We start from the raw sequence: 72,089 nt of genomic DNA, 5'->3' as shown, positions 1-72,089 counted from the left end.
CCTGACAATCGGAAGCTGCAGTGAAGCATCAGAGAAATGGGGAAGGTATGTGGGAATGAATCGAAGAGGAGAGTAATATTGAATTGAGTGTGGAACAGATGGGTTCTGCTGGGCAAGAGCGGACAGAATCCACAGGTATGCCAGGTGAGACCTGTTTATCAATTTTGGGAAGTATATGGGAGTGGGGCGCACGAGTAGGGAGAGTATGAGCATGTCATGCAGTGGACGGGAGCTCAGAAGTTAAATGAAGATCAGTGACTATAGTTGACACTTTTGTCTGCTGTTCAATGTGCGAGGCATGGTCCACATGGAGGCAGCTGGAGTTATTCGAAAGCTACTGCTCAACAGCTGTAATGCAGAGGTCGGTAGGTCAGACAACGGCAGCACAGTCCTTGGTGACAGGCTTTATAACAAAGTCAGGGTTGAATGAGAAAATACAGAATGCAGTCAGTTCAGAGGCATATCAGCTGAAATGGGATAGAATGCACAGAGAAATTGAGGCGACCAATTTGATGGCCCGTTTCTCAATGAATAGGTCGATTTCAGGTGAAAGGTCAGAGGGAGTGGTGCATTTGCAGGCAGAGTGTCGGAGCAGAGTAAAGGAGTCTCTGGGACAGGGAGAGAATTCGTGTTCAAAGGAAATGGCATAGAGGGGATCTGGTGCAACAGGATCAACCATCAACTGTGTGGTGATGCTTCTCCTTCACCAAGGTTATTTTGTCCTTGTTTTCTGTTCAAAGAGCTCAAAAACCACAGCTTCAGGACTGTCAACGTTTAAAAGGTTGCAGGGACAATTTGCTTATAGCCTCAGAAAAAAAGGCTTTCAATTTTAAAAGTAAACATTTATACAATGAAAGGGTCTGGGCCAATTCTGCAAGCTTAGCTTTTGATTGGTTTGGTTTTGTGTTAGCCAGCAGTCAGTTTTGAAGTTGCTGGACCCAGAGAAGCAGGTTCGTGCAGATCCTCCCTCTGTCTGACATGTCTCCTGGAAGAACCAATGTTGGTGTTTCCTTTTTTTTGGCAAAGGAGTGCATTTGGCGATTGTTGCAGTTATTTGGGACAGCATCAGTAAATTGCGATAATCTCTCGGGTTTTCGCATTTCTTATGTTATTCGACATTCCGTTCTGTTTTGTTAGTGTTTCAATCAGTAAAGTTGCAAATGCATTTTAAAATACTAATTAGTCCGGCCAGCTGCATCACTCCAGGAATATCCACAACACAGCTACTCAAAACGATTACAAATGGTTTGGTCTGGGCTACTTTCTTGAAGTATTTGTGGGGATCTGGCCTGTTCCATAGTACATGGAAGAATTTAACGGTCAACGTATTCAATTTGGATAACATATTTTGCAGAAAGCGACTGTAGACATACAAATAATGGATATGACCCATTCAGGAAGAAGCAAAAGAAATACAAAAACAGCAGCACAGGAATAAAGGCTGAGAAAAAGCTTCTGGATCTGTAGGGTTTGTCATAAAAAAAAGAATCACGTCTTTTTTATCCTCATCTTCCAATCGCGGAAGAATTAGGTGTAGGAGCAACATTCAAAGATGTGGACTGAGTTTACAAACATTTCGTTCATGCATTTCATGAGCGTGATCATAACATGTCGTCCTCCACAATAAAGATATATATGAGAGAATGTGGTGAGCACATACCGGGAACAAGTGGTGCAGCCAATTAAGTTCCTGACAGATGAGCGAGAACGTGTTTGTTGTGTGAGAAAATGGAAATCTTTAAGCAGTGAATACAACGACTAAAATCTCCCTCAGTAGCTTGTTTCTGTGAATGAAATCACACGACCTTCGATGACATTCTCCTTAGAATCTTATGCGAACCCACAGGTTGTGAGCGGATATCAATTTTAGAAAATAGAGAATAGAAAAATACAACACTGTGCACACCCTTCGGCACTCAATCTTGCGCCGCCTGTGAATCCAATCTGAAGCCCATCTAACCTACACTGTCCCATTATCATTCATATATTTATCCAATCACCATTGAAATGACCATAAATCTGGCGAGTCTACTACTTTTGCGTGCATGACATTGTGCCCCATTATTGCTCGCTGAGTTAAGTAACTATTTCTGACATCTATCTTACAATCTACTGCCACTCAGTTTAATATTACGTCCCCTCGTCCTAGCCGTCACCACTTTAGTATAAAGGCTCTAACTGTCCGCCCTTTCGAAACCGCTGTTCATCTTGTATTCCTCCATTAAGTCATCTCTTAACCTTCTTCGCTCTAACGAAAACAGCCTGAACTCCCTTAGCCCTTCCTCATAAGAAGCCCTCTCTGTAATATATATTAAGATATATAAATATTAATAAAAATCACTGACACATTAAGACTGATTATATCCTTTAAATGCCTGACCAATATTCAGAGGCGATGAGTCACCCAGCATCTCAACCACTCAGTATTTGTCGATTGGCATGGACCAAAGGTTAAAGGGTCGGTGAAGATGGTCCTGTTCACAGGGGAAGGCGATATAGGCCAGAAAACAGTGATGCCGTCAGTCTTCAGGGAATACTGAGTCCGGTGTGGCCTAGTGAATTCATAGACATGAGAAGTTTAGGAGGTTGGAATAAGAACTGTCTCCAAAGTGGGAGATTCCCAAACTGCTGGAAATGCGAGATCGCGGATGGCTCAGAGGGACCGGGCCTGAAACAGATTAAAGAGACATAGTACATTATCAGATGCAGTTGGGGTCCCAGACATTATCCACAGATAATGATAGACAAGTTTACACGAGAAGAGCTCCTGATGTTACTTCAGTAGGTAGATAGGAGAATTTTCTCCACTTTGCAGTTCTTGTTTCTTTCAATCTCATGTTTAAGCAAAAACAATCTTCCCTGATTCTCTTTATTAAATGTCTGTGATTACTGTAACTGATTGATTCCCCGAGGAATTGATGCATGCATAAATACACAATCCATTCCACTGTCTCTGCTGTGGGTACTCAAAGTGTTCCAGCTTCTGCAGATATTATTCACTGTCATCAAAAATGGAGAAGCCTGCAATTCTGCTCGTGAAAGAAATTTATTACCCACTACTTGCATCTGTAGCCATTCCGGGTGAGTGGATTCGATTTTTAAACATTTTTTTTTTCCTGATGAACTTTTTCGAAGATGATTTTGAAACGGCTGAAGCGGCGAGTGGGGGTACTTGATTCAGTGTTTCTCACTCCAGAGTACCAGGTACTGCCATTGCTCCACTAGAGGACTTCGTATGTCATTGTAATCTATCTGTATTGATCCCTATCATCACTCTTCTAGCTAATTCGCATAATGTATCAAGTGAACAAATTCTTTCGTGCAACCATTGCAGAATAACTAACTTGGAAAACTGGCTTGTGTACCTTGTATTTTAATCAATGGTTTTGCGACATCTTTCTGCATGATATAAGTCTCCTTAATGATTCCTTGTATACTTGGACTGCCTTGTTATCCCTCAGAGAATGATCCCTGAGCTAGGTGACAAAACATTTCTTGTATATCGTTAAGCACATGACATAGACTGTGATGATTATGTTTCATTTGAATCAGGCACTGGTTCATTATGCACTGGTTTCTTCTTGTCTTGTAGCGAACTTGGCCACAATTTGGATTCTTTCACAAAGGAAATGTGGTCTTTCAAAATGTATCACTGTTTACATGATGGCCATGGCAACAACAGATCTACTGGTCCTGATCAACAATGTCGTATTCTATCACATCTGCAGTTATCACTTCCCTTTGTCATTTCTATCGCATACTCATGTTTGCAGAGTCATTATATATTTGACCGCTGTCACACCCGACTTATCTGTTTGGTGCCTTGTTTCGTTCACACTTGATCGATTTGTTGTGATTTGTTGCCAAAAATTTCAAACAAAATATTGCACCGAAAGGATTGCAATCGCTATCGTAATAACCATCACAGTTGTGATAGTATTGAAGGAAATTCCGGTTTTGTTTGCTTATGAACCTGAGAAAATTATTACCAACGAACAGTGGGGCTGTCAGTCAAGTGCAGCATTTTTTTCCTCTTCTGCAGGTATAGGTTATGTCTGGTTTTACAGCGCCTGTGTCACTTGGATTCCATTCACACTGATTACCTTATGTAATACATTAACTGTCCAACGCATTGTACTGGCAAATAGAACCCGCTCTGTACTCCGGAGCTCCAAGACTGGGAATCATAGTGACTCAGAATTGGAGAACCGGAGAAAGTCCATCATTTTATTATTCTCAATATCAGTAAGTTTTCTCTTGCTCTGGTTGACAAATGCCGTGAGTTTAGGTGTTACCAAATTAACAAACATGGTTAATTACCGAGTCAAGTTCACCAGCTCTGAATTTATCGCCATTGAAGTGGGAGATATCTTGAAGCTTTTCAGTTGCATTCTAAACCCTTGTATTTATGCAGCGACACAGAGCAAATTCAGAGTAGAGCTGAAAAATATGACAAAATCTCTGTGGGTATTAATCCAAAGAGAGGTTCAACAGAAGACCATTAATTGAATTTAGCTGAGCAGCTGTTCTGCCCAAATAGTTTTAGTTTCAGGTCTATCTCCATCGGAATAAAGCCTTCATTCTAGTAAAATGCGACATGATTCATATCTTGGATATTCGAGAACACCTTTTATTTTTGTTGAGTAAAGACAACCTAGTCCATTAAATTCAGCACACGTTGCAGTCATAGACCTAATGCAAGCTGATGTTTATGAATTTAAGCATCCAAATTAAATACAAAGAATTCAATTTCAGCCACTGAAATGGAAGATGTCCATTTGAAATTTTAATCGAAACTGATGTTGTGGTATGTTCACATGTGTTGACAATTCTGTCGACAACGGGATCTGAATCTTCTATGGTGTGGGCACTTTATGGGAGAGAGCTCGTCGATGTGAAATCTGGCAGGATTCTTTTCCGACAGCGAATGTCCTGTGGAGGAAACAGTCCACGTTCCATCGATGTTCCAACTCACGTGTTCGGCCTCGCACATTTTTTTACAATTGGGGTAATATATTCATTCAAATTGGCCTCTCTCACTATTCCTAATTTGTACAGCAGTATACTTGGTTACATTATAAATAAAGGAAATACTGGAGAAAATCAACATGTCTGGCAACATTTGCGAAGAGAGGAATCAGAGAAACAGAGAAGTATCCACCCATGGGCAGCAAGATTCTAATAAATACCATTTTATTCAGGTTATTGCAGTTTTCATAGTTTCTAAGTTAACTTCATCTGTATTGAGATTATTTACGTAAATCATTTAGAAGAAATGGCACCAAGAATATGCTGACATTTTCAAAAACGTTAACCGTGATAATATTCAAATTTAACGATATGTCAGTAGAGATACCGCTCTTGTGTGATCTGTGTCGTTTCAATTTTAATTCTCCCTTGTCAGCGCGCTCGTGGCTCACATAGAAAACTAGAACTCCTTTCCTTTGCGGTTCTGTTTTCTAATTGGCTTCGTTTGCTGACGTTGTGTATCATGTGCAGTGTGGTCTAGTGAGAAGTTGGCTCATGCAGCAGTCAGTCAGATTTGCGTAAAAGTGCATCAGTCCTGACTGGGTAAATGACTGGAAAGACTCTGAAATAATGGTATATGGGAGAGGGTTTTAGTGTTAGATGTCAAAGACCCGGATTTCGGAAATGAGTTCATTCAATTTCACAAACCCTCGTAGCTTGCGATGGAACAGTCAGTGTGAATTTCTCTCAGGTATCAATTAATATTCTGCACCACATTCGAACCCAAATGCTGCATTTCTCATTATTACGCTTCGCTTTGTTCCTTTTTTTAAACATCAGAGACATTTTAATGAGCAGCAAATCCCTTCGGAGAATCCGTTCCCATAGCAACAGCGAGAGTCAGAAACAAACTGAAATGTAATTTCAAGAAAAAAAAACTTCATTTTACAGTTTGTGATCTTGGCCAAATTTAACGAGTCATTGTCAATATTACAGTGAATTTTGTATGATACCGGATGCTTGGTTAAAGTTGTCAATCGACCTACCTACTTTACATTGTGCAGGATTTGCACCTCATGCTGCAGGTCTTCAGCTGCTGAACAGAAACTGCAATGTATGCTGTGACTCAGGCTACGTTCAGGCAGCAGCTGAAGATTGTTGTAAATTATCCCCAAATATATCAATTAATGAAAATTGACTAACTACTCAATAAATCCAGAATTTTCCAATTACAAATCAAGTTTGCAACAATGCAACAGCCTGTCGCTGTGGTCAAGTTCTGTGTGTAGTTCTGGTTTTCCAATCTTCTCACACAGGTAATGTCAACTTCGGGACCAGGAGGACAAAGCACCATTTCACTTCCCCTGTCTCCAACTTTAATTTGTCAGTAATAAACATGCTCATTGAAAACTGCCGAGCGGCAGAGCTTACTGGTGGTTTTGCCATTTCATTCAAAAGGCTGAGCCAAATAAAGACCGACTCAGACCCAACGCCTGGTCTTCAGGGAAAGTGATGGGACCGTGAATGAGTTCAGGAGTTGAGTTCAAGTAGCCCTGTTCCTAATTTCACATCTGAAGTTACAACCCTCTCTTCAACCCTCCCATTGCTCTACACAAGCTCTAAACCTCTGTCTTTCTTCCTATCTCTCTCTTCTCCGTATGCAACGTCTTCCCATTTATGCTGTCTCTTCCATTCTTTCTTCCTCCTTTCTCCTTCCTACTCACTCACTCGTGAACTTTCTCACGAGTTCCTCGGAGGTACAATTTTCCGCACTCTCCACGTAGAACTTTCCTCCAGCCATTTGTCTCTCTAATATCTTTTCCCTTTCTCTTCAACATTGCTCTGTCACTCCATTTCTCTCTTTCCATCATCATCATCCTACTTTGTACTTCTGTCAGTCTCGCCACTTTTTCTCCAAGAACAAGGAACAACACAGCACAGGAACAAGCTGTGCAGACATTCAAACATTTGCCTCCACGTGATACTCTTCCATATTAAAACTATGTTCACTTGCAGGATCAAAACCCCTCTATTCCCTTCCGACTCATGCATTCGTCCTGGTGCTTCTTTAATGCTGCTATTGTGTCTGCTTTAACTATCTCATCTGGCTGTACGTTAGAGGCATTCGCCAACTTTAGTTAGAAAAAAAATGTTTCGCCCATCTCTTTTAAACATCAGCACCTACAATCCCCCCTTCCCCGCACGTTGAACCCGTGTCCACGAAAAATTGTACCATCGAACCTTTGATAAAGCTTCTTAATTTGCATAACTTTCCAATTTACAATCTTGTAACTTCTCACAGATCGCCCCTCAACCTCCTGCATTCCAGTGAAATCCATTCACAACTTCAGCAATCTATGTACCGTTTGGAAGCTTATTAATTAGACCAGCCACGTTACCCCCGGAATGATTAATGGAGATCACAAACAGCAGGGGCCCCACCATAGATCCCTGTTGAACACCGCTAGTCACATCTCTCCATTCTGAGAAGCATTTTTTCCACCCTTATTCTCTGCCTCCTAGGACTTCTCTATACATACAGCTAGGTTTCTCCTAATACTATGTAAATTTACTTTTTGTACCAGAATGCCATGGGGGATATTGTCGAAGGCTTTTCTGAATTCTATGTCGATAACATCATCCGCTTTCCCGTCATCATTCATCTTCATCATCTCCTCAAAAAACTCGGTCAATTTAGTGAGGAAGGACCAACCCCGCAGGTCTATAGCTTATAAGACCTTTTGATTTTAAATGCATATGGATCTTGACCCGAAGAATCTATTCCAAAAATATCCCATCCACTGACATGAAATGCACAGGCCTGTAATTTCCAGGATTATCTCAGTGATCTTTCTTAAATAATGGAGAAGCATTGGCTATTTTGCAGACCTCTGGGACCTCTTCTGTGTTCAAAAAGGATATAAAGATGTCTATAAATACTCCAGAAATTTGGTATTTTGCCTCCCACAATATTCTTGGAAAAATCCAATCAAGAGCGGGGGAACTACCTATCCTTAATATCTTCGATGATTTTGAAAACCTCTTCCTTTTTATAGAAGCTTGCCGAAGAAATTTGATACTCTGTTACCTGTGATCATCCTCCACCGATTCATTCTCTTTCGTGAATACTGACACAAGGTATTCATTTCAGGCCTCATGGACCTTTCAGAATCATAGAAACTTTGCAGCGTGGAAACAGGCCCATCAGCCCCACATGACCACACCGACCCGCCAAAAATGATCCCCTACTTCCCTGAAGACTATGGGCAAATTTGTATGGCTATTTCAGGAAAAGTGCATATCTTTAGGTTGTGGGAGGAATCTGGAGTAAACCCACGCAGACACGGAGAGAATGTGCAAAATCCATACAGACAGTCACCAGAGGCTTCAATCGAACCCAGATCCCAGGCGATGTGAGTCCACAGTGCTAAATACTCAGCCAATGTACCGCCCAGAGCACAATACTGGGATTCTCTCTTTTGTCCTTGAGAGGATCAATGCTTTTCCTCTTTACATTATTTCATTTTATATATGTATAAAATATGCATTTATGAACACAGTCAGCAATCCCCTTAATTCTATTTCCTAATAATTTCTCAGGACACCTGATTCTATCAGGAATCTGCTGCTACTGAATTTTTAACACATGCTTGTTGAAATACTCGCAAGTCTCACATATGGATTTCCCCTCAATAAGCTGGTTCCAATCAAACGTCGCCATTTTCTGTCAAATATTGTTTTAGTTCACCTTTCCCCAGTTTCACACCGTCACATGAGCACTGCTGTTATCCCCACCTGCACGCATCTTAAAATTCACGGTCTCTCAAAAGGGAAGAAAACCGAATGGCCTAGACAAAGTGGCTGTGGGAAATATTGGTAGGAGAGACGACGACCCGTGGTCACAGCATTTGAATAAAAAGAAGACGTTTTAGACGGAGATAAGGAGAACCAATCTCAGCCAGAGAGTGGTGAATGTGTGGAACTCACTCCCAAAGAACGCTGTGTGGGCTAGCTCAGTTAATTCATTTTAGGAGAGATAAATAGGTTCTTGATTACCAAGTGAATCCAGGGTGAGGAAGAGAAAGCAGGAGACTGGATATGAGAAACTTTTCAGTGTTGTTTGAGTGGTAGAGTTGACTCGATTTACTAAATGGCTTATTTTCTGTTACAGGAACTTACGGTATTGTGGTATTGTGGTCACTGCTCCAAAACGCTCCAGCAATGAAATTTCATTCACCTGCCCAAGCTAATTTCCAAATACCAGGTGCAGTATGCCGCCCTCCCTGGCTGGAATGTTTACAAACTGTGCAAAGAAACCCTCATGAATTATCCTGACAAATTCTTCCTAATGCAGGCCCCAAGCATGTAGTGAATCCACGTTAGTTTAGCAAGTGCAAATCACTCAACACCATCTCCTTTTTTATCACATCTTCCCAAACACTGTCCATATATTCTCTCTTATCTCTCGCGCTGGAATTTGCGAGGCCTGCCGTTCATCACCAGCACTGTGATTCCACCTTCCCTGTGCCTGGCTTCTACACAGATTGACTCGCTACAAGAGTACTATGATGCATCGTCTCTCAGTTATCCCGTGTGGTTATGGGGTACTCCTTCAGCAATGATGTAAATCACTAAATACTTCTGCATCTCTTGCAATAGCCCCTGGAAAATCCCAATCCTGGGACATCCAGCTACTAGTCCTGTCCCTCTTACAACAAATAAATCACAATATATGTGTAATTGCCATCATGTCATAGTACAAGTTCTCACTAAATCCATAAGTGCAACTATCTTGCCTGTTATATTTCTCACATTCAAAAACGTGCATTTCCTAAAACAAAGCTCTCCTGCTCTTTAGAGCAGCGTTTCCCTGCGAGTTATTGCTCTTTCTCGTGTCTGCCTCGATTTCTAACTCTCGTTAACTTCTGCATGTACTGCCATACTCCTCAGGTTGCCATCCGTCTGCCACAATGGACTGCACGCTCCACAACCAAGCTAACAAGCAATACACACCAGCCCCTTCCCTAATGAGGACATCTGTCCCAGTGCTAACAAGGTAAAATAATCGAATTTATTTAGGTCATACCTGACCCAGAACTGGTCCCAATCCACAACACTAAATTCTCAGCCACGTGGTATTCATAGATGTCCTGCTGTTTCTGCTAGGACCATCACGTCGCACTGGTAGTAATCCTGAGAAAACCACCTTTTAGCTCCTACATTTCAAATTCCATCCCAGGTCTCAATATTTTGCTTTTCGCACCTTCTCCATTTTTTAACCTATGTTGTCAGCACGAACATATACCACAACTACTGGCCGTTCGCGTTCCCCCTCTGGGATGTCCTGCAACCGCTCAGAGACTTCTGGCATTCCCGCCTCAGGGACAGAACCTACCATAAATCACCTAGTATTTCCCTTTACAAGTTAAACCCCTATAATTGTATCTTTTCTATTCGTTTTTCTCACTTCCTCCGCAGCAAAGCCAACCATGTTTGCAGGAATTTGGATGCTGCTGTTCTCTAAAATGGTATGTCTGTTTTGCAGGAGAACATCCACAGAGGATTCCTGCACTTCATGATTATCCATCCTGCCCGACTTTATTGCGTCTGAGTCTCTGGTGTGACCACATCTCTGTACATGCCGTTCACGAGACTCTCCGATTCTTAAACATTTCTCCGTGTTCCCACATCAAGCAAGAGAAGCAGTTGACAATTTGAATGTGTCCTGCCAGATGCTCCCATTTAACTAAACTAATCCAGAAAATATCACATTCTGTTAACATTAAATTGACAATGCTGCTGCTGCATAATCCGATAAAAAAATTCAGAAATTACCTGCTACTCACCAGCAACAGCTTTCAGAAGCTATTTAAGCTAGTGATCCAGTACCCACTGGAACTCTCGCTGTTAAACTTCCAGTGATGTCTCAATGTTCTATCCCTTCTTCTCTGGAAGTTACCTCTCTTTTTACTTTTTTTTTGAGTGGAAGCAAGAATGGAAGAAAAAAATTAGCGAAAGCTAGAACGTTATTCAACTTGTGCTGCCAGTAAAGACTCCGGAACTACAGACCAGTAAAGCTAACATCTGTGCTGAGTCAGTTATCCTAGATGATTCAGAGAGATATGATAGACAGGATTTGAATTGGAAAAGTCAGCATGTCTTTGTGTGTGGTAGGACATGCCTCAGGATTGACATCAGATGTCACTTGCAGAGTCTTGATGTCGGAGCTCGAACATGTTTCTCAAAAGCAAACCACACGAGGCAGTCTTCACCTTGGATTCAAGTTGAAATCGGATCCTTTTCTGACATTCCGTGTTTGTTTCGGTGGACACCTAATATTTACACACAGAATGGCATCAGTGGAACAGATTATGCCATCATGACCGTATTTTCATCCATTTTTTAATTATATTTCCCTATGTCTATCCTGAGGTTTCATGAGTTAATTCTCTCTCTGCTTGCCCATCTTTCAATGTCTCACGACATCTCTCCCTCTTTCTCCCTTATAGGTTCAACTGCTCCAGACGTTTAAATGTTTCTTTTATTTTATTCACTCCAGGATTTTGTATTTATCACCATACACAACTGCAACTTCAGAAAGTAGCGCCTTTTTGAAATATTATGTTTCATGTGTTGTAGGCAAATTCCATAGTGCCATTACAAAAGGAATTTCAACACCTTGACCATGCAGGAACGGGCAAAATATTTCAAAGTCAGGATTGTGAGTGGCTTGGATTGGGGACATGCAGGGTGTAATGTTCACATATATCTTCAGCCCTTGTCCGTCCAGGGGAAAGTGGTCATTGTTTTGGACATTGATGTCTGCGGATCTTTGGAGAAGTTGAGCAGTGCGTTTTGTAGTTGGTAAACATTGGTGCTGTTGTGCGTTGAATTGAAGGGACGTCATGCCTGTGTACCGCAACATGAAATGTAAACTCTGTTTTCTCTTCACAGATGGTGCCAGACCTGCAGAGGTCTCCGGCAAATTCACTTTTTGTTTGTCCCTCACTCTTCTGAACATTTCTTATTCACATAGCCATCCAGAAGTCTTTTAAATGTTACACGATTATAAACGTGCACCACTTCCTCGGGCAGCTCATTCGAATCATTCACAACCTATGTGTAAAAGAGTTGCACCGTTGGTCCTTTTTACATATATCCCATCTCATGTTAAGCCTATGCCTTTTTGCTTGGACTCTCTATTCCAGAGAAAAAGATTTGTCTATTTACTCTCTTCTTGTCCCTCATGATTTTGTAGACCTCTTTAAGTTCAGCACTCAGCTCCTGACTCTGCAGAAGAAAATAGCCCCTAATCAGCCTCTTCTTCTTTCTCAACCTCAAAACCTTCAACTCTGGCAACATCCTTGTAATATTCTTCTGAACCCTTCCAAATTTTACAAGATCCTTCCTATTGCTCAGAGAACAGAATTGCACACAATATCCCAAAAGTGGTCTAATCAATATCCTGCACAGACACGACATGATCTCCAACACCTCTCGTGAAAGCAATGACCAATAAAGGCAGGAATACCAAAAACAGCCTTCACTGAATTATCGATCTCCAACGCCAATGAGCTGCAAAACTGTTTATAAAGTGCGACTGCCCACGGCAACCAATTTGAACACGAAAAGCTGCCACACGCATCAGAATGTTCGTAAGTGGAAGAGCTGTGCTCGCTTTGCTGTTGACGGGGCAAAGACATCAGTAAGAACGCTGTTACTGCATTCACAGGCGTGGGCCAATCCGTAAGAAATAAGATATTGTGTGGGCATCTGTAACTATTTATCACATATTCAATTGAATGTTTCACAGGAATGCAGACTGCTTCTCAGTTCAAGCAGTGAAGAGTAATCAATTCACATGACTGTTCCAATCACATGACCACGGTTTGAACCCAATCTGCACGAGCCTGTGGGACTATTCACTGGAGAATCATTTGAAATCTCGTAGAAAGGGCGTGTGTACTCGACTCATTTGTTAGCTCCTCCCAGGAACTCAGTTCTAACTAGGGAAACAATCGCTAGTGATCCTTGCAGCCTTCATCTAGATGTTGTGCTTATTTTTTCCTGGTACATCTGCAAGTACTCAATCTTCTGAAATATTGATTAGCACAGATGGTGTCCAATTAGCCTATTACACATGTACAGACATGAAGCAGGATCATGATTGATCTGTGCCTCCAGACCATCAGAAAATTGTGACACCTGAATTGGAAAAAAAAACGTTTTCAGAGCAAAAGCTATCAAACTGAGCATCAACCATTTTGATGAAAATAATGGCATTATCATTTTCCATACAGTAGCCAAAATGGCTGCCCGCCACTGATCTATCCTTACTTTCCTCAAACATGTCATGCAGCATAAAAACAGACCTTTCGTTCAAGCTGGTCCATTTTGGTAAACATGTCCACCTTATGCTAACCCGATTTCTCAGCACTTCGCTCATATCCTCCTCAGATTTTCGTATTCAAGTATTTTCCCAAATGCCTTTCAAATGTTTTTAATATACATGCCTCAACTACCTCGAAGTTACACCTAATTTCCATCACTGTGCATGGTTCTATTCTCCATGTCTCTAAGTTAGACCACACTGGAAGTAATGTCCACTGCTCCAATAATAACAAACTTCTGTTAGACCATACTTGGTGCACTGCAGTATGGTGCACAGTTCTGACCTCCATTATGCTCAGTGTGATGCTGTTTTGGTGCCACAATGTAGTGAACATTTTATTAATTGAGACCTCATTTGCTTTTCGCAGTTAATGAGCTGGAACGTGAGTGTGAAGGAGGGATCTGCAGAGAAGAAGACTGTCATGCAAATGAGATTGCGTGTAGTAGGAGATGTTCCTTCAATGCCATCTGCTGTTTTATTATATTACATAAAAACGGAGAGTTTCCGATTGTGAGACTCATCTGACTTCCAACTAATGCTCACGGTCATTTCTAACAATCAGTTTCTGCTTTATTCTCAAAAGTTAACCATTCAATGACCATAAATGGCTATTTGAAGAATTGCATTCAGATTCCCAAAAGTGCAGACGTGGAATATTGAATGGCCAGGTCAGACTGCATACTTTAAAGATGTTTCCATTTGTACGAGCGAATAAAATCCGAAAAGACACGCTGAGAGTAAAGAGAAGCCCTTTGGGAACCGAGACAAGGAGAAATGTATTCAGTCAGAGATTGATGAATCTATGGAATTCACTGCCACAGACAGTTCTTGAAGTCAGTTCGTTGAGAAACTTTAAGACTGAGATGGATTTTGATTATCATAGGATCAAACATTACGGGGTTAAGTGGAAAAATGATAATGAGAAAATTATTGTCCAGGATTAAATGGCGGAGTAGACTCCATGCAGTCATTTCCGAATCCTATTGGATACATTCTGGAGAGATGGGACCTGTAAATAAGTGCGGGTGCACCTGAACTGCTGGGACAATAATACCCTCTGCGTGAGGTTTGCTGGAGTTCTTTGGGAGGGTTCAAACTAGATAGGTAGGGGACTTGGAACAGATGGTGCGGTAGGTCGTGTAGTGCTAGACACATCCTGCAGAGGATTTCTGAGAAGGGGCTAGGACTTGATGGAGCAAAGGAGCAGTCATTGTGATGGGTTTAATTGTAGCTATTCTAATACAAGAATCAAGAATAAATGTGAGCAACTCAGAATGTAGATCAATACTTCGACCTGTCATGTTGTGGTCATTACAGAGACTAGGATATCAAAAGGCAGGAGTGGTATTGGATGAACCTGGGTTTAGACGTTTCAAACCAGAACGGACGTTTTCTATAAAAGAGGTGGGGGAGTCGCATTGCTAATCAGCGATAATATCACAGCTGCAGAAAGGAAGATCGTGGAGGAGGGTTTGTCTCCAGAGTCAGTCTGGTTGGAAGTCAGAAACTGCAAAAGAGCAGTCATTTTATTGGGAGTTTTCTGCAGTCACTCCATTAGCGACAGAGGCACGGAGGAAGACACTGGGAGTCAGAAATTGGAAAGGTGCAGAAGTAGCAGGATTGTTATCGTGGGTGACTTTAACATCCATAATAATGATTGAAATCTATTTATTTCAAACAGCTTGGATGGAGCAGCTTTTGTGGGGTGTGTTCAGAAAGCATTTCTGACTCAAATTGTGGATAGGTCGGCAAGAGGGGAGGCCACATTGGACTTGTTGTCTGGCAATGAAGCATACCAGGTTTTCAGGTCGCAAGCGGGAGTGCTTATCAGCGACAGTGATCACAACTCCCAGACGTTTACTTTTCTCGTGGAGAATGTAGGAAAAAAATCGTTTGAGAAGGTATGTAATTGGGGGAGGGGGGATCACAATTCTATCAGTCTGCAATTGAGGCTACTAAATGGGAATAGATGTTCACAGGAAAATGCACGACAGAAACGTGAAGGTTGCTTCGGAAGCTCCTGCTAATTTTGCTGGATAGTTTTGAGCAATTGCGACAATTAAGGGATGTTAGGTTAAAAGAACCGAGTGTGACAAGGATGATGGAACTTTTTGTCATGAGGGAGAAAGAGATTTACTTAAGGTTGAGCCAGCAATGATCAGATAGGGTTTCAGAAGTTTTCAAAGACCTGAAGAGTGGACCTAGGAGAGCTAGATTGGGCCAGAAAACGCAATAGAGCCTCGTATTAAGGGGAACTCGAAAGCAATCCACACTTATTTAAGCGACAAGAGGATGGCCACTGTGATTTCGGGCCGATCAGGGCTTGTAGATGGAACTTGCGCCTGGACTCAGAGGAAGTCATTTATAAATGCCTTGATTCAGTATTTACAACAGATGGCGCCCTTGAAGTTTCTAGTGACAGCATGAAGTAGATTGATATAATCGAGCCGTTGATGTTAGCAAGGAGGTTGTGCTGAATATTTTGAAAAATGTAAGAATACATAAATTCCTTTGGATAACAGAATGTACTCTAGAATATTTCAGGAAGCCATGCAATAGTTTGCCACTGGCCATGATCTTTGCTTCATTACTGTGTACTGGTTTAGTGCCAGATCGTTGGAGTGTGGCAAATGTTATTCCCGTGTTCAGGAAAGGATATTCGTAGTTTTCTGAGAATTACCGACTAGCTAATCTTACGTCGGAGATGTGCAAAATTTTGTATAATTTTCTGAGAGACAGGATTTACGATTACTTAAAAATCGTAGTTTTATGTGACATAGTCAGTATACCTTTGTGAGCGACAGGTTATACCTCACAAACCTTATTGAATTCTTTGAGGATTTGACAACACGTGTTAATAAAGGTCGAGCAGTAGGTGTGGTCGATATGGAATTTCACAAGGAGTTTGATTAAGTTTTCCATTTTAGGCTTATTCAGGAAATATGGAGGATCGGGATAAAGAGAAGGCTGGATGTCCAGATATAGAATTGGATGGCACATAGAAAATGGAGAATGATAGGAAATGGAAAGTTTACAGCCGGCGGTTCAGTGACGAGAGGGGTTCCGCGGGGAAAGTTCTAGGACCTCTGCTCTTCGTGATTTTTATCAATGACTTTATTGAGGAATTGAAGGTGGGTTCATAAGTTTACCAATGATGTGAAGTTTGGTGGTGTTGTGGATAGTATGGACGGCCGTTGTAGATTGCAGCGGGACATTGCAAGGATGGAGACATTGGCTGATAAAGAGGAAATGAAGTTCAACCTGCAAAATTGTGAAGTGATTGACTTTGGAAGGTCGAATGGTAACGCAACGTACAGAATTCATGGCAATGCGGAGGAACAGAGGGAACCATGTCCATAGATCCACCAAAGTTGCCATCCAAGTTGACAGTTTTGTTAAGGAGGTGTACGATGTGTTCACGTTCTTTAGCATGGAGATTGAGTTTAACAGCTGCGCGGTTATGCTGCAGCTCTATAGACGCCTAGTAAGACCACTCTTGGGACATTGCATTCAGTTTGATCGCCTGATTAAAATAAAGATTGACAGAAAGTGCGGAGAGGTCTTCCCAGGGTATTGCCTGGACTGGAGGGCATATCATATGAAGGAAGGTTGAAGCAAGTAATGACTTTTCTCATTTGAGCGATGACGTATGAGAAGTGAGTTGATTTGCTTGCACAGTATGTTGAGAATCATAGATAGAATCGATAAACAGATTTTTGCCCATAACGTTAATGTCTATCACGAGGGGGAAAAGCTAATCTCATTGAAGGAATATTCAGAGAAGATGAGAGAGCTGGTTTGTTCACACAGGCAGTGGTGGGTGTGTGGAATATACTGTCAACAGTGGTAATAAAATCAGATATCTTTTTAAGCGACTAGTCCATCTGCACGTTCGCTCAGTGGTTAGCACTTCTGCTACACAGCACCACTGACCCGGGTTCGATACCATCCTCACTGGAATGTCTATGAGGAGTTTGCACGTTTTCCCCTTTTCTGCGTGCTTGCTCTCCTGGTGCTCTGGTTTCCTTTCAGAGCCTCAAATATGTGCATGTTAGGTTAATTGGCCATGTTAAATTGCCATTCGTGGTCAGAGATGTGTAGGCCAGGTATATTAGGCAGGGGAAATGTAGATTCATAGGTGTGGGGCAATAGGTTTGGGTGAGATATTCTTTAGAGGACCAATGTGGACCTGTTGGCCAAATGATGTGTTTCCACACAGTGGTGATTTTAATTCTATTAGTGCGATGAAAGGTATGTCAGTTTGCCTGATCTTAGAGTAAAATAAAAGGCTGGCACAACACTGAGGACCAAATGCCTTTACTGTTTTGTACTGTTCTATGTTCTTTATTTCGGCTTGTAATCTCACAGAATCTGGAAGGTTCTTGGTACATGTAATCGAAGGTTCGGATGACTCACAGGGAAAGATAAGGTATATAAGAACAAACAATGTGCACAAATTGACGTTGAAGTCAAATATGTGCTGGTACAAAATCACGGAATTCGCGCCCTCGGATCATTGTCGGTAAACTCCAATCAAGAAGGCAGTTCACCACCACATCCTCACAGAGACAACTCGGGTTGGGCATTCAGTGTTTGCCCCCAACCAGAGATGTCAACATTATAGTCTGAGAACGAGGGTCAGGCAATGCAGGAAAGATGACAGAACCCACTTCTACACTAAAACAGTTCTGGAGGATTGGAACTCACACCCTCACATGGTTAGCGATGCTAATTCAATTGTTATAATTAAATGTGAGACTGATCATATTAATTGAGGCAGAGGAGCAAGGGATATGGTCCCAAGCCTTGCATATGGAGTTGTCTTACAAATTAGACATGATCTTCCTGAGAAGCTGAACAGACTCAATGTGGCAAATTGCCTATTCCTGCACCTACACACTTGTGAAAATTTGACTTCAATCCTCGACAGTTCACACATTACTCAGGCCCCTAACTCTGCTCACTTTATGATGTAAGCGTTAAGGAGATATTTACAATTTTTCATTCCAGTTACTGAGTGTCTGAGTTAGTGATCTACACCTTATTTGAACGTAAAGTGCAGCCAGTCGCCATTGTATCAATAATTGATACCACCAGCGTTAGCTGTGAACCCATAAAGAGAGGATGATCGTTTCTCCTCTCATAATCGTAACGATGATGTGGGCGAAACTGTTATTCCTACTTGGAACCCTAGTATTTATGGAAGCCACCACAATTGGTAGGTTTTACTTTTTGTCTTCGTTGCAGAGGTTTTTAGTCTCCACTTTGGCAAACATAGGAAGCATGGCTTGGAACAGTAATTGATTTGTTCTGTCGATGTATGCTGCCATCTGTGTGTCTCATGTGTGTCCATTCCGTCAGCACATACTGTTTTTGTCATCGTGGAAGAGAGAGAAATCAACTCGGTATAACACTGAGTGGAATTCCCACTGGGTGCAGAAATTGTTCATGTGATTTATTTTTTGTCTTTTTTACGTATTGACGACCAAGTAGCTATTCCCTGTCATCTCAGTCGTCACATCCACATGCTGCATCTAAAAGACAGCCAGCTGTAGTATTGCAATGGAAATGTCGCAACTGCAAACCGGGAAGGACTGGTTTCAGACCGTACCTACCCCAGATGCGTATAACCACATCGCTGAACAGTGGGATTCGAAAACAGCTCCCACAGGTTTGTTCAAAAATACATTCATAGCTGTTCCATGAGGTTGGCATGTAAAGGTCAGGACGTTTTGCTAAGGCTGAACAAAACACTCGTAAAAACACTGGTGAAATACTATAAGTAACTGTGGGCATTTTATCAGAGGAAAGATCATAAGATCAGAAGAACACAGGAGCAGAGATTGGGCCATTTCGCCCAGCGAGTGTGCTCTGCCATTCAAACACAGCAGATAGAGTTTTCAACCCCATTTTCACACTTTCTTCCTGTAAACTTTGATCACCTTCGCAACCAAGACTCTAACTAGGTCAATCTTATATGTACTAAATGACCTGGCTCCATGAACTTCTGTGGCAATATATCCCATAGATTCAACACTCCTTATCTTGAAATGTTTCTGTTTATCTCCATCCTAAGAGTTCTTCCCTACACTGAAAGGCTGACTCCTCGATTCCTCGTTTTTTTTCTGACAATGGAAACACCTTCCAAATTCCACTTTGTCCAGGACATTCAGTATTCTGAAAGTTTCAATCAGGTATAAGTGATGATTCTGAACTCCATCGAGTTCAGTCCCAGAGTACGCAAATCTTCCTTAAATGTTCAGTCTTCCATTCCTCGAATGACTCTTGTGAACACCTTCCAGACAGATGCAGAGCTATATATCATTCCTGAGCAATGATGTCCAAACCTGTGCACAATATTCCAACTGTGGAATGACCAGACTTACAGTGCCTCAGATGTACATCCGTGCGTCTTTGTTCTCGTCTTTCGAGATGCTTGAAAACATTCTATTTGCGTTTCTGATTAGCGCCTCAACTTGCACGTTGACCTGAAGAGGATCAGAGACCGGACTCTAACTCCCTTTGAACTTCAGATTTCTGAATTTTCTCCCCATTTAGAAAATAGTCGATACATCTACCCGCTCTCCTAATCTCTAAACCTGTTTGAAGCACCCATGTCTCCTCAATTTTACCAGCCCCTTACTTATCATTGTCTCATCTGCAAACTTAGCCAAAATGCTCTTATTTGTTCATGTAGATCGCTAATATATGAAGTGAAAAGCTGTAGTCCCAACACTGAGCTTTGTGGAAAACCACTGGCCATGGGTTTCTTTTCTGTTTTTGTCCCACTCTCTGCGTTCTGCCAGACAGTCAATCTTCTATGCATGCTAGTACCTGGCGTTTGACAACATCCGGCCGTTTCCTACTATGTTGTGTCCTTCGGCATCTTATCAAAACCCTTCTGGAAGTGGAGATAGACAACATCGATTGGCTCTCCTTGGTCTAACCTTCTCTGTGCCCCCTCTAAAAATTTAAAAATCCCCTTGATAAAACAATACTGAGTTTGCCCTGTTTTATGATGCATTTCTAAGTATTCAGAATTCCCACCCTTCACAATGGATTCTAAAATCTGACCATTGACTGAAGTCAGGCTTTTCATTCTGTAATTTCCTGTCTTTCTCCCTATTCCCTTCTGAAACAGGGATTTAACATGCGTAAGCTTCCAGTATTCTAGGAGTCTCCCTGAATTTAGTGACACCACGGGGATCACCATTGAAGGCTCCACTACCTCTTAACTTATCTGCTTCAGAACCGTTTGACGTAGCCCATCTATATCAAGTAATTTGCACACTTCCAGATTTTCCGTTTTTTTCAGCACCTTCTCCTTGTTGCTGGCCACCGTACTAATTTCTGCTGTCTACTCCCACCCCCCAAATATGTTAGTCACTCTTTTCACAGCAAAGACCGACGCAAATTACTCATTTAGCTCCTCAAACATTTCTTTGTTTCCAGTCGGAGCAGAATTTGAGGCAATCCAGAGAAGATCACCGAACTAACATCAGCTATGAAGAGATTGAGTAGGACAGGATAATATTGGTGCGAGTTGAGAAGAATGAGATCTCAGCTTGCTGAAACATGAAAGACTCTTAGAAAATATATTTCGTGGAGAACAGGAGATGTTGTTTACCGTTGTGCAAGAATTGTGGACCAGAGTGCATCAGCTCTGAATACAGTGTAGCCCATTTAAGTCGGCATCGAAGAAGGTTATCTTCTTTTGAAGGGCATTAAAACGGTGAAATTCTTCAGCATAGAGTGCATTTTCATTCAGTACGTTTATGGGTGAGGTTGACAGATTTTCAGTCAGGATGGGAATGAGCAATTATCCGGAAGGTGTAGGAAAGGGAAGTGGAGATGATCAGCTCAGTCATGCCACCAGATGAACACACCGTTTTACATTCGAACATATTCACGCAAACCTTCTTGCAGATACACACACTTTTTCCGACACACATGTGCAGATACACTGAGACACACACACTCCCCCTCTCTCCCATCCACACATACATGCATTCAGACTCTCTCTCTCACAATCTCTCTCCCTCACATGCACACAGAAACACATAAAAGTCGACGGGGTGACTTCTTTTTAATTACAACCTTTAATTATCTCGGGAATACAACTTGAAAGAAGTTCTGGGATTTCCATATTAAGGAATCTGAACCTTCAGCCCCATTCGAAAAGACAAAAGACTGAACAGGAATCTCTGTTTGTTTAATATATTGCAGATGTGTATGACGTATTGATATTTTGCTCTAAATGCTTTTGTGTCCTGTAATCCAATCCACGAGATACGCCACAAAGGAAAGAGCTCTCCCGTTGCACTTTCAAATAAACCTGTTGGACTATCAACGAATGTCGTGTGATTTTATAAAAAGAATGTCCACCCCAGTCAAACATCAGCACTGACATATCGTCAAATCAAAGAGCACGTTTGACTGGCTAAACGGCCGCCTTCTGCACATCCAATTTCTTGTCCAGTGTCTGCAAATAGATGCAGGTCGTGGAATCTGAGTTTCTCCAAGTGGGAATTCTGTTTTCCACGCTTTATTAGTGAGCTGGCATTATTGATCATGACTCAAGACGTTCTGTTCTCTGAGGTCGATTACCTACTCACAGACACCAATCTTATTTAATCCCGGTCTTGAAGCATGTTTCCTTACCGAGACCGGTTGAGTTCTGTGTGACATAATCATCATACAATTGTACAGTCCTATAAGTAGGACATTCTTACGGTCGTGTATGTCCTGATGCTGAAAAGTGCTGTCCATCTAGCTCCATTCGCCAGTATTATTTTGATTCCACATCAAAATTCATTCCATTATACCTCACATCCAGCTTGTTTTTGAAACCTGCTGTGGAATCAGCCTCTGCCACTTTCCAAAGCAACGCATTCCAAATCCCAGCACCTCTCTGGGTCAATAATTACAGAGTTATTGACTTTGGGATCGTTTCATTCTTATGCTCGCCAAAATTGGCGATGCATTTTCACTCCATGAAAGCAAGCTGCTTGAGTACCTCACAATTCCTCACCACAATGCCTCACAATGAGAACGCACTTCTCAGTTGTCAGTAGACTGTATCAATATGAGGCTGGACGTGGAGAACTGCACACAGTTCTAGTCTGCACGAATAATTATTGGAACACAGTTCAAGCAATATGCACCCGTACAACTCCAAGAATGTCTCGTTAGAACAGCAAGGGTGAAATCTGCATTGTTCTGGCATTGTGTATCTGAGTCAGGTGGCAGGTGGATGTCCTATCACATCTGACTGTTAACATCAACGAATCTTTGTTTTTCTTTTTATTCTCTCTCCTGGCGCCAATATTTTCATGTATTTTAGAAGGGAGTTACTGCAGCAGCGTACCATGTGAGAAGGGTATTTCAACGAGGGTTAAAGGAGTGTGCCCCATCTTACAAGTGTGTTCCGTACGTTTGTGAAATCGAAGAAGGAAAGAGCAACATGTAACACTGGAAAACATCTGTGTTTCTGATTGGAGAGTTCCATCATCTCATCAATTCAGGCTTCATGTTATGGTTTCAACTGAACGATCACTGCACCACTGCTTTCTAATGTACGTGAATAAAACCGGGTGATATTGCAAATAATGATTTTCCATGTCTCACTTCACTTTCATATCAATGTCTTAACACAATGTCAGGAAGGAAGGGAGTGCTCAGAAAATGGGTATTATGCATTGATGATCTTTACACTGTCGTAGGTTAGCTGACAAGTGGGTCTTTAGTGTGGCGACAACTGGAGGATCGTTTGTAGTTCAGGACGCCACACCATACGAAGGATGTAAACACTTTGGAGAGGCAGGGAAAGAGGTTTTACAAGGATGTTACATGGATCAGAGACGACTGGTTACCAACAGCCTTTTGACAAAATTTGGATTGTTCGTGCTCGGGTTTTGGAGATGAGAGGCGATTTGAAGGAAGTATATAAAACGATGAGGGGCTTGGATCGGTGAACTAGCCGGACTCTTTTGCCCAGGTTGGGAATTTATTGGGCAATGGTTTAAGGTGGGGGGACATGTTAAAATGATAAGCATGAGACAGTTTTTGTTTAACAGAGAGAGTTGTAAATGTCTGGAAAGGATTGCCAAAGAAGGTGGTGGACTTGGATAGAATAGCAAAATTGTCAGGCAATTAGATAGATGGAAGAACAGGCAATGTGTACAGCGTTATGGACCATGTGAAGGCAGATAAGATTGGTTTGAAATAGTACACTTGTCTTCACAGACATATTGCAGAAGTATTTGTTCCTGTGCTGTTCGCATCTCTGTTCAATGGAGCATTTTAGCTTCGGTGAGAGGCTGGATTTAAACGGGTTGTTTTCATTGCAGCAGGGACAATATTGTGAAGGCCTGTTTTCATGTGAAGAGGTTCATGAGGAGCAAGAGTCAACAGAAAGCAGCTGCTCTCCTCAGTCCAATGAGGGGACACAATTGGGAATTGAAAAGCATAAGATCTGGAACGGCTTTGAAGGTAATCTCCTGGCCTCTGATCGAAGAGACACAAACAGCAGCCCGCAGACAATGTAATTGGCTCGTCGTTTCATCTATTACCTTTTGGGAAGGGGAGCGTGATGTTCCATTCATGTGGGCAGTGTGGCCATCTCCAATACATCACTCTCCTGGCTCCAGGACAGGAGGGGAATTTGGAGGCACACTGGGAAGTAGCAGGAGAGAAAATGTGTGCTGCTTGCTGGCATACTACCAAGAGAACACCACTCGCGTCACTTCTTCAATCATCACAAAAGTGGATTTACAGTCTCATGTAGTGACAGCGTAAGTCGGTGATAATAATACGGCTGTGAGTGTGGATGAACTTGTGAAGACAGAACAAGTTAGTGCTCATCACAATACCATATGTCTGCCCGCAAATGTATAGACACAGAAGATCAGCGGGAATAACAGTGTTATGCCTATGGAGTCACTGCTGGAACTGAAACAGGTCAGTGATAACCACGGTGATGGGAGTCTGGAATCACCTGTAGAAACAGAGTAGGTCACTGGGAAACATAGTATTGAGGTTCTGAAGACAATTGCACGGAAAGTCCATGTCAGCGGTAACGACAGCGCTGTGACTCTGGTTAATATGAGTTTAAATGCTGTGGGAATGGATCCACATGCAGGTACAGAGCAAGTCAATGATAATCAGAGGGTTGTGAGGATCGAATCACATGCTGCGTGCCAAGGAGACACTAAAGATGCAGCAGAATGAGAAGACGGAGTTATAAAGAGGCTGAAAGAGCACAACAATATTAATCTCTGAAGAGCTGCCAGGGTCACGTACGAGTGTTGCAAGGAATAGAAAGATAGGGGAGATGAATACATGGAGAAGAAACTGATGCAAGGTGCATGGCTTTTTTGGATCTTGGATCAATGGAAGCTCTCCTGCTGCCAGGGTGAACTGTAAACGAAGCACTGATTGCTCCGAAAGTGGAAAGTAACCAATATCCTCGCTGCAACATCCGCTGTTACTACATAGGAGGGCTTAACCTAGAGTGGCAGGGAATGCAATTACAGCAGCAGGACAACAAGTGAAGAGATTGACAGGAAGGCTGGTGCTCAGACCAGTGAATCCGAAAGAGAGGACAAGCAGAGACGGGTGAATGAACACAACAGCACTCATGGTCTAACGTTTGTTTTCATCAACACAAGGAGTATTACCGTTAAGACAAATGAGCGTCGAACTTGGGTCATTATGTAAGACGAAGAGGTTGTGCCCACTGCACAGACGTGGTTGAGAAAGGGACTGGAATGGCTCCAGGATTTCGTTGGTTTAGACGACATAGAGAAGAAGGTAAAAGATATGGAGGAGTTGTATTACTAATCAGGCAGAATGTTAGATCTTCACTCTGAGAAGAAATGCAGAAGGGTACATCCATTGAGGCAAGGCAGGTAGAGCTGAAGAATTAGGTGGGTGCAAACAATGTGCCAGGATTCTAACGTAGGATCTCCAACAGCAATTAGGAACAAATATGTGTCCGATTATGGAAAGGTTCGATAACGAAAGAATTTTCACAATGGTTGACTTTAACTTCCCCAATATTCGTTGGGTCTCCCTTACAGCAAGAGCGGGAAACAGAGTGGACTTCCTTAAATGGATGTGTGTGTTTCTTGAAACAGTATGTGGATAGCACAACTAGCAGAGCGGCCACAGTGTAACTTGTGTTGGCTAATGAGCCCGGTCAAGTGATGACCTTTCAGTGGGCGAGCATTTTGAAAACAGTCATCACAGCTCGTTAAGTTTTAAGATAGCTATGAACATGGAGAAGTCAGGACTTCGGTTCGGTACAAAACTGGTGGAAGGCAATTTACATCAGCATGAGACAGGAGCTACGGAGCTTTAATTGAAAGATGCAGTTATCGGACAAGACAACATGTAACATGTGTGAACTTGTGAAAATCTGATGTAGAGAGTTCCGGACAGATATGTTCCAGTAAGGTGGATGGACAAAGATAGCAAGTTAAGCGACATATGAAAACGAGGGTGGCTGTGAATTTCTTCAAAAGAGAAAAAGATGCATGTGTAACTTTTAGGAAGCTAAAAGAGTACGGACCAGTGAATAATTTTTGGAAAGCAGGTAAGTACTCAGGCCGGAAACGAGAGACCAAGAATGGGGCCATGAGAATTCAAGTTAAAGAGAATCCCAAAGCATTCTATACATATAAAGGGAATAGAAGTATTTCTCGGGAGAAAGTAGGACCACTCAATAATACAGGATGGCACTTATGCTTGTAGGCAGAGGGTATTTAAATTCCAAAGTGAATACTTTGCATCACCATTCTCTCCGTAAAACGACATGGAGGATAGGGAGATATGTGTGGAGCATGTCTATAGGCTGGAACAGTAAAGAACTTGGAAGTGTTGGCGTTGGATCCCTTGAAGAGTATTAATGCAGATAGCTTCCCAAGGTCTGATGATAGCTAATCCTGTTTATTGAGTGACGGAAGTGAAGCGATTGCTCAAGCATTGACTAAGAAAGTGGTCCTCTCGAACCACTTAAGAGATCCCGGAGAATTGGTGAGTAGGCTATGTAGTACCCTATTCAAGAAGAGAAGTAGTGATAATCCATGAAACAATCATCCAATAAGTCTCACATCAGTGGTGGGAAACTAATGGAGTGAACTCTTAGGAATAGGATTTACGCACGTATGGAAAAGCATGACCTAATTAGGTGCAGTCAACGCAACTTGGTGAAGGGCAAGCCATGTCTCACTAACTAAACTGATCTCTCTGAGGAGGTCTCAAATGTGATTGATAAGGGTAAACCAGAGGATTTGCTTACATGGACTTCAGTAAGGCTTTGAAAAGAAACGACATGGTAGACTCATTCTGAAAATTAAGATTAATGGGATCCACGGGGACTTGGCCGCTTGGATTGACAATTGGCTTGTCCATAGAAGGCAGAGAATAATAGTGGAATGGTGCCTTTCCGGCTGGAGGTCGGTGACTAATGGTTTTCTCCAAAGATCCGTTTTAGGGCATCTACTATCTTCTGTTGTATGTAAATGAATTACATTAAAAGATACATGGGTAGGTGAATACAATTGCAGATGATACAAAGATTGGAAGATTTGTGGATAGTACAGAGCTTTTTCAAAGGATACTGGGAATATATATCAGTTGCAGATATTGGCAGAGTAATGGTAGATATAGTTTAATATGGGTGAGTATGAGGTGCTGCAATTTGAGAGATCAAACCTTAGTGTACAGTTAATAGTAGTACGAAGAACAGCATTGATGTATAGAAGGAACTTGTGATTCAAGATAATAGCTCTCTGAAAGTGACCATGCAAGTAGAGAGTTGGTAAATTAGTCATATGGTTTGCTTCACTTGATTGGTCAGGGAATTGAGTTCAATGTTCAATATGTCATGTTGCAGCTTTCTAAGACTTTGGTGAGACCACACTTTGAGTGCCACGTTCAGTTCTGGTCGCCACATTACACGATTGAGGTGGTTGCTTTGGAGAGGGTGCAGATGAGATTTACCAAGATGCTGCCTGGATTACAGAGTTTGATCGGTAAGGAGTGGTGAGCAAAATCTCAGATTGTTTTCTATTGAACAGAAGAGACTGAGAGGAGACTAGATAGATATCTGTTAAATTATGAGATGAAAAGACGGGGTTGAAAGACAGAATCTTTTCCCCAGAATTAAAAGGTCTTTGCGCAGAAGCATAAGGTTAGGGTGAACTTTCACAGGAGACGTGATGGGCAGGTTTGTAAAACAGAATGTGGTAGGATATTGGAATGCACTGGCAAGGATTGTGGTGGAGGCAGGAACGGTTAGCGTACTGAGGGAACGTTTCGATAAGCACATGAATATCTAAGGAATGGAGAGATATGAAGCAAGGACAGACATAAGGGATTAGTTCCGCTTGGTGTCACGTTTTGCACAACATTATGGGCTGATGGGCACATCGGTGTGCCGTGCAGTTCTGTGTCTTGTATCATTGGTAACAACAGTCTAGCGGATATTAATAGACAGAGCAGGCCAGTAAAATCTAGGTCGTGCTGGTCTGGAGTCACATGTAATGACGAGCAGGTTAGGGGAAAATACGATGGTATGGTTCTGGAGTTAGATGTAGAGACAGAGCATATCATTGGTAATCACAGCGCTGTGTGTCTCGCGTCATAGAATGACACAGATTTAAAAAACAGAACCTTTGCTCCAACTCGGCCATGCCGAAAAGATATCCGAAATCTATCTAAATCCATTTGGCACACTTGCCCCATATCGCTCTAATTGCTTCCTATTAAAATACACAACCAGATGCCTTTGAAATTATATCATTATTGCGATCTTTTATACTTCCTCTGGCAGTTCATTTCATGCATGCGCCACCCTCGAGGCGAAAGGAAGATGCCCCTCAGTTCTCGTTTCAATCGTTCCCCTCTCAGCCTGAAACAGAAGCTCTTTTCTTTTGGTCTCCCCCACCGTGGAGAAAAGACAAACACTTTGCACCCTACCCATGCCCATCATGATATTTTAAACTTTTATAAGGTCACCCGTCACTCCAGAGAACAGGAAGAATCAGGATATAGCCAGAAAAAGGAAGGAGGATATAAAAAGTGATTCCAGGGAGTTAGGCTGGAAGCTGAAAAGCAGGACGAACAGAGTAGTGTTCTCTAGATTACTACCGATGCCACGAGATAGCGAGGCGGGAACAGGGAGCAGGAGCATCTTAACACGTGGCTGCGCAGCTGGTGTAGGAGGGAGGGTTTCAGATATGTAGATAATTGGGATGCCTTCTGGGGAAGGTGGGACCTGAAAAAGAAGGAGGATTGCATCTGAACTGGAAGGGGACCAATGTCCTGGGTGGAAGGTTTGCTCGAGTAGTTGGAGAGGGTTTAATCTAGCATGGCAGGGGGGTGGGAACCTGAGCTGTATACCGGTGGCGAGAGTTGATGCAGATGAGGAAATAGCAAGAGGTAGACCAGCGAGTTGGAAGAACATTCCTGGGAAGGAACCAAGGGATCAGTTAAAGTGTGTTTGCTTTAACGCAAGGCGTATCAGAAATAAAACTGATGATATTAGAGCATGGATCAGTAACTGGTGCTATGATGATCTGGCCATAACAGAGACGTGGGTTTCTCAGGGGCAGGTTGCTGGATGTTCCATAGTTTAGAGCCTTTAAAAAGAATAGGGTGGGGGGAAAAGAGGAGGGGGTGTAGCACTATTAATCAGAGAGTGCATCACAGCTATAGAAGGTTCCATTGTTGAGGAAGATCTGCCTACCGAGTCAGTATGGGTGGAAATTAGGAACAGCAAGGGAGCAATCACTTCGTTAGGGATTTACTACAGGCCCCCCAATAGCAGCAGGGATATTGAAGAAAGCATAGGTCGGCAGATTTTGGAAAAGTGTAGACGATGTAGGGTTGTTGTAATGGTTGACTTTACCTTTCCCAATATTGATTGGAACCTCCTTTGAGCAGAAGATTTGAATGGAGATGTTTTTGTAAGGTGCATTCAGGAGGGTTTCCTAACACAGTGTGGTGACCGGCCGACGAGGGGCGAGGCCATGCTAGACTTGCTGCTCGGAAACGAGCCGGGGCAGTTATCAGATCTTGGTGGGACAGAATTTTGGTGATAGTGACCACAACTGCCTCACATTCTACATAGCCAGGGAGAAGGAGGTGATGATGCAAAATTGGAAGGATATTTAATTGGCGAAGATGAAACTATAATGGATTAGACATGAGTTAGGAAGCATGGACTGGGAGCAATTGCTCCATGGTAAAGGCATTATAGACATGTGGAGACTGTTTAAGGAACAGTTTTGCAAGTGATGAATAAATATGTCAATCTGAGACAGACAAGAAAGGGTAAGATAAATGAACCTTGAATGACGAGAGCAGTGGAGCTTCTCGTCAAAAGGAAGACCGTAGCTCACATAAGGTAAAGCTCAGCTCTAGAAGATTACAGATTGGCGAGGAAGGAGCACAAAATGGTCTGGGGAGAGCCAGGAGGGGGCACGAGAAAGGCTTGGCAAAACGGAGTAGGGAGAATATAAAAGCATTTTACACTTATGTGAGGGATAAGAGAATGTTCAAGAAAGAGTAGGGCCGATTAGGGATAGCATAGGGAATTTGTATGTGAATTCTGAGGTTGTAGGGGAAGACTAAATGAGTTTTTTGCTTCTGTCTTTACGAAAGAAGCGAACTTTGTAGTGAATGAAACCTTTGAAAAGCAGGTGTGCATGATGGTATGTATAGAGATAGAGGAAGCTGATGTGCTGAAAATTTCGTCAAACATTAATATTTAGAAGTCGCCAGGCCCGGACCAGATTTGTCGTCGGCAGATTTGAGAAACGAGAAATGTGATTGCTTCGCCACTTGCAAAGATCTTTTCATCCTCGCTCTCTACTGGAGTCGTACCTGAGGACTAGAGAGAGGCAAATATACTTCCTCTCTTCAAGAAAGGAAAAAGGGAAATACCCGGCAATTACAGACCAGTAAGTCTCACGTCTGTTATCTGAATGGTATTAGAAAGGATTCTGAGGGATAGGATTTATGACCATCTGGAAGAGCATGGCTTGAGTGAATGGAATGAACACGGCTTTGTGAGGGGCAGGTCACGCCTCACAAACATTATCGAGTTCCTCTTCTAGAAAGACTGATGATGGTCGAGCTGTGGATTTGGTGTGTATGGACTTCAGCAAGGCATTTAATAAAGTTCCCAGTGATAGGCTCATTCAGAAGGTCAGGAGGAATGGGATACAATGGAACTTAGCTGTCCAGATACAGAATTGTCTGGCCAACAGAAGATAGCGAGTGGGAGTAGAAGAAAAATATTCTACCTAGTCAAGAGGCTGATTAGAACATAGAACAGCACAGCACAGCACAGGCACTTCAGCCCATGATGTTGTGCGACCATTGATCCTCCTGTGTGAACCCTCAAATTTCTGTGACCATATGCCTGTCCAGCAGTCTCTGAACTGTCCCCAATGCCCTTGAATCCACAACTGCTCCATAGTCAGTGATGAGTGGTGTTCAACAGTGCTCTGCCGTTGGGCCTCGACTATTTGTAATTTCTATTAATGACTTAGATGAGGGGATTGAAGGATCGGTCAGCAAGTTTGCAAATGATAGAAAGGTTGGAGGCATCGTTGACAGTATAGAGGGCTGTTGTAGGCTGCTGCGGGACATTGACAGGATGCAGAGATGGGCTGAGAGGTGGCCGATGGACTTCAAACTGAACAAATGCGATGTGATGCATTTTGGAAGTTCGAATTTGAAAGCTGAGTACAGGATTAAGGATAGGATTCTTGGCAGTGTGGAGGAACAGAGATGTCGGTGTGCAGGTACATAGTGCGCTTAAAGTGTCCACACAAGTGGACAAGGTTGTTAAGAAAGTATATGGTGTTTTGGCTTTCACTAACAGGGGGATTGAGTTTAAGAGTCATGAGGTGTTGTTGTAGCTCTATAAAACTTTGGTTAGACTGCACTTGGAATACTGCGTCCAGTTGTGGTCGCCCTATTATAGGAAAGATGTGGATGCTTTGGAAAGAGTTCAGAGGAGGTATACCAGGATGCTGCCTGGACTGGAGGGCATATATTATGAAGAGAGTTTGACTGAGCTCGGACATTTTTCATTGGAGAAAAGGAGGAGAAGATGGGCCTAATTGAGGTATACAAGATAATGATAGGCATAGATAGAGTCAATAGCCAGAGACTATTTCCCAGGCAGAAATGGATAATAGGAGGTGTCATAGTTTTAAGCTGATTGGAGGAAGGTATATAGGGGATGTCAGAGGCGTGTTCTTTACACAAAGAGTTGTGAGTGCATTGAGTGCGTTGCCACCAGCAGCTGTGGATTCAAGGGCACTGGGGACAGTTAAGTGACTGCTGGACAGGCATATGGTAACAGACATTTGAGGGTGCATACAGGAGGATCAATGGTCAGCACAACATCGTGGGCTGAAGGGCCTGTGCTGTGCTTTGCTGTGCTGTTCTATGTTCTACTAAGCCTCTTGAGACTAATCATCAACGACAAATCCGCCAAACGTGACGATATCCTTATAAATCTTTTGTGGTACCCACAGAGCTGTGGGTCTGGAGTTACATAAAGACACAGATCAGACAAGTCGTAACTGCAGTTCTGTGGACGAGAGTCATGTGTGGATTCACAGCACGTCAGTGGTAACAAGGGTGCTGTGGGACTGATCAAATGTAGAGAGAGAGCAGGTTAATGGTAACCACAGTGCTGTGGGTCAGGAGTCACGTACGGATACAACTTAGGCCAGTGGTAATCACCGTGTTCAGCGTCTGAGTCACGTGCAGAAACAGAGTAGATCATTACTAAGCAGAGTTTTCCACCCGTCTTATTTATTGAGACAGAGTTGGTTAATAGTGCACTCAGTGCTATGACACTGTAGTCACAGAGCAGGTCATTCATAACCATGGTGCTGAGACTGAAGTCATCTGGACGGACATGGCAGGTGGGCACTGACCACATTGCTGTGTGGCTGATTCAAATTCAGGTACTGTGCAGATGAGTGGTCACCAAAGCGCTATGTGTTGGGATTTATAAGTAGGGAAGGAGCAGTTCAGTGTAAACCACAGTGCCATGTGGCTTGATTTGCAGGAGCAGTTCAGAAATAACAACAATGATGTGCTTCTGGTTTCAAATTTAGAGCCAGAGTCGAACAGTGGTAACCACAGTGCTGTGGGTTCAGAGACACACAGACAAAGCAGATAGTGGTAACGACGATGCCGTGGGTCTGGAGTCACGTACAGAGCAGATCAGTGGTACACACTCTGCCGTGGGTCGTGAGTCACATGAAGAGACAGGGAAGAACAGTATATTTATAGTGCTGTTGTTTTGGAGATTAGTGATAGAGCAGATTAGTGATAAACAGAGTGTTCAGCATCTGGAGCCACATATAGATTGTGCAGATGACTTTTAACCATAGTGCTTTTGATTTGGAGTTAAACGCAAAGTGGAAACTGGTTTAGCGACATCATTTTGCCGTTGTTCTGGAAGGAGATGTTGAGACAGAGTAGATCAGTAGTACCCATAGTGACGTGGGTCTGGAGCCATAGTTCATAGAAATGTAGAACACAGAAACAGAACCTTCAGTCACCCATGACGACCAGATGTCTTAAATTTTTCTCGAATCACGTGAACCAATATTTGGTCCATATCCCTCCAAACCTGTCTTACTTAAAATCTCACTCAGATGTCTTTTAAATGTTGCAAATGTAGCCGTGGCCATCACTTGCTCTGGCAATTCATTTCATGGTCGTACCACACTGTGAATGAAAAAAGAGTTGCCCATTTTAAGTCTGTCCCCCTCACACTGAAAAATATCCCAAATATAGTTTTGGACTCCAATAACCTGGGGGAAAGACATGGACTATTCATCATACCCATGCCCCTCATGTTTTTAAAAGCTTCTGTAAAGTTCCCCCGAAGTCTCTAATATCGTAGAATGTAATATGACATGACATTATGTAAGACAAGGTAATATAATATGACATAATGTTCCCTTCTTTATTTCTCCAATTTTGACCTCCTCATCTGAGGAAGAGTATTTACGGAGGCAGTTCGTTCAAGGTGCACCAAAATGATTCCTGAGTTCGTGAGACTGTTCTATGAAGAAAGTTGTGATCGTTTTGGATTATATTCACTGTGTTTCAGACATGTGGGGCAAACAGTGGGTATTCTCAGAAATCATGTCATGACCTCATGGGATAGCTAGAGGGTTCATTGTCCTGAATTCAATAAATTCTAATAAGACGATGTTAGTTGAAAGCAGAAAATCATGTTCCCGATAATCACAGGACTTCGGAACCAAGTGGGGTCTACGTCTAAGGCAAACAAGATAGGCCATTTAGGACTGAGGCACGAGACTTTTCCTGACCAAGTGAGTGGGGAAACTGTAGAATTATCTGCCGCCACTGAAAGCAGTCAAGGTGAAAACATTGAATTTTTGGTTTGTAAGTAATTAGATATGGTTCTTGCAGCTCAATTGGTCAAACTACAGGGATAAAGCAGTAAGAGGGATTGTGTTGAACGATCAGCCAGGTCACATTGAATGGTGTAGTAGTCTTGAATGGTTGAATGGTTTATTCCTGCTCATAGTTTCTATGTTTCTCTGTGAAACGAATAATGCTGTGATTCATTCGTGAAAATCTCAATAAATTCGTTGCAAGCAGAGGGAATGGGAACTGACAAGCAACGTGTTCCATGAAACTGGTAAATATTCGACAAGATAAAATAACATACTGGCAACATCAGGTGAAAGTTTCAAAAACTAAAGATAAATTGTCATAGCATGTGGACGGCTTTGACTGGGGTACATCATTCAATACTGGATTAGTGGTGCTGGAAGAGCACAGCAGTTCAGGCAGCATCCAACGAGCAGTGAAATCAACGTTTCGGACAAAAGCCCTTCATCAGGAAGGGCTTTTGCCCGAAACGTTGATTTCGCTGCTCGTTGGATGCTGCCTGAACTGCTGTGCTCTTCCAGCACCACTAATCCACTATTTGGTTTTCAGCATCTGCATTCATTGTTTTTACCTTACATCATTTAATGTCTGTTAACGGAGGAAGGAAAATATTCTGTTCCCTCTCGTTAAGTAAGGGATTGACACGGTTAAGATTGTCAGCAAGAGAGGTTGGAGTGAGAAAAAAATAGTAGGGATGCACGTCTGAGGCTTTATAAGGTTCTAGTCAGATTGGACCACATTTTGACTATTGCGGGCTTTTTTTTAAAGATTACTAACAGTGTGGAAACAGGGCCTTAGGCCCAACAAGTCCACACTGACGCGCAACCCACCAATTCCGCTAACACTACGGGCAATTGAGCATGTCCAATACATTTGACCTGCACATCTTTGGACTGTGGGAGGAAACCGGAGCACCCGGAGAAAACCCACGCAGACACAGGGCGAACATGCAAACTCCACACAGTCAGTCGCCTGAGTTAGGGAATTGAACCCGGGTCTTGGAAGCTGTGAGGTAACTGTGCTAACGACTGTGCCACCATGCTGCCCTCAGTGCCCCCTATTTCAGGAAGAATGTATTGAGGAGGTTCAGGACAATGCTCTCAGGAATGACAGGATAAACATATGTGGAACGTGTTCAGTCTGTAGGTCTGTATAGTGTAGGAGGATGGTCGAGCGATCGCATTGAAATGTAAAGAATACTGTACGGCCAAGATAGAGTGGATGATGGGAGATGTTTTCATTTGCAGGAGAGACCAGAGCCCGAGTGCACAGGCTTAGAGAAAAGTGAAGACCGTGTACCGCAGAGATAATAAAACATTTCATTAGCCACAGCAGTGTGAATCTGTGGAATTCATTGCAACAGAAGCCTGCGAAGTCCGAGTCATTGAATATATTTAGGATAGAGATTGCTATGTTCTTCATTGTTAATGGGATCAAGGCTTATTGGGAGAAGGCGAGAGATTACTTTGAGAAACCTACTAACCAAGATTGAATGCAGAGCAGACTCGTTCGTCTGAATTTCTGCTTATTTGTCTTACGGTCTGGTGTTCCTTATCATCCCATTCTTCCAGAAAATTGGAAAAACTACAGACATCATTATATGAGAAGATATGGAGACAAATATAACACAACCATAGTTAGCTTAACTTCTGTCATCGTTAACATGTTAGATTCTACTTTAAAGGAAGTAACAGCAAATCATTTAAACATTGACAATGTCATCCAATACACTCAGCACAAATTTAGAGTAGATTTAGTGGTATTGTCACATGTATTGTGATACAGTGAAAAGTATTGTTTAACGTGCCATACAGGAAGGTCATACCGTTAAAGTACGGTACAGTAACATAACAGAGTGCAGATCTCAATGTTACAGCTTCACAGAATCAGCAGAGGAAAATTAAGATGAGAGTTTGAGAGGTCTGCTAAGAGGTCAGTTAGTAAAGTGTATAACGTTGCTCTTGAATCTGATGCCAATTGAATTAAAACATTTAAATCTTCTCCCCGTCTGAAGTGGATGCAAGGTTGTATATCCTGGGCAATACAGTCAAAATATTTGGATATTTAGATTGGTAAGGTATTACAGATTAATCAACTTAACAAGAAAAAAGACTATTGCTCAGATTGGGCAGTCCAAAGTCGATCCCTGCTGTGGCAATGACGTCATGTGTGGCCCAAAATGCGTGATGACTGCAGGCTTCATTCCCTGACGTGAGCCAGATGGACTTTATTTTAAAAAGACCCACAGTGAACTGGTTTACGCAGCTATTAAATCAGTATTGCTTAAAATTCAAATATGATGCTAATCAATCGAATGGTGGAGAATAACGAGTGGGTAATGACCTGATTCTGTTCCTACTCCTTCTGCTTTGACTTCGTGCCTGCCTGAGAGTTGATCCGACTTTTGTACCCATACTGTCTGCCTGGACCGCTGGGAGATGCAACGTTAACACTGTGTCACAACCCCTGAAGGGAGTACGTAATAATGAATACTGGACGCACACAAAACCGTGCCAGGAGTCGAGTACTGCTGCAGTTGCCCTGGATGTCCCCTGTGCCATGAAGAAACTGTAAGAGCTCCAATGTTTATCGTTGCTGTAAGCAACGATAGCATTTGAGAGGGGTAAAGAGCAATATCTCATATTACAGCAAAGACTCTTTGCACATTGTTCTTCCAAAACAAAATACGGTCTCCAGCACACCCCCTTTCCCGCTTGATGGAGAGCCATCAATTTTCAGACGTTTCAAGTGGCTCATCCAAGTTCACTTTCCGGTGGTGAATCTTCCCTTATCAATTATCAACCCAGGCAGAGCATTGCAGACTCAGCACCAGCCGGTGGGTGAAAACATTTTTTTGAACGCCCCTCTGAACCCCTGCATTTCACTTTAAAATGGTAGCCTCTTGTTTTTCAACTTTCAGATCAGGAGACCAGCTGTTTTCTCGTCTCGTCCATGTCACTCATGTATCTCGCTCTTGCCCTCACTCGACTTCTCCACCACTCTGCATTGCAGAACCCTAATCACGCTGGAGAATTTTTTGTACTGAGTCAACTGTCTGGTGAAATCATATCCTGCTCGAAACTAGTGGAAAAGAACAAGTCTAAATCCCAAGATGGCACCTGAATACAGAGTGGCTAGATTGGGGGGAGGGGAGTGTTGTAGGTAGGCTTTTAACACTTCTTTTCAGGGGACTTGACTTCAACGTCCTGAGCCTAAACATTGCACAGTGAAGCGAATTCGCCTGTTCTCTGTTTGTGAACTGTCAATTCAACAAGTCAAGAGCTCGCTGAGAAGTGTGCGTGGTGCTACTCCTTGCCGAGAATTTCAGAGATTATTCACGACAGAGTCTCCGAACCGCTGAATGTATCTCCTGTTTTTCATCGATCTCACTGGGATATTTCGGAAGTTTGGAGGTGCGAATGAAAGCTGTGCTCTTGTTCCTTGGAACGTGTCATTTTGAGGATGCGAACACTGATAGTAGGAGGCTGAAAGGTAAGTAAATAGCCACAGGTGTATGCATCTATCAGAAACTGATGTGAAGGATTCTTGACAAAGTGAAGACAGCATTCATCATTTCCAGACAGGCCTGCTGTTGATTTCGATCCTGCTGGACTTGGAGATACACACTGGATCGCAAAGTAGAACTATAGAGAAAAGTTAAGACATCCAGAAGAATGGGAAAAAAACAGAGTGAGAAATAAACGTAGTGTGAGAAATGAGGGAGTAAGACAGAAGGGTAATGGAGATTGAGAAAGGAAGAGGAGAGATGGGAAGCGACAAGAAATGCAATAAACAAAAGTATTTCAAAAAAAATGGAGATGGAGACAAGAATGTAGACAAAGAGACAGACGAATAAGGTGTTAGAGAGAGTAATGAGGAAGGCGGAATGAAGGTAAAAGGCGTTAGAAAGCGAAATAGAGAAGGGGGAATAATGAAGAGCAGAGGGAAAAAAGAAATAGGCGTTGCAGTATAATGCACAAGAGATAGAGAATTGTGCTTGAGAAAGAGATGAAAGAGGTACGGAGAAAGAAGGTGAAGAGGTCTGTGAGATTAAACAAACAGGTGGAGAGAAGAATGAGTGAAAGGGAGATCTACATGGAAACATCATTTTAAAAAAAAATTGATATTGAGTAATGAATTGAGAGTGTTTGAATAAAAACGTCAGAGAAAGACTAAAACAGGTATTGAATGACGACGGCGAGGGAATAAAAATAGCTGCGGTCGAGAAAGGAATTGAGACTTAGAGATTGATGAGCGGGAGAGAGAGAGAGATAAGAATTACATATGAAAGAGAGAGAGAACCTCAGTGTGATCTGTTTGCTGATTGTACGTTCCTCTGCCATCGTCAGGATCCTTGCTTCAAACAGTCATTTCTAAATGCTTGTATAAAGTTAGCAGTTTCACAGTCAGTTCTCGAGACTGGAGCAAGACCGAGTCGGGAGGGCAGAAGGACGTCCAATCTACAGGTCCATCTGAAGCCACAGCACCATTGTATTCACTCACCCTTCATTACTTTTCACTTGCAGGATATTGGTCTGCGATATTGATCGTTCTGCCGTTTGTTGCCAATCCCCAGTTGTACCCCTTGAGGAGAGTGGGGCTGAACTCCTTCTCAAACTGCCTCAGTCCTTGTACCGCAGACAGACCAGCAATAAAATGGCAGGGAGGCAGGTACGGGATTTTGTCTGAGTGAAAGTGAAGGAACAATCGATGTATTTCACTTACACTTCATCCGATTCATTCATGAGATTTGGAAGGCATTCTCAGACAGCAGGTATTTCTCTCCGTAGTTGCCCCGGTGAGAAAGTGGCAGTGAGCGGTTTTCTTGAAATAATGCAGTCCATGTGCTCAGGGTTCACCAGTAATTCCATCAGGGAAGGACTTCTACAATTTTGATCGAGCGGCAGTGAATGAATGGTGATATAATTCAAGTCAATATGGTGAGTGGCTTGAAGGGGAAAGTGCAGGGGTTAGTGCTAAAATCCGTCTGCTGCCCTTGGGACTCGTGATGGAAATGAACGTGGATATCGAAGGTGCTAACTAAGGAATTTTGTTTTTTTTTACAGTGCGTCTTGTAGATGGTACACTCTGCTACTAAGCCTTGGTGGCCAAGAGAGCGGATGTGTGCAGATGCTTTGAGAATCAAGTGGGCTTTATTGTCATGGATCCTCAGACGACTCTCTGTGTGAAGTTGGCACATTCTCCCCGTGTCTGCGTGGGTTTCCCCCGGGTGCTCCGCTTTCCTCCCACAGTCCAAAAATCTGCAGTTTAGGTGAATTGGCCATGCTAAATTGCCCGTGGTGTTAGGTGAAGGGGTAAATGTAGAAGCATGGATTTGGGTGGTATACGCTTCGGCCGGTCAGTGTGGACTTGTTCGGCCGAAAGACCTGTTTCCACACTGTAAGTAATCTAATCTAATCTAATTTAATCTGATCTAATCTAATCTAATCTTTTTTTATTTTAATGCCGTGGAACTTTGAACATGAAACAGTGCAGTCCTTCCGGCCGTCAATGTTATGCCGTCCAGTGAAACCCATCTGAAGCCCATCTAAACTCCACCATTCCATTTTCGTGCATATGAAAACGCAATGACAATTTAAATGCCCTTAACTTTGGCGAGTCCACTGCCCTTTCAGGCAGTGCATTCCACGCCCCTACTACTATCGAAGTAAAGAAACTAACTCGGACCATCTGTCCTGTTTCTGTCAACCGTTAATTTAAAGCAATGTCCCCTAGACGGTGCTAGCCAACACCGTCTGAGGAAAACGAAAACACTCGCTGTGCACCTGATCCAGCCCTCTGATCGTCTTATAAGTCTGTACCAAGTCCCCCTCAATTCTTCTCACCAACGAAAACAGCCTTAAGTCCCTCAGACTTTCCTCGTAAGACCTTCCCTCCATACCAGGCAACATCCTCGGAAATCAAATCTGAAACCGTTCCCAAGATTCTGCATCTTTCCAATAATGCAGTGACCAGTACTATCCATAATAATCCAAGTGCGGCTGCAAAAGGGTTTTGCACTGCTCCAGAACGACCTGGTTCTGAACCTGAATCCCTCTACTAATAAAACTAACAATCTATATGTCTTCTAAAAAACTGCATCAACGTGTGTGTCGACTTTCACGATCGATGTGCATTTGTTATTTTTCTCAAGAGAGTTGGAATGTAAAAGGAGAGATCTGCGACTGAGATTTTATAACGCTCTGGTTAGGACGCATTTAGAATACTATGTCGACTTTTGGGCCCCACACCTCAGGAAATCCGTACTTGCACTGGAGCATTTCCAGCAGGGTTTCACACGGATGATCCCTGGAATGTTCGGCCTAATATATGATGAACGGCTGAGGAGGCTGGGATCGTATTCATCAGAGTTTAGAAGGTTGAGGGGAGATCTAACAGAGATGAATTCCCAGCGTTCACACTTTCTAAGCCTTGCAACATCACGAACGTTGACACCTGGGAGGCAACAAACCAATCGTGTGTTACTGTCTTTTCCACACAACCTCCGATCGCTTCTCCTTACTGTGGACTCATCAATGACGAAAGCTCTGCTCCTCTTCCCCTTCCCCACTGAGCAGCAGGGATAGACACTGCACCAGCGACCTCTTCCCCATTATCTACGCCTGGTTAGTCTTTCCCCCAACAATATCTAAAATGGAATAGTTGTTGCGGAGAATCACCACAGAAGATCCCTGCACTGCCTCATCTTTCCCTTCCTTAATCCAGACGTTAACCTATCTACCATCGTCGTGTTGCTGTAGAGTAACTAACTTCCTGTATCTCCTCACAATAACTGCCTCCGTCTTCTGAATGACCCGACGTTCATTCAGCTCCACCTGATGTTCCCTAACTTGTTTCTCGAGGCACTGGAGTTGGGTGAAATTCTCACGCATGAAGTCAGTAATGAGAGTGAGGTGACTTACTTACCAAACGTGCAGGAATCCTTTGAACTATCCTTAATGTTTAAAAATAATCATTTTTTCCCATTTCAATGTACAGCATAAAACAAAATAAATATTTATTTTAAATTACATTGTATTCCAAAAGACCAAGACCAGTGCTCTCGGTTCAGCCAGCTAAAAAGAGTGATTCATATACTCTGCAATTTTCTGAGTTTAGATTGACAAGCTTATTACAGTTTAACAAAAATAGGTACTGGATTCTTCGGGATAAATGAAGTTATATGCGCAGTGCCTGTACATCGAATAAACAATCCTGTTAACGGAACCCAGGTGTAAGGATGAATTCATGCCAACTCCACAATTAATGAATAAAGTCTCTCAGGGACTTGTCTTTTTGCTGCATTAAAGGATTCCTGGCTTAACTGCACAGAATTACCCTCCACTCACTGGCAGAAAATACGTCATGGATTTCAATGATTTCTATTCATATATTCTTGAACTATCCTCCGAAGCATATTCATGGATTAATGGGAACTCGAATATCCAAATTATAATTCAGGATTTTGAGAGGATATACCACCCAATACTTGCTGCGGTCAGTGTCCCCCGTCAGTGCTAAGTGTCCTTATCAAATTTCTAATCCGTGTTGTACCCTTCACTTATTGTCCTGTACTGCTTCCTGCTGCACGTTTGCTCGTAGATGGATCGTTGATTCGTCCTTCCTCACCTTGGTATATATGTTGAAGTGTAAAGCTATGTTAGAACAGACTACATTACACTGTCTACGTAGTCATTACCAGACACGAATTCGATTGATTCTCTGCTTCTTATCCTCGAAGCTATGGATCTAATTATCTACGAGCAAATGTGGAAGGATTACCTGAAATCCTCAGCAGTAGTTGGCTATATTTGTTTGATAGACTGCGAATACTTGGATCAGAATTCTGCGTCGGTAGATTTAATGTATTTAATATAAGATGACAGCATATCAGTCAAACAGACACACGCACACACTCTCTCACAAACTCTCGCTCTTGCAAAACTGCACACACCCACTATCAATCACACAAAACCGTTCAGATGCTTTCCCAAATGCACAGAGAAATTCTCTCTCTCTTTTTCGATCTCTCTATCACACTCACGCACGCATACACACACACACGCAGACAGACGCTTGCTCGCACACAGACACACACACACAATCAATGGTAAATACTCATATATTCAGATAATCTCGCGCATAGACACTGTCAGAATGTACGCCGTGTCGTAAAGTGTGGTGCAGGAAAACACAAGTGTTCTGGCAGCATACGAAGTGGAGGAGAGTTGAAGTTTTGAGCATCAGCCGTTCATTCCTAATGAGGGGGTGTCCCAAGGGCCCTGAGAGTTAAATCGGTGATACTGGGGAAAGTAACTGAGAATACCATTTTTAGATGGAACTAGGCGATGATGGAGATTTTTCGGAAAGGAGGTTGGAGCAAATTGGTGGGAATTAAAATGGAGAGTTAGGATATTTCAATAGGGCTCTGGGAGGTTGGCTCTGGAATAGGGTGGTGAGTGGGATGGGTGGAAAGTGAAGAAACTTGTGAAATCTGCATCGATCCCGTGTGGTTGGAGGGTGCCATGGGCAGAGGTTGAGGTATTCTTCCGCCAGACATCGGGTGCCTAGAGTCTGCCGGTGGAGGAGGTCCAGGACTTGCATGTTTTGACGGTTGAGAGGGGAAGTTAAAGTGTTGTGCAACAGGGAGATGGGATTATTTAGTCCCTGTTTCCTAGAGATGTTCTCAGAAACGTTCCGCAAGTATCCGTCCTTTCGCCCCAATGTCGAGTATGCCACACCAAAACCAACGGAGACAACAGATGCTTTGTGTGGAAACAAAGCTAAATCTCCGTGCAAATGCGAAAGGATCAGTTCGGACCATGGACGGCGGTGAGTTTGAAGGTGTCGGCGCAAGCTTTCCTCTTTCTGTGGTGTCAAGGAAAGGTGCCAGGTGTGGACGATGCGGTGGTGGATGCTGTGGCCCTCACAATGGAGTCTCTGTGGTTATCATCTCTGTGGAATGGAGGTAGCGGTGGAAAGTGAAATGCATCCCAGCTGGTGAACATGGCTGAAGCTGTTTAGTTGAATGTGGAGATTTGTACGATGCAGCGGGGAGGAGCGGGGAGTTCTGTCCTTGATCCGATTGACGAGGTGGGTTTCAAGGGCAGAGGTGAGCGAAATGGAGGAGATGAACTTGAGAGCATCATCCACCAGCGGGCGGGAATTTGCAGTCATTGAAGAAGTAGGACATCCGCAATTTGCATTGGTGGAATCCGTCCTCCTTTGGAGAAGATGCGGTACATAAATTGGAAGGAATGGATAGCGTTTTTACAAATGCCAAGATGGACAAGGTGTCGTCCAGGTAGCTGTGGGAGGCAGTGAGATTGACGTCGATGTATGTTTTATGTCTGTCAACGGAACTGAAGATGGAGAGGTCCACGAAGGGGAGAGAGGTGCCCGAGGCGGTCCTGGTGAATTTGAAGTCAGGGTACAAGGTACTGGTGAAATTGATGAACTGTTCGTGCTGCTCGCAGGAGCATGAGCTGGCGCCTATCGAGTCATTGATGAAGCGGAGGAAATAGAGAAGATTGGTGTCAGGTTAGCTGCGGAAGATGGACTGTTCCACATACCAGAGTACGTTGCATGTACAGCTGGGGCCTATGCGGATGCCCATGGTTACTCCTTTTCCTGAGAGGAAGTGCGAGAATTGAAAGGAGACTTTTTTGAGGATGAGGTCCATTTCAAACAATCAGTCGAACGTTACAGTGGAAGTATGCGATTTGGGTCATCGTTTGACGACGAAATGGTGTTCTTGGAGGCTTTCGTCTTGAGAGAAGAATGTCTGAAGATGAAGTTTGCGAGCCAGACAAACGGAAGTCATGGAGACGGTGCCATCCCGAATATATGTGGGGAAATCCTAGATCAAGTCGGACAGAAGAATGCCAAGGTATGCTGGGTCATGTTCTTTGGGGAAGGAGCTGGGAGAGACATTAGGTCAACCAGGGCAGTCAGGTTTGTGAATCTTGGTCGGAGATAGAACCGGGCAGTGCGTTGTCTCCGAACTATGAGATTTGAGACTGAGACATAAGAGGTTGGTAGTGGCAGGTGAGCTCGTGATTGAGTGGGCCATCGGAAACGGTGTCCGTGAGTGGGTGCCTGTTTTCAGCTATGTGGAGATTGGTGCGCTAATTTATGATTGTGTCCGCTTTGTCTGCTGGCTTGATTGGTAGCCAGAGGCACCAGCATCATTCTCAGCTGTGCCTGCCTCTTCCTCAACTACGGGGAACAGTGTGTTTTCCACAGCTGCACCGGTAACATTTCCAGCCATATCCTCTGTATCAACGGCACATCATGCTCCCACCAGGAGTTGGAAATGTTCATGAATTTTAATAACAATTTATTCCCTGACAACAAATTCAAGTGGATCATCTCGCCCACATTCCTCGCTTTCCTGTACCTCTCCGTCTTCGTTTCCATTGAGAGACTCAACACAAAGCAATTTCCCCCACCATTTATCGAAGACTCCCTCCAGTACATCTCTTCCTCTATTGCGCATCTGTCCTTGAAGTGCACCCATCCAATCACAGCAAGCACCGAGCCCCCATGGTCCTCACCTTCTGTCCCAACAACCAGCAAATACAACGCGTCATCCTCGACCATTTCGACTACCTTCAAACAGACCACATCACCATAAATACATTTCTCGCCCCACCCGGACTTGTGCTCCACAGGGACCATTCACTCAAGGACTCATTCGTTCGGTCCAAGACCCCCACCAACCGACCATCCTCTCCCAGCATCATGTAAAACCTCTTCCCACACCTCCATACTCACGACAGTCCAAGGCCCCGAAGGATCCTTCCACAACCGACAGAGTTTGAACTTGACTTCCACACACATCATATACTGTGTCCGTTGCTGTTGATGTGCTCCTCTCCAACTGAAGCAGACAGAACGCTTACTTGCAGAACGTTTCAGAGATCATCTCTGAGACACATGCACTAAAACCCCTATTGCCCTGTAGCCAAACTCTTTAAATCCACTCCCACTCCGCCGAGGCCATGCACATCCTGGGCCTCCTCCACACCAAACATCGAGCCACCCAACACGTGGACGAATACTGCCGCATCGTCCACCTTTGGTCCATGCAACCACACAGGATAAATGTATATTTCACGCGTTTCATTAATCGCCATCATCCCTCTTTCTAATTTATTCCAGAGCCAACATTCTGACTCGACACTAAACTCTGAACTGTCCAAACCATCCATCTTCCTTCCTACCAATTCCGTTCAACCTCCTTTCTGACATATCACCATAATACCTCATAACCATCTATCTATCCCATTCCCGCTACCTTCCCCACAGTCCACCTCCTTCCATTGATCTCTCAGCCCATTGGGCTATTCCCTCATTGCTGATGAAGAGTTTATGCTCGAAATGTCGACTCTCCTGCTCCTCGGATGCTTCCAGACCAGCTGTGCTTTTCCAACACCACACGTTCCATCACATTCTCCTGCAAATATGTATACAATAATTAGCTACGTTAGAGTAGAGAATTCGAATTTGGAAGGGACTCTTTGACGATTATGCCTTTTGAATGGGAAAAACGGTCATGAATGTGCACCACTTATGGCTGAAGTGAACATTGAATATTGCAGTTTCTTCACTCATCATTTTCCTTTTCCACAGTGAATACAGTGACGATTGTGATCCTGTTCCGTGGGAGGTGTGGACTCTCCAGATGTGTCACTCTCTATCTGATGGCCATGGCAATCGCAGATTTATTGGTGATCATCCTTGACCTGATATTGAGACATATTCCAATTGTTTATACAGAAGCCTTCACTTTCCTGGGGAATATACATGCGTGCAACATTCATGCTGTCCTGCTTTATGCAGCATCCGATTGCTCAGTCTGGTTCACAGTCACATTCACCTTCGACCGTTTGGTAGCCATTCATTGTCACAATTTCAAAATTAAATATTTTAATGAGAAAACAGCGGTGGTGGTTCTCGGATCAGTGATTGGACTGAGCTGTTTAAATAATATCAGCTGGTATTTTATGTATAGCAATAATTATGGTTTTTCTAATCATCTTATGTTTTGTGGTATAGAATTGAGTGATGACAACTTAGAGTTATGGGCCATAATTGAAATTGTTCACTACATTATCTCACCCTGTCTCCCATTCGTTCTGATTCTGCAGCTCAACATTTTCACCGTCAGACATATTGTAGTGAGCAGCAGAGCCCGCAGGAGACTCCGGACTCACAACAACGGGGAGTGTCCCAGAGACACGGAGATGGAGAACCGAAGAAAATCAATTGTTCTTCTGTTTCTGATTTCAGGCAACTTCATCCTGCTCTGGACAGTGTTTGCCATGTATGCAATGCTTGAACGAATGGATAATCTGGGCTATTTGATTTATGTGCCTGCGTATGTCCAAGAAGTAGGATTTATTCTACAGCTCCTGAGTTGATGCACAAACACTGGAATCTACGTCGAGACACAGAATAGGTTCAGAGGACAATTCAAAGATTTGGTGATATATCCCTTCAGTCTGATCACTCATATAATCAAAAGGCAAAATTAGCACCTGCTTCTGGTTCCCATTGTATACCCTGACTCCCAACGATGATTTAGATTAATTGACACACGATATTCCAAATCTGGACGGACTGGAGCCTTAAACAGCATTAGCAGTATATCCACGGAATTTCATTCCAGCACGCTCAAAATGAATGTTGACATTTCTTTTTTCTTCCTACCCTCCAAGTGAAATTGCAAACCAACCTGAAGAAAATACCGAACCTGGACTCAAAGACTATTAGCACGTAAAAATCCCGACGTTCTTTTTAATTTAGAACATAGTCTATGCCCCTGTTCTTCCAATCAAATTGCATCTCATACTATTTTCCTACATTGTGTTCCATTTTAACATTGCAGTCGGCTGTCTTATTGGGAAAGTTTGGTCAGTAATTTGTTTATTAACTGTTGATGGATACAATTAAATGTAGATATGGATAAAATATGTTTGATTTTAGACAATCATTAGACAAAACGATTAATAATATTGTCTGCAGCCACTACCTTTCCGACCAACTCGCCCTCCTATCGAAACCTTCCAAATTTAGAATATACTTTGCGCATGTAAACATCTATTGAACGTTCATAACCTCAAATTGTATGACTCGAGAAATTGAGGGTGGGGTTCAGAAAAAAGACAAAAGAAAGAAACATGTGTAAGGTAAAGACAGTTTAGAACGAGTGAACGAGTGAAGAGTATAAGGGAATGAGGAGTATACTGAGGATGGATATCAGGACGGCCAAAAGGAGACATGATTTAGATTTGGCAAATAGAAGTAAGGAGAATCGAAAGTATTTTTACAAATATGTTAAAGACAAAAGGGTAACTAGGGAGAAAATAGGGTCCTACAAAGATCAGCAAGGCTGATTCTTTGTGGAACCGTGGAAAATGGGGGAGTTACTAAACGAGTATTTTGCATCAGTGTTTACTGAAGAAAAGGCTATTGAAGATATAGATTGTCGGGATATAGATGGTGACACCGTGCAAAATGTCCAGATTACACAGTACGAAGTGCTGGATGTCTTGTAACGCGCAGAGTTGGATAGTTCCCCAGGACCTGATCAGGTGTACCAGATAACTGTGTGTTCAGTTAGAAAAGTGATTGCTGGGCCTTTGCTGAGATGTTTGTACCGTCGATAGTCACAAGTGAGGTTCCAGAAGACTGGAGGTTTGCTAACGTAGTGCCACTGTTTAAGAAGGATGGTAAGGACAAGCCAGGGAAATGTAGACAAGTGAGCCTGACGCTGGTAGTGGGCAAGTAGTTGGATGGAATTCTAAGTGGAAGGATGTACATCTTTCTGGCAAGGTAAGGACTGCTTAGGGAGAGTAAACATGGCTTCTTGTGTGGGAAATCCTGTCTCACAAACGGGATTGATTTCTTTTTTGTAGAAGTCACAAAGAGGAATGATGAGGGCAGAGAGGTAGACGTGATCTATATGGATTTCAGTGAGGCGTTCGACAAGGTTCCCCATGCAAGACTGGTTAACAAGGTTAGATCTGACGGACTACAGGGAGAACTAGCCATTTGGATACAGAACTGGCTTAAAGGAAGAAGATAGATGGTGGTGGTGGAGGGTAGTTTTTCAGGACTGGAGACCTGCGACCAGCGGAGTGCCACAAGGATCGACGCTGGGCCCTCTACTTTTTTGTCATTTACATAAATGACTTGGATGCGATCATAAGAGGTACAGTTAGTAAGTTTGCAGATGATACCAAAATCGGAGGAGTAGTGGACAGTGAAGACAGTTACCTCAGATTAGAACAGGTTCTTGACCAGATGGGCCAATGGGCAGAGAAGTGGCAGATGGAATTTAATTCAGGAAAATGCGAGGTGCTTTATTTTGGTATAGCAAATCTTCGTAGGACTTATAAACTTAATAGTAAGTTCCGGGGGAGTGTTGCTGAAGAAAGAAATTTGGAGTGCAGGTTCGTGGCTCCTTGAAAGTGGAGTCGCAGTTAGATAGGATAGTGAAGAAGGCGTTTGGCATCCTTTCGTTTATTGGTCAGAGCAGTGAATACAGGAGTTAGAATGTCATGTTGGGACTGTATAGGACATTGGTTAGCCAACTGTTGGACGATTGCGTGCAATTTTGGTCTCCTTACTATTGGAATGATGTTGTGAAACTTGGAAAGGTTCAGAAAAGATTTACAAGGATTTTGCCAGGGTTGGAGAATTTGAGCGAATGGGAGAATCTGAACTGTCTGGGGCTGTTTTCCCTGGAGCGTCGAAGCTGATGGGTGAGCTTACAGAGGTTCACAAAATTATTTGAGGCATGGTTAGGATAAATAAGCAAATTATTTTCGTATGGCGTTGGGTAGTCCAGAACAAGTGTGCATCGGTTTATGATGAGAGGGGAAAGATATAGAAGAGACCTAAGGGGCAATTTTTTCACACAGAATGTGGGACTTGTATGGAATGAGCTGCCAGATGAAGTGGTGGAGGCTGGCAGAATTGCAACATTTTGAATGTTTATATCAATAAGACGGCTTGGATGGATATGGGCCGATTGCTGGCAGGTTGCAGCTGGGACAAGATTGAGTAGGGACAGCTCGTCTGCATGGATGGGTTGGAGCGAAGGGTCTGTTTCCATGCTTTACATCTCTATGACTCTCTGACTCTATGTTCCTAAACACAAATCATTGTTGCATCGGTTTGGCCAAAATTCATCGTTCACAGGCAAATGTCTTCAGCTCATACCCCTTAAAACTTAGCGTGATACAAAAATCATTCGTGCAGATTTGAAATGAGTAATTGATGCAGCGACTTCTGCCATTTTTGCCAGAGTGTTCCAAACATTTTGCTCTCCTTGCGCGTAGCAGCTCTTCTGAACATCTCGCCCAGTCTCCTCATGAATCACAGATTATATCCTCAGTTCTAGAGCCCCCAATGTGTGGATATGCCATCTCTTTAAATGTTCCATTTGTTTAATGATTTCGATCAGATTACACCTCAGCTTTCGAACTTCTCCACAAAGCAGGTCATATTTTCTGTAATCTTCTAAATAACATCAGTCTTGAAGTCCAAGAAATAGTGAATAGTGTCGTTAATTTATGCTACATTCCTTCCCAAGTCTCTGGATGCTTCTAGCGTTAACAAATGATCCAGGTGTGCCCTTGCAATGTTCAGGTTGACAAATGTATGCACGAGCTAATAGAATTAATGAATTGAACAGTTCGTTGCATATTGTTGACATACACAGTAGAGAACATCGTGCTTTGTCCAAGTGCAATATATGCTTCCCAAGGTGTGCTGATCACATCTGACCAAAGTACTCCAAGTGGGAATTAATCCAAGTTATATTTGTCCAAAAAAAGGCGACTTCCAAGTTGCTGAGACAAATACAGCCACATTGTTAAAACATGTTAGGTATTACAGAAAAGTGACCATCGGCATATCATGTCCGGCTGTCAAATGTCAATGTTACAATTTTAAGGGCATTTGCATCTGTTTTGGAACCAGGGGAGATTTGTACTGATGTGAAAGTCTGCATCTGAACCGATCTGGAGCTGGTGATCTCTCGGAAGTATAAATAGGGTGCTCATGCGTACTTTGAAATAGGGACTTGAAGAGGGGCGAGGGAAAGGGAAAACGACAGGAAGTATGAATGTAAAAAAAAGTTAAGCAGCCGGTTAGCATGTATGCAGGAGGGTTCAACTACAATTCAGATTATGAAAGAAGTAAAAAGGGATGGACATATTATGAGATATATTGGAAATCATGAGGATATGAATACTGCCATTAGGCACTTTACCTGAATTCGTAATAAGGTTCAATGAGTTAACAGCACAACTCATCACGAATGAAAATAATTTATTATCCATTACGGAGACATGGTTACAGGATGGTCACGATGGAGAGTTGCATCTCCAGACGTTCAGCGTATTTGGAAGGACACACAAGAAGGTGAGGGAAGTGATTCAGCTCTGATATTCAAGAACGACATCATAATAAGTTGGAATCCATTTGTGTGGAAATTACAAAATTCAAAGACAAAAAAATTCACTTTTAGGCGTAGTCAAAAGAACACCAAATAATAACATCACATTGTGGTGGCGTTAAATGAATAAGTAATGCCTGTAAAAAATGCATGGCAATAATCGGGGGATTTTAATCTCAGAATGACTGTTCGAACCAGTGCAGTCCAGGCTGTGTTTTGGGCGGGTTTGTTGCGTGCACTTGATAGAAATAGTACACTTGAACAGAATGCAATTGAACTGAAGATGGAGCAAAATATCCAGTGCCATGTAAACAGATTGGATAACAGTCTCGGCCGAACATCTGCATGGTGTTGGCACATTCTCCCCATTTCTGCATGGGTCTTTTCTGGGAGCTCCAGATTAGTCCAACAAGCCAAGGATATGCTGATTAATTGAATTGGCCTTGCTAAATTGCTCGTAGTGACCTGTGGTGTTTATTTGAAGTGCATTAATCACGGGAAATGTAGACTCATGGGTCGAAAAGTGGGTCTGGGTGGGATACGCTTCAGAGGGTCAGTGTGGACCTGTCAGGCAGAATGACCTGTTTCCACACTGAAAGTATTTAATGATCACTTACCACCACATTAGAACTTGTCCTTGCTCCATTTCTCTTTTCATTTGGTATTGTCCCGAAGAATTCAGATGCCATTTCTTCTGTGTGTCTATTCATTATGGACCGCCTAGAGCATAGCTTGGTCTTATTTCTTATATGCAAAAGTACTCGCGCCCATCTGAATGAATTTCCACCATTCACCAATGGGTCAATCAGGCAAGGTCACGCTGATTAATCCGGCCCAAAAAGACATTGCCATGTTGATGGCAGGGCAGTCCTTAGGTGTCCATGACTACAGGTGCTGGTCGCATGTAGAACCCTCCAATTGAGAGTGTAATGCTCCCCTGTATCTATTACTCACCTCGACGTTTCCATTCGCTCTGTCGATGACATTCCAACCTGATTCGGGTGTGTGTGGTGGGTTGGCAACTACCGAGTTCATTGCTAACTGGCTGTTGGTAGGTGCAGCCTGTCTGGTTGATGCAGCATGCGTAATAGCACTGTTACTTTTGTTAATGCTCACCTTAGGAACACAGAATTCTTTCTTATTTGTATATTTTTCTTGAAATCCATCATAAACTTCATGTTTTGGAGAGGCCCCTGCAGCCCAAGGCCCTCCTTTTGATCCTGTTGTGATGGATCACAACATGAAATGCAATGACTGCAGGACCATCCCGATTCATGCTAAGCCCAACATACACTGGAGCAACTAAACTGATGCAAATAGGATATGAGAAAACGACACTTTCCAGAGATTAATCAAATACAAAAAAGGTAAACTTTGATATCGAAGTACACATTGCTCACGTTCCTTCTCGTCCTTCATTTGACAGGCGCATTTAGCTGAGTTGTCTTGATGTTCCCAGTGTGAGCGCACACTGCGTATTTGTTAACGAGGACAGTGAATTCTGGTTCTGTAAGATCGAGGCCATATAGGTATTCGCCTCCCTTCAGGTGTCGGCCTGTCATGAGAATGTGTGAGGTTGGTTCTGGAGATCAGACGATGGTGTTGCATACCATCGTGAGGTCAAACAGAAGTATTGTCTCCCAGCTTTTCTTATTCTGCTGCAACATCTTCCAAGTCATCCCTTTTCGGGTGTGGATCATGCTTTCCACGATCCCACTAAATTGTTTAGTATACGATGTGGAATTTCTGCTTGATACCAAACATAGTTATCACAATTTGCATGACTCAGCCTTTGAAATGAATTCATCGATCTGACTTGTTACTGCGAGGTAGACCCCATCCTGTAAATATCTGCTCTGTTATGATATATGCTGTTGCTTTGGTTGTATTTAAATAACAAGGAAAGCATCGACCCATTTTGTGAAAGTACCTATGATGATCAGAATGCAGATATATGCATTGGCACACGTTGGCAGTGGAACTGTGAAGTGAATTTAAAGTATTTAAATTTAAAGTAATTTAAAGCCCTCCCACTTCTTCGTTCTCCCCTTCGCGTGTAATTGTCTGTATTGTTTTAGGCGGAGACAAAAGAGTTCCCTTTATTATGTGCTGCATCTCGATGCAACTCGGTCACCAACACACAGATTTTAATCGTATTGTTCACTGGTGCACGAGCCTATAATGATATTTCTGTATAATTTGGTCCTTGTCTTCAGTCGAGGCGACATGCAATCATGATGTTTGAAATAACCTGTCACCTACGTGTAGGGAACGTTTCCATCTGGCAGAGGCTTCTGGGTAAACTCTTCCAATAATTTGTTTTTAAGGAATCATCGCGGCGTTGTGCCTGTCTAACGTCCTCTATGTTTTACTGACTTAGATTGACAGCATTGGCTGCTTACATCTGGTTGTCCACCAGGAAACTCCTACATAAGGCCGTACTTTGGCGCATTTTTCTGCTCTGCGTTTACATTATGGGATCCCCTGTGATTAATTCCATCTTTGATTACTGTGAGGCCTGCAGTTGTTCAGTGAGGGGGTGATGATAGTGGTTTCACATCAGCGGAAAAAAAACCTCGAGCTTCCCAAAGTGGTAAGCATTCAGTGAAGCGTTTGCATACTTACATACTGTCCGAACATATATCTGCGCGTGAATGGAACAGATCACGGTGGGTGAAGATACAGGCTGATTGATTGGACCAAATGAGGCATTGGCATCCATGTTGATAGCAGGATGATCCTTCGATATCCATTACTGCAGATGCTCGGTGCACGCAGCCTCTTCTAAATAAGGGTGTAAAGCGGCCCTTTGACTGGTAAACACCTCGATGTTTCTGATCGAGCTGATTCAGTTCAACTCCAAATTCAGATTCATATTTTCGGTCTTCAACTCTCATGCTGGTTACAAACATCCTGTTGGTCGCGGCAGACAGCCTAGATTCTGTGGCATGTTTAATAGCACAGTCACTTTTTTGTGTGTTGCCTTAGTTTCCACAATTCTTTAGTCCTTGTCTACTTTTAATTAAATCTGTCATAAACGTTGTATTTTGAACAGCCCATCAGAAACATACATAGAAGGTCCGATGGGAACAAAGAAGAGAAAACATTCCTCTGAATGTAATTTGTGCCGATATGTTCTGGGAAATTATGATTGAGCAATTTGGAAAGTGTTCTGTTCTGTATCTTATTAGTGTTCGACATGAAACGAGTATCTTGTTGCAGTTGTTATTCATAGTACAAACACTTAGCAAAAGTACCCACATTCTCCGATACTCATATCCAGATTTAAAAAATCATTTGCACTTCCAACAGAGTACATGGTGAATAATTATATTCTAATCACAGCAGCTATTTCAAAAAAAAATATATAGGTCACGAGATGGTGTCCTTCGAGAGGGAAGACGCGATTTTTTATGAATGCCTTGAGGGGTATTTGTGTATTGGGGAGCTAGGATGCTATATTTCTCCTCAGTAGTGCGGGGATAATTTTAAGAATACATCGCTAGAAGGTTAGAATCTCCTTATTTCAGACGATTTACTCCGAGCTGGCTCGTTACAGCTAGTGTGCTGTGGGAATGTAAACAAAGAAAAGTCGGAAGATGAGTGAAAGAACTTGTACAGAAATGGAAAAAAGCTGTGGACATTGAATCTATTAATAACGTGAAAATTGATAGACCACGTTTGAGAGGGAAGTTTAATAAACATATGTAGTTGCCGGGGTGAACACTATTAACTCTGGCTTGGACGTTTCTTTGGAAAATCGTCGTTAATCGATTTGTCACTACAAACCTACAATTCCATCCAAACTACCAAACGTTTGCTACTTAAGTTCAATGTGAAATTAAGGTTTTGAAATTTTAAATACCTAGCTGGGATGATATCACAGTCATACCATAAACCACTATCTTCATCTTGCACGGCCAAGTCACATTTATTGTGTTACGACAAGGGGATAGCTCATCTGCAAGTTTAAACCAGACACACAGAAAATCTTATCTTGCAGCACAATCTTTTAAATTTCAAGAGGCAAAGAACTATCCCAGATTTCACTTTTTAAAGTAAAAAAAAGCACTTGTATTCTTTCAGTCCAACAGAGAACATTAAAACCACAACCTGTTTCCAAATTCTTACTTTTAGCCCTTTCTTTAAGTGCCATTCCATGGTACTGTTCGGCTGAAAATAAGCCAATTATGACAAAGGAAAATTAACTCTAAAGTTTCAAAATCCAGCCAGCTATCCATTATTCTTGGTAGATTTTCCTCTGTAGATTCTCGTCTGCATTTTCTGCTTGCGTCTTTTTTTTGGTCGCCTGCTGCACAACTTTAATTATGGACCGATATCTTTCAGCTGACAGTTTGTTTTGTTGGTGATGTGTGCCATTCTTCCTAACTGTTCAGAACATTCGGCATTATACGTCAAAGCATCGGTTCATTTTATTGATTTGATGTTATCAAAAAAATAAATTCAAATTCGATTGGATTTTCTTAACTGGGGCGTAGTTTAATCTGATTGGCTGAATTTCATTTTGTTTTTGTTTCATGTCAACGCAACCGTATTTGTTTCAAACAAGTCTGACATTTTCAATTGTTTTAGCACAGCGTCTGCATTGAGTCAGTCCTTACGATCTTTCCCTCTGTCTTTCCAGTCCACACCTCATAGTTTCGATATAGAGCTGAATGAACCATTTTAAATTTAGCTATTATAGTCGTGCGTATTCTAATACAGAAGTACAGCAGTGCAGCGGAAATTGTATACAATTGCCATACATAGTGTCATCTCAGGTGAGAAGGCACCTAGAATTGTAAAAGCAAATTGCTTTGACAAAAAAGGACGTAGAGAAAGGACGCGTTGAAAAGTTAAGTATTCGTGGATACAATATTTTAAAAAATAGAGAAATGAGTGCAGTGTTTTAATTCAAAGTTTGGGAGAAGATTTGAAGCTCGGGTGCTCGTTGTAGTGGTTCTGTTCGCCGAACTGGGAATTTGTCTTGCAAACGTTTCGTCCCCTGTCTAGGTGACATCCTCAGTGCTTGGGAGCCTCCTGTGAAGCGCTTCTGTGCTGTTTCTTCCAGCATTTATAGTGGGCTTTCTCTGCCGCTTCTGGTTGTCAGTTCGAGCTGTCCGCTGTTGTGGCCGGTATATTGGGTCCAGGTCGATGTGTTTGTTGATAGAGTCTGTGGATGAGTGCCATGCTTCTAGGAATTCTAGGTAAACCAAACAGACAACAGCCAGGGAATTCCTAGAGGCATGGCACTCATCCACAGACTCTATCAACAAACACATCGACTTGGACCCATTATACCGGCCACTACAGCGGACAGCTCGAACTGACAACCGGAAGCGGCAGAGACTGGCCACAATAAATGCCGGAAGAAACAGCACAGAAGCGCTTCACAGGAGGCTCCCAAGCACTGAAGATGTCACCTAGACAGGGGACGAAACGTTTGCAAGACAAATTCCCAGCTCGGCGAACAGATCCACAACAGTGTTTTAATGCCTGTAATTCCAGGTGTTGAAGTCAGTTGTTTTAAACAGCACTTGTTGCAGTAGTAGGTCATTGAGTCACTTTGAGTTTTCTGGATTAGAAAAAGTGGCTTTGGGGCTTACAAAAGATGACCAAGGCAAACCTGCTGGAAATTACAGTCAAACGAGAGTCAGAGTTGCCTTCAGATTTGAAAAATGGCGACCTAATTACAGCAATTGCTCGATAGTACAATTTGTTGGAAATGTTAAAGAATCTTTGGAAATGACGAGAATTTAATTGCAGATGATGCAGCTTGAACATAAAAAGGAAACAAAACAGTTTTAATGACCGTTTCAAGAAGAGGATAGAGGAAAATATGACTTGCCCTGGCATAATAAAAAGAAAAGGAAAGATCGCTTTTGCAAAAAAATATAAAAGTATTGGAAGGCTCCAGGAGAACCACTGGAGAGAGAGAGAGAGAGAGAGAGAGAGAGAGAGAGAGAGCATAGAAAGTGGAAAAAAGAGAGAAGAAGGGGAAAATGAGAGAGGAGAAAGCGAGAGAGAGTTTCAAATTCAGAAATTTGCACTCACACAGCAGAGTCCTGAAATCAATGGAGATGAATGTGGAAGGTAGGTTTAGTGAGGAAGATAGAGATATTGTTCAAACACAAATGTAGTCGCCAAATGCCTTGCAGGGAATTGTATAAATACATCCAAACATTGCATAAAGTTGAGAGCAGAGATGTCGAAGCTATTCTCATTAAATTTGAAAAGCTGGAGAAAGAAGTTAAGCGGCCAGAGGTCACATGAGATTTGTTGATCCAAACAAAGCTGCTCTGTAGATCTGATGATGTATTTGGATCACTATCAGAAGAGGTTTCTGGGGTCTATGAGGCCGTAAAGAAATCCATCTGCAGTGCATGTCAGCATGTGCCTGAGACCGACTGACAACGTTTGAGGAATCTAACCAGGGAGTCTATTCAAACCAAAAGTGAGTGTGAAAGTAGCAACCAAAGTAATTTTGATAAGTACATAAGGGAATTAAAGTATGCCAATCATATGACGCTCTTAGAGAGACGATTAATTTCAAGGATTTCAAAACTTGACTTCCTGAGATAGAGAGAATCAATGAGAAGAACAGAGATTTAAAAAAGCAAAATTAGCAGCTGAAATGGCCGTTGAATATGAGTTGATTCATACATCAAGTTTTGGCTTCCAACATCAATTTCAATCCTTGAGGGATAGAAATCTATGAAGCGGATAGTCGGAAGGGGAAAGTATATCTTGATGAAAATAATAACGTTAGCTTACCAGATGGTAAAAATCTGACTATGAAGGGTAGAGAGAAGTTAAAAATATCTGGTGTTTTCACTGCAATAAATTAGGCCACATAAAGTCACTTTGAATGGGTGGTGAGAAAAAGCTCAGGGAAGGCAGATATCGCAAAACAGGATAGTTAGTGAATTTGGTTAAAGTGGAAAAGGAAGGCACAGTTCTTTTTGAAAAGCTGCACCTGACTTTACAGTCTGGTGGGAATGTTGCTAATTAGGGAGTGCGCGATCTTCTTAAACCATTTGATTGCAAAGTTTAGGGTTGTTCATAGGCAGGAGCAGCAGGTGAAGTAATTACAGCATTGACAGATACGGGATAATGTTGAAAGATGAGGTCAAGGAATTCAGAATTCGAGGGCATAGGTTTAGAGTGAGAGGGGAATGATATTAAAGAGGCCTAAGGGCCAACTTTTTCAGATGGTGGTACGTGTACGGAATGATCTGTCGGAGGATGTGGTGGAGGTTGGTACAATTGCAACATTTAAGAAGCATTTGGATGGGTAAATGAATAGTAAGGGTTTGGAGGAAATGGGCTGTGTGCTGGCAGGTGGGACTAGATTGTGTTGGGATATCTGGTCGGCATAGACAGGTTGGACCGAAGGGTCTGTTTCCATTCTGTATACCTCTGTGACTCTGACTCTATGAGGAGAAATGTAACTCGGAAGGTCAATTACCAGAAAACGTGCTCGTACGGGGAATTCATGGTGAGACAAGAATTGGTTAATTATGTAGAGTGAGGTTGGAGTGACCAGTGAAATGTGGAGGAGTGATTGTGAAGGAACTCTCTGAAGGAGGAATGCTAACAATTTTGCTCTGTCAGAGGTAGGACTGCAGCCAACTATGGTTGAAAAGAAAGTGGAAAATCAGGCAACTTCGGTAATATAGAAAACATATACCGTTTTCCATTCCTCACTATATGGTAACAAGGTCATAATATCACCAGTTAAATTGGAAGGAGAAATCAGTGCATAGAGATATGGCAGTTAAAGTAGAATTATCAGGATTGTTTTTACTGGTTCAGACAAAACAGAAACAGCTGGAGGAGAACGTGAACATTTTCAGCTCAGGAAAATTTAACTGTTTTGCAGCAGAATGATGAAAATCTGTTGCAATTGTCGCAAAAAGCATATATCCAAATGGAATCTGAGTGTATCCCTGAGTGCTCGGATCTTAAAAATGAGGTCTTGATGAGAAAATGGCGACATCCCATATTCACGCACTTGCAAAATGGGCAGAAGTTCATCACATTGTATTGCGAGTGGGTTATAGAAAATAGGTGTTGTGATTGGCACGTAAATTAACAGTAGGAGGTCATTTAGGGGGAAGAAAAGCTCGAACTAAAATACAAAAACATTGTTACTGGCCTGGACTGCATAAGGAGGGAGTGAAATTTGCAGGACGTTTTAAATATCAAGTAATTGGACAACCACAGGTAGCAATAAAACCAAAACCTTTAATACCTATTCCTGCATTTGAGGAATGATTTAATTGATTGCGTAAGACGCCTATCTAAAGGAAAAATGGGAATCAGCATTTGTTAACAATAATGGATGTGTCCACAAAATTCCCAGAGGCCATTCCATTCCACAATAATTCAACTAAAAGCATTGTAGAGGCGTAGCTCAAATTATTCCCTGGATATTCACAAACCGTACAAATACAATCAGAATTAGGATTAAAACTTAAATCAAAATTATTCAAGGTAATTCCGGAAATCTGATGAGTTAAATAATTCAAATCCACTGCGGACCATCAGGAATCGTCGGGATTGCTAGAAATCTGGCATCAGACATGAACGACAATGTTCAAGCTTTACAGTCAAGACAATCCAGATAATTTAGATGAGGGAATTCGGTTTTAACTTTTTGCCATGAGAGATGTACCAACTGAATCGGCCAAGTTCAGACCATTTGAATCAATTTTTGTTCATGAATTCAGAGTACATCAAAATTGATTACGAAGAAACTGAAGATACAAAATTCAGACATCACATATTCGGATCATGTGTCAAATGTTGGAGAATGTTTAAATAGAAGGCAAGGCTGCATTTAAAACTATCACATTATATGATAAAGCAGGAAGCAGATAAGAAATGAAAAACTCGTTACTTTTCTAACGGAGATAAACTCTTAGTGTTACACCCAGTGAGGGATAAACCTTTGAAAGATAAGTGTAGTGGATCTTATCTGATCGAAAGGAGATTGAGTGAGGTGAACTATTTCATTATGATTCCAGACAGGAAGAAATCTCACAAAGAGTGTTATGTGAATATGCTGAAAATGCATTCTGACTGGGAAAGAAAACAACAGCAAATGTCTTCCTGGTCACAGCATACAGTGAAGAATCAAGTTCATAACATTCAAAATTGGACATTCCTCAAATTACATTGGAAAATGGGGATATTGTCAACAATTGCAATTAATTATTGAGTTACCCTCAAAGGGAAAAACGACACGACCTAAAAGAATTATTGAGTTTGCATGAGATTAACCTGGGAAGTGTAATTATGTAATTATGTAATGTAATTATGTATGATGCAGTAAAAGGTAATCCTGTTCCAATTAAACGGTATCCTTATAGACTTCAACTTTTGTAGTTGTCAAGTGTTCAAAAACAGATTGAACGAATGCTCTAAGGTAACATATTCGAAGTGAGTTGCCATGACTGGAGCACACCCAAAGTAATATTGTCAATACAAGATGGAACCAGCAGGTTACATCCTCTACAAACGGGATTGTCTACACGTGAACCAGAGGCGTACCAATAGCCTGTGATGGTTGGAATTTCACTCATGCACTTCGGGAGTGTTTAAACTACTTCGGCAAGGGAATGGCAACTTGAATTGTAGCTCCAGTGTGCAGGATGTTGAGAGTAGTAAGGTAATAAGTAAGGTATCAAGGTCGCAAAATTGCACCGGCAGGCAGAAAGTAAGTTACAAATGTGTCTGTGGTCAGCGCAGGAGCATGCAGAATAAGGTGGGTCACAATGCAGCATTGGTTGTTACTTTCGACTTCGATGCTGTGGCCAGTACAGAGACATGGATAGAGCAGGAACTGGAAAGGCTTTTGCAGGTTCCGATATTCAGATGTTTCAGTAAGAACAGGGAAGATGGTAAAAGAGGGAGAGGAGTGACATTATTAGTGAAGGACATAATTACAGTGGCAGAAAGGATGTTTGATGAGGACTCGTCTATTGAGGTAGAATGGGCTGTCGTCCGAATTAGGGAAGAGAGGTAACCATTAGAAGGTTTCTATAGGCATTCGAAAAGTTCCATAGATGAAAAGGAAATCACTGCAACGAAAATTCTGGTTAGGAGCGAAAGTAACAGCGCAGCTTTTATGGGGGACTTTAACTTTCCAACTAGTAACTGGAACTGCTGTTGGTCGAGTAGTTTAGATGGGTCAGTATTCGTCCAATGCATAGGAGAGTTGGTTGATACCATATGTTGATAGACCACCAAGCGGCTATGTACTATTGGATTTAGTTCTATGCAATAAATTAGTCCAAGTCTCAGATTGAGTGGGAGGTGTACACTTTGGTAATAGTGAGCAGAATTCGGTTGCACTTATTTTCGTGATGGAAAGGGATAGGTATATATCGCAGGGCAAGGGTTATAAATAGATATAAAGACAACTATGACGCGATTAGGCAAGATTTAGGATGCATAGGATGTAGAAGGAAAAAGCAGGGGTTGCGCACAATTGAAATGTGGAGCTTGTTCAAGAAACAGCGACTAGGTGCCCGAGATATGTATATACCTATGAGGCATGGAGGAAGTGGTCGAGTGAGGGAACCGTGGTTTACAAAGGAAATTGAATCTCTTGTCAAGAGGAGGAAGGCGGATTATGTAAAGTTGAGGCGGGAAGGTTCTGCTAGGTAGCTTGTGAGTTCCACGGTAGGCAGGAAGGTCCTAAACAGGGAGATTAGAAGAGCCATGAGAGGGCATGAGAAGTCGTTGGAAGGTAGATGAAGGAAAACTATAAAACTTTCTATAGGTGTGTCTGAAATTTTAAAAAGATGACTGGGGCACGATCAGGCAGTTGTGAGAATTTGTAAGTGGAGTCCGAGGATATAAGGAAGGCGGTAGATGAACACATCTCGTTAGTTTTTGCGCTGGAAAAAGATAATTTTGTTGAGTACAATGTTGAGATACAGTCTGTTAGGCTAGACGGGATTGAGGTTCATGAGGAGGGCATGTTCGCAATTCTAGAACGTGTGAAAATCGATAAGTCCCTGGGCCGAATGGCATTTATGCTCGGATTCTCTGGGAGCCAGGAGGAGATTACAGAGCCTTCCGCTCTGATGTTTATGGCGTCATCGTCTAATGCATAGTGCCAGACGGCTGGAGGATAGTAAATGTGGTTCCCTTGTTCATGAAGTGGAAGAGAGGCATCCTTGGCAATTAGGGACCATAATTCGGTTGTCGTCCTGTAGATGGAAGGCATTATAAGAGATTGGATTTATAATCATCTAGAAAGGAGTAATTTAATTATGGATATTCAATACTGGTTTGGGAGGGTAGGTTGTTCCTCACAGAGCTTATTGAGTTTTTCGAGACGTTTATCAAGCAGTTAGACGATGGTAAAACCGTTGACATGGTGAATATGGAGTTCAGTGAAGCGTTTGCAAATGTTACCCACGCCAGGCAATTGCACAAAATACAGAGGCATTGCATTGAGTGTGATTCAGCGATTTGGGTCAAGCAATGATGAGCGGATAGAAGACGAACTGTGGTGGGAGATAGAAAATGTTCATCCTGGAGTTCAGTTACTTGTGGTCTCCCTCATGGATCTGGTATGGGGCCACTGCCGTTTGTAATTGTCACAAATCACCTGGATGAATGTGTGTTGAAGGATAGGTGGGTTACGTTTCGGATGAAACTAAATACAGGGGAGTTGCAGATCGTGCTGAAGGATGTTGCAGGTTACAGATGTTATTAAATAAGCTATGGAGCTGGGCTGAGAGGTGGCCAATGAAGATTGATGCAGAAAAGTGTGAGGAGATTCACTTTGATAATATACTTCGTAGTGTCGATGAGCAGACAGATCTCGGTGTCTGTGTGCATAGATCTAAGAAAGTTGCAACCCAGTTTGAGAGGGTTGTTAAGAAGGCACACGATAGATCAGTCTTTATTCGTAGAGGGATTGAGTTCCGTGGCCATGAGATCATGTTGCAGCAATACCACACTCTGGTGCGGTCGCCCTTGGAGCATTGCATACAGTTCTGGTCACGGCATTATAGAAAGCATGTGGAAGCTTTGGAAAGTGTGCATTGGAGATTTACCAGGATGTTGACGAGTATGGACGAAACATCTTATCGGGAAAAGTTGGCGGGCTTTGGCTGTTTTCTTTTGAGAGAAGATAGTTAGATGTGACTTGACAGAGACAGAACAGACGATCAAATGATGGGATATTGGGGAGAGTGGGAGTGGTTTTCCTAGGTTGGAGATGGCTCACACGAGGGAACAACAATTACATTTATAATTGATAGAGAGAGGACTGACGTCAGATGTCGGTTCTTCTCCAAGAGAGTAGCAGTGGAACGCCCTGCCTGCAAACTTCGTCGAATCGCCATCATTAAGGGCATTTCAATTGTTGGGTAAACCGATGGATAGTCATGGAATTGGAGATTTTAACTAGAAGTCAGATTAGTTTCACAGGTCGGCGCAAAACCGAGGTCCGAAAGGCCTGTGCTGTGCTATAGCAATCTACGTTCTATGCATGTTCTAAAGCTCACATGATATTCGTGATCCTTGTTATCAAATACGGACAGATCCCACGATGTAATGTGAAAACAAATGATATTCGGTTTTTCTCATATTCTCGACGAAAAGAACAGAAACCTGATTCTTGTGATTGAGTGGGTTTTATTGGAAATTCGTATTGAATTGAGCAGCGCACTGCTCCACTCACTGAACTACTTAGAAAATGCACAACGTTTCAGTGCACGGCAGACTGTGTAAAGGCATTTGACATTCTGGAAGCTGTGTTAACGACTGCTCCAGTATTAGCTAAACTTAATTAGACAAAACCATTCAAGAGGGATATCGATGAGTGTGATGTGAGTATTGGTGCTGTGCTCTCGCAGGAAGATTACGAGAAGATTGAAAGACCTGTCGATATTTCGCCAGGAAAGTGAACATTTACCATCAGAAGTATTCAACAATTGAAAAGGAGACCTTGATCTCGGTATTGACGTTATAGCATCGTGACATTTATTTTGCTGGGAATGTTCCTGTGACAATTATATATAGCGATCAAAACTCATCAAAGGAGAAATGTTAGGATAACCAAATGCAGATTATTTAAATGGACCTTATTATTGTAGGTATTCAATTTGAAAATTATACGTGGTAAGAAGAGACAGCGCAATTTGCGACGCATTATCGATACTTGGATGAAAATATGGAGGTTTTCAGTGGCAGGAGTAAGCAGCAGAAATATCATGTATATGTACCGTAGTATATTAACAAAGTAAGACTAATGTCTTTAAAAGTGAATTCATCTTTGTGAACAGATTTTTTTAAGGGGGCTATTGTTGGTACGCTGTTACTTTAAAAGGTTATTTTCCCTCTTTTTTTCCAAGAGACGTCGTGATAGCTGATATCCCAAAATGTACAGATTAACAATGGCAAGGGAGTGGCCAATTCTCCGAGTCAATTTTTCTCTCTTCTTTACTTTACTTGTAATAGTGAGAAATTGCTGTTATGGTAAATGGTTCCAAATTTCAGGAGATGATTCTTGCATGACTTTTCAATCGGAAATTTCGCCTGCCTGAAATAATCTGTGTATGGATTTAACGTTTGTCAACGGGTGTGTTAACGTGATGTTACGTAAATTGGAAAAGCTCCTTCGTTCAGTTGGTTTTCTGGACAATTAACTTTCCAATAGTTAAGTTATTCTAAATTTCTTTTTCCTTTGTGGGTGTTTCACAGTTAGTGTTTACATAATTTCTGTTGTGCTTAACAACGAGAGGTTTCACCTGTTGCATCTTACCTGGAATGGCAACTTCATATCTGCATAAACCTAAGAAGTAAGTGTTTGGGTTACATTCTTAAAATATTTTGAAGGTATCCTGGCCTTGACCATGACATTTACTTTTAGTAGGGACTATGAGTTTCTTCCCATTCAGAGCTTACGCATCTAATTCAAAAGGGAGTATTCTTATGCTAAGCGTTTGTGGCCGGCAGAAGAGGCAAATCCTGAACAAAAAATCAATTTCGCATTTGGCTGCCATCAATATTTTAAAAACGGGTTGCTGTTTGATTATTCTTTCATTGGTGTGAATTAACAAGCTTGGGCATCCTGATGATAATCTTTCTAGAATTGCTGAATTACAGATTCATAATGTTGCGTATGGATTTACTGAATGATTAAAGTCACATCATGATATTCAGCCGGACTCATTGTTTATGACATTTCGTAAAGGTTGGAAAATTATTTAAAAGCTTCTTTCAACTGACCTCTGAATTTTGTCTGTGTCCCTGCATAAATGCTCGCATTGGTGCATGAATTTAAGAATTGTATCATATACGTGCTTTACTTCAGAATAAACTTGGGGTCATTGGGATTGGAACGGATAGAGTATCTTCTGCCTAAACTTCGCACAAGTCGAAAATGTGCAGCGTACGTTCAACACAAAACAGAGTAAACTGCCCAAGATGGCAAAACGGTGGTCTTTCTCCTGCTCTCCATTTCTGTGTCGCATTTATTAATGTCATTGCTGTGGCAGCCGAGTCTCTTTCGGGTTCGACTAACTAATATGTCTAACATTCTGTACAGCAAAATAAGGAGACATGGGGTTGAAATGTGAGCAAAACTGTCAAGCAATTTCCTAACAAGTGGTGAATGATGGATCGCTGTTATGTAGCTGTACCAGCCTACGTTATTAATGATATTTAAGGCCTTACTTCGGAAGTGAAATGTACTGCTTTTCCAACAGCATAGCACACAGACTATTCCTATAACTATCGCTGCTACATTTTTCCTTTCAGAACTTCTTTCTGTGCTTCTGGTGACAAATTGTTAGGATCTGATCAAAGTTGAAAGCCACAGTCAACCAAACAGTGCAGTTTCGAGAAGCATAGATAAGTAGAATTATCAAGTGACGTCCCCGCGTGAGGTTTTGTGAACTAGCTAGAAAACAAATTGCCAGAAGTCGACTTAAAATCACTGCAACGTTAATAACAAGGCAATCCATTATAACCATGTGACATAGAATCATCGAATCATGCAATGTACATGACCGCGGGCATATGTGGCAACACTAAGTTAACTACATTACTGCCATAATAACGTCCACAACAGACAAACAGAAGTAATTGGCCTGAATGACATTGGTATGAAGACCTGCAACAAAAATCTGGTAGTTCGGTCTAAAAGGAAGGAACTTTTGGTAATAATGTCAGGATTACTTTCCATACTACGTGTAAATGAGGCTAGGACCTGAGAGATAGCATATTGAATACATGGTTAATTTGCTGGCATGTGTGTTTGGGGCTGGGCAAGCTAAAGGAAAGCAGATCATTGAGATATCTTCTGGAGAAGGTGGGACGTAGAATCATCGAATCACGAAATGTACAGCATGCAAACAGATCTTTCCGTCCAATCCACCCATGCCACGCAGATATTCTAAATTAATTTAGTCCCATTTGCAAGCACTTGATCCATATCCCTCGAAACTCTTTCGATTCAGCCATTCATCTCGATGTCTCTTAAATGTTGTTATTTCATCAGCCTCCACCATTTCCCCTGGAAGCTAATTCTAGACACACAGGAACCTTTGCGCCAAAAGGTTGACACTTAAGTCCCTTTCGAACAGAACGCAGAAAATAGAACAATACAGCTCAGTACAGGTCATTCGGACCTCGATGTTGCACCGATCTGTGGAAACAATCTGAAGTCTCTTTGTCACACACTAGTCCATTTTCAAACATATGTTTATCCAATGACCATTTGGCGAGGGTTCCGCTGTCGTAGGCGGTGCGTTCCACTTCCATAATGCTCTCTACGTAAATGAAATAGCTCTAACATTTCTCCCATATCTACCGACCATCAATTAAAAGCTATGTTCCCTCGTGTTCGCCATCATAATTCGAGGAAAATGGATCTCATTGTCCTAACTATTTAACCCTCTGATTATCTTGTATGTTTCACGTCTCAACCTTCTTATTCTCAATAAAACGTCATCAGGTCCCTCAGCAATTTCCTCGTAAGACCTTCCGTCCATACCAGACGTAATCCTCGTAAATCTCCTCTGAACCGTTTCCATAGCTTCCACGTCCTTCCTGCGGAGACCAGACATGTACACCATACTCTAAGTGCGGCTGCACCAGTGTTTTATCAGAGTTGCAGCATGACCTCCAGGCTGCGAAACTCAAACCCTCTTTCAAATACGGCTAACACACCATATGCCTAATTAACAACCTTCTAAATCTGTGTTGCAACTTTCAGATATCTATGTACATCGAAACCGAAATTGTTCTACTCATCTGCACTGACAATAATGTTACCATTTGCTCAGTACTCTATCTTCTTGTTACTCCTACCAAAGTGAATCACCTCATACATTTCCGCTTAATATTTCCCCTCTGACACTATTCCTGTGCCGTCTCTTTCTGGAGTCTCCCAAACCAGCGAAAGGGCTTTGCCTATTTACGCTAACCATACGCCGTTTGATTTTATAAAAGTCTATAAGGACTCCTCTCAGCCCCCAATACTTGGAGAAAAAACAAAAAACAGAACCAGCCCTTTTATCTTCTACCTGTATCTGAAGACCTCTAACCTGGTAACATCCTTGTAAATTGCAAGCAACTTTTCAAAAGTGGCCTATCCAATGTCCTGTACAACCAAAACATGACCTTCCAATTCCTGTGCACAATGGTGTGAACAACAAATGATAACGTACGAAATGTCTTCTGCAATATCCTATCGACCTGAGACTACACTTTCAAGAAATTTAAAACATGTGCTACAAATCCTCTTTGGTCAGCAACGGTCCTCAGAACCTTAATGTTACGTTTATATGTCATGCCTTGTTTTAGCTTTCCAAAGTGCAGCATTTCACAACTATATAATTGAAACTGCACCTTTACGAGAAGGACTGATTGAAAGTAAACTGGATTGGCACGAAAATCCTGGGAGTGAAGTTTGATAGAGGCACTCGGGAGTGTTTAATTTCGAGTATTAGTGAGGGATAGGTCGGAACCAGAGCAGCAGGTCAGAAAGTATGAAGACTGCATCAATGGTTCAAGAGCGTATCACAGCTGTTTTGAGGGAGATATCCTTTGAATGATTTTGCTGAGAGTCAATGTCATCAAACTCCCACTATTGTGGGAACAGTGACCATAATTTCGTAAGATTTTAAATTCTTGTGAAGCAGGACAACACTCGACATCGGCTGAAGTTGTTAAATTAGGGGCAAGTTTAACTATAATCGAATTAGTCAAGAATCAGATATTGTGGGTTGAGAATAGACTGTTTGAGTGTAAATCAACATCTGACTTCCTGGACTCCTTTATACATCAACGGCTTCGAGTGCTGGACTGGCATGTTCCTGTGAAAACGATGGACAAGAATGGCATGACTCTGGAACCTTTGATGACAGGTTTTCAAATTCATCAGATAAGGGAGCAATTACCCAATTTGTGGGCAATTAAGAAAAACAGACCAGGTTTTGAAGAATATATCGATCCTAGAAAGGAAGTGAATCCGGGAAGTTCGAGTGCAAAATGAGTCCTTGAGATAACCTTGGACAACAAAGATAAGGGGATTCCTAAGGCAATTCATATACATGTAATGTTTAGGAGCAAGAGGCTAGGTGGGAGGAGAATAAGTTCACTCATGATTAAAGTAATGGGATTATGTGCAGAACCACAAGGAATGGGTGAGATCCTTCATGAGTACTTTGCATCAGTGTTCTCCAAAGAGGGGGACATGAGGAATATTGAGATTAGGAAAAAGTGTGTGTATACTCTCAAGCAGTTCAACATAGTGAAGGAGGTAGTGTGGGTTGCAGATGCTGGAAAGTCTGATCAAATGTGGTGGTGAAATAAATACAGCAGGTCAAGCAGCACAAGAGACGCAGGAGAGTCGACGTCCTGGCAAGATCCGTCATCAGGCCTGGGAGGGTAAAGCAGGCTGAGAAATATATAGAGGAAATGGGATGGGTTTTGGGAAAGATAGGTAAATAGGCGGTAGGTGGAATGGTGGTAGGTGAATGCACATAGAGGTGAGGGAAGATAGACGGATTTGGCCTGGTCAAGGGAGTGGTGTGGAGATTATCGAGGGGATTTGGTAGCAGTGGAATTCTATGTGAGGTCATAAGGTTGTAAGCTCCAGAACTGGAAGGTGAGATGTTCTTCCAACAGTTTGCTTGTGCCCATATTTTGAATGAAGAAGACACCCAGTATGCACATGTCACTGAGGGAGTTGGAGGGGGAGTTGACATAGCTGTCCACCGGCTTGTAGTGTTGATTGGAGATTCCGACAGCCGAGCTCAAGTCGTTCATCAACGTCACCCACACTGTTCACCCTGAATTCAAATTGACCTGAGCCATCTCTGACAAATCCATTCCTTTCCTGGAAATCTATTTCGACATTCCCGACAATCAACTTAGCACTGATATCAATTTCAAAGTCACTGACACCCACAGCTAACTCAACTACACCTCCTCCAACCCTACCTCTGAAAAGGTGCAATCCCATGAGCCATTTCGTTCCGTCTCCTCTCTATGGGCTCCTTAAGTGACGATTCCACTCTAGGACATTGCAAGTGTCTTCATAATTCAAGGACTGTAAATTCGCCTCCCTCGTGATCTATGATGCCCCTTAACCGCATCGACTTCATCTACAACAACGCTGCATACAAGTACCACCACCATCAACCTCCAACCACAACAAGGACAGGTTTCCATTGGTCCCTACGTTCAAGTAGACTTTCTATGACATTCCCTATAGGATGGAAACAAGCCGTTTTGTCCACATTTTCCACACCAGTCCTCCGATGAGACGCTACCCAGACACATTTCTCAACATTTAAACCTGAGTAAAGCACATAACACTTTGGATAATTTAGCATAGTCACCTGACCAGCACATGTTTGGATTATGGGATGAAACCGGAGCATCCGGAAGAAACTCACGCAGGTGGGGGGAGTATGTGCAAACTCTACACAGATAGTCGCCAGAGGCGGGAATCGAACGTGACTGCTTGGTCCTGTGGGGCAGCAGTGCTAACTACTGAGCCACCGTTCTGCCCCAAGAGCTAATCTCCAAATCCCACACAACAACCTCCGCTATTTTTGCCACCTGCAGTGTGACGCCACCACTGAAGTAAATTTGCTTCCCCACCCCATCTGCTCCCCATTCCGTCATTCGGTCCATAAACCCACCAACCACTCCTCCACACCTGGAAGTTTTGCTTGTGGTCGCAGGAAGTGCACAACTTGCTATCGCTCCACCCCTCTGACCTCTGTCCAATGCCCCAAAGCATCATTCCAAGTCCATCCAAAACTTATTTGCCGTTCCTTGAAATTTATTTACGGCATACTTTGCTCCCAATGTGGCCTCACCTACATTGAACAGAGGAGTGCAAACTGGGGGAGCAGTTCAGCAAACTTCATTGGTTTGCATGCTTCACTCAACCCCAACTCCTGGTTGCCACGCAGTTCTACTGCTTCTTCCACTCCTGCCATGACATGTTCATACTTTGTCTCCTCCACCGTCAAAACAAGGCAACACACAAACTGGAAGCAGAAAACCTCATCTTCCATCTTGGTAGCTTACAACTTTATGGACTCAACATGGATGTCACCAGCTTCCAAATCTCCCCACCTCGAACCTCATTCCAGGCGTGGCCCTCTGTCCACCCCGCTCACTTGACCTGACTTACCCTGGCCATATCCTTTCTCTCTATATGTTCCACCCTCCTCACTGACATCGGTCATGCATCCAAATATTGCCATCCACCTCCCTTTCCCCCAGTCCAAATATTGTTGTTTCTCAGCCCCGTTCCCCTTCCCACTCATGACGGAAGTTTCTGCCCGAAACGTCAACTCCCCTGCTCCTTCGTATACTGCTTAACCTGCTATGTTTTTCCACAACCGCATTCAATCCCATCCAATGTAATGAAGGAATTAATTTTGGGTATCTTGAAATGCATTATGACAGAAAAATCCTCCAGTGCCAGATGCGATCTGTCCCATGATGCTGTTGGAGACAAAGCAGGAATAAGCTGCGTCCTTAACACATATATTTGACCACATGTAAGGTTCCAGAGGGCTGGAGAATGACTAATGATTTTCCTTTGTGTCAGAAATCAAACAGACATAATCTCAATAATTATTCTATCGTTGGTTATGTCAGTGTTGGAGGTGTTGGAGAAGAGACTGTTTGGCCGGGTAAATTCAAATTTGGAAGCAAATTGAATTCTAGCGATAGGTTGCATTGGTTTCTGCTGAAACGTTCAACTTTGCAACTGGATTTGTTTTTTGTAGAGGACACAAGACGGTTAATGAGGGAAGGGCAATGGATGTTTTTCACGTGGACTTTTAAAAGGCATTTGACAACGTACTCTCGAGAGGCTGGAACAAAATGGACATTCTCGTGGGATCCGTGCTGTGCTGGCGAGTTGAACTTGCTTGGTCCTAGAAAACAGAGAGGTGGGATGGAATGGTAGTTTTCACTTGATGCATTTTGTCATGTCAAATTCAGGTGTTAATTATAGAATACATGCGTTAGCAGCATTGGCACAGAGAAGGATTTCGGTGTAAACATCTCCAGATTCCTGACAGTGCTAAATCGTGCAGAGAAGGTGGCCAAGAAAGAATAAAGCAAGCTTGCGTTCACAAGCTGAGGTATGGAGTACAGGGCAAGAGTTACACCTTTTGTGGTTGCAAGGGAAGGTTTCATGTCGCAGTGGGGGCTGGTGTCTGTGGTGTCAGACATGGATGAGGAATGGACCAGGGGGCCCGGGAGAGAATGGTATCTGCTGTAGGCTGACGAGAGAGAGGGAGGTATGAGTCTGGTTGTTGCATCCCGCTGGAGATTGTGGCTTATAATACTGAAAAAAAATAACGGTCATTGTTGTTTGAGAGATGGCCAGATGCATTTCTTTGTTGATCAGTGACTAGATAAGAGATTTCCCAGTTCGTTCTATTCATAAAAGTATGTGAGTTCTCTCTGGTAAATAAACACTGAATTCATTCGTTAACTGAAATGATCATTGATATATTAATTTGTCATATCTTCTGTGGAATCTTTCTGTGCACAACCTCACTCTAGCATGTCAAATGTGAGCGCATGTATATAAACTGCAATGAAGGCAAATCAATAAAGCTTACTTCGTTTGAGACTCTCCAAGAGCTGAGAAGCATTATAGAATACAAGAGCGTGAAAACATTTTTTTAAAAACGGCTTGCAGATGCGTTCAAAATTCTGACATTTGTTTAGGTTGATTGCATAAAAACCGTCAGTCAAATAGCAATTCATAGGAATACTGGCCTCGTTTGAGTTGCTGCATTAATTATGCGAACAGAGCGTTCAAAACAATGACTGAATTTACAACAATGGGAATACCGCTTGCAAGTGACCCGCCGGTGTTACGTTCGTGTTTGCGACATCAGTCAATACTGGTGCAATTTCCTTTTCATTTGTTTTAAATATTTGTTGAAGTGTTGTTGTTTCTACACTTTATTTGAAATGAAAATAAATCCAGAAAGAGAAGTCCGTGATTAAACAATTGAATGTGATAAAGTAAATAAATATTTGAGTGGACACAGCGCAGCATTCATAGAGACACTCGTGCACATATATCTACTGATTTCTCTCAGGAACGTTTTTCACAATTTTTGCTGTCGCACGAAAAGAACAGAAGTATATCTGTATTTAGAGACAATCATTGTCAACTCGAACGAAAATTCTTAATGACTTAGCAAATGTATCTTTGATGTTTCCTGAATCTCATTCTTGCATCCCAGTCTTTGCAATTTGACTACTGCA

This window comes from Chiloscyllium punctatum, chromosome 51 (genome assembly GCF_047496795.1).
Source record: "Chiloscyllium punctatum isolate Juve2018m chromosome 51, sChiPun1.3, whole genome shotgun sequence".
Lineage (NCBI taxonomy): Eukaryota > Metazoa > Chordata > Chondrichthyes > Orectolobiformes > Hemiscylliidae > Chiloscyllium > Chiloscyllium punctatum.
Note: the sequence above shows the minus strand (reverse complement) of the source record.